The sequence below is a fragment of the Gossypium hirsutum genome, chromosome D09 (genome assembly GCF_007990345.1).
Source record: "Gossypium hirsutum isolate 1008001.06 chromosome D09, Gossypium_hirsutum_v2.1, whole genome shotgun sequence".
In the NCBI taxonomy this organism is placed as follows: Eukaryota; Viridiplantae; Streptophyta; class Magnoliopsida; order Malvales; family Malvaceae; genus Gossypium; species Gossypium hirsutum.
The window spans coordinates 43,107,485-43,179,573 of NC_053445.1; the positions used below are offsets into that span (position 1 = coordinate 43,107,485).

The 72,089-nt window shown below is 31.8% G+C and overlaps 4 protein-coding genes and 3 long non-coding RNA genes across 7 annotated transcripts; 2 read left to right on the forward strand and 5 right to left on the reverse strand.

Annotated features, from left to right (window-relative positions):
- Positions 1–674: 674 nt before the first annotated feature.
- On the reverse strand, positions 675–2,377 carry LOC107891193 (E3 ubiquitin-protein ligase PUB23). The gene has a single exon (XM_016815905.2). It carries the CDS (start codon positions 2,098–2,100, stop codon positions 862–864), a length of 1,239 nt encoding a protein of 412 aa, XP_016671394.2. The 5' UTR covers positions 2,101–2,377; the 3' UTR covers positions 675–861.
- A 17,541-nt stretch (positions 2,378–19,918) lies between these two features.
- Positions 19,919–20,837, forward strand: LOC121220913 (uncharacterized). The gene is made up of 2 exons (XR_005918180.1): positions 19,919–20,164; positions 20,432–20,837. It is a non-coding gene; the product is annotated as an uncharacterized lncRNA (long non-coding RNA).
- A 3,477-nt stretch (positions 20,838–24,314) lies between these two features.
- LOC121220914 (E3 ubiquitin-protein ligase PUB24) lies at positions 24,315–24,943 on the reverse strand. Its single transcript, XM_041100762.1, has one exon. It carries the CDS (start codon positions 24,941–24,943, stop codon positions 24,410–24,412), a length of 534 nt encoding a protein of 177 aa, XP_040956696.1. The 3' UTR covers positions 24,315–24,409.
- Positions 24,944–24,964: 21 nt separating this feature from the next.
- Positions 24,965–25,642, reverse strand: LOC107892524 (E3 ubiquitin-protein ligase PUB24). Its single transcript, XM_041100763.1, has one exon. The coding sequence runs from the start codon at positions 25,640–25,642 to the stop codon at positions 24,965–24,967; it is 678 nt and encodes a 225-aa protein (XP_040956697.1).
- Positions 25,643–31,283: 5,641 nt separating this feature from the next.
- Positions 31,284–32,370, forward strand: LOC107891192 (uncharacterized). Its single transcript, XR_001682144.2, has 2 exons — positions 31,284–31,802; positions 32,115–32,370. It is a non-coding gene; the product is annotated as an uncharacterized lncRNA (long non-coding RNA).
- A 3,883-nt stretch (positions 32,371–36,253) lies between these two features.
- Positions 36,254–40,314, reverse strand: LOC107891191 (BEL1-like homeodomain protein 1). The gene is made up of 7 exons (XM_016815904.2): positions 39,880–40,314; positions 39,656–39,716; positions 39,224–39,365; positions 38,316–39,112; positions 37,593–37,966; positions 37,437–37,497; positions 36,254–37,322 (listed from the first exon to the last, which is right to left on the reverse strand). Exons 4-7 carry the CDS (start codon positions 39,042–39,044, stop codon positions 36,552–36,554), a joined length of 1,935 nt encoding a protein of 644 aa, XP_016671393.2. The 5' UTR covers positions 39,045–39,112; positions 39,224–39,365; positions 39,656–39,716; positions 39,880–40,314; the 3' UTR covers positions 36,254–36,551.
- Positions 40,315–60,069: 19,755 nt separating this feature from the next.
- LOC107892876 (uncharacterized) lies at positions 60,070–61,284 on the reverse strand. Its single transcript, XR_001682649.2, has 2 exons — positions 60,669–61,284; positions 60,070–60,398 (listed from the first exon to the last, which is right to left on the reverse strand). It is a non-coding gene; the product is annotated as an uncharacterized lncRNA (long non-coding RNA).
- Positions 61,285–72,089: the final 10,805 nt, after the last annotated feature.

Here is a 72,089-nt window from a genome sequence, read left to right on the forward strand (position 1 = left end):
TCAAATAAATTAAGAATACCTAATATTGTTTATGGAACTTGTCTAAATCTAACCCTTCAATATTCTCAAGCTCCCCATAATTTTACTTAAAAAGGGGATAATATATAATTTGATTCTGAATCTGTTTATTTCTATTTAGTTGGTTTAAAAAAAAATTAGGCTTAGTTCGTCTCTTAATTTATATTTCGCCAATCAAGTTGATACATCTGCATTAACACCGTTAGCTTGTCTTGAACTGACATTACTAGACAATTTGGTGGTGTCATGTGGCAAAATTTATATTTTTATTTTTCATGTGGCATTCTAAGAAACAAGTGGGAAAAATTACCAAGTTTCAAAATTAAATGTTATTTTATCCCTAGCTTTTTAATACTTGAGTTTGATGGTTTGTTAGATTGGATGAATAGGTATGAAGGAAATGATTAAATTAAACTAGTTTTCTAGTAATTATTCTAAAAAAAGTGTAAGAAAAGGCAAAAGTATCAACACTTGATTCTTCTAACATTTTGCCTTCATTTTTTTTTCTGTTCTTAACTAACCACATAAAGGAAATAATCTATCATCAAAATGATACTCTTTAACTTGTCAATGACGATGAAGTATATAATTTAATTAATTTGTAAGGCCACTATGCTTTTTTAAGCAACAATTAAGATCAATACACTTAATTTGAGTTAATTAACAATTTGTCGCATGTATGTTATTGAATTTGTAAGGGCAGTAGCTTTTTGCCCATGAATGTAATTGCTGTTGCTACATTTGTAATTCGATCAATGAAGAATTATGTACACAATAATTATGGGTATAAATACTGAGGGGAAAATACTAAACTCTTGAATCTATCTAATTTTGTCCTTGTGATCAAGCTGGATAAGAAGAGATGAGATTGGTTGGCATGCAAGGAGAGTTCTTCCAGACTCTAGCATGCAATTTGAGCACCTCTCTCGCCTTCTCTTTAGTCTTGGATCCACAGTCCAGTTGAAGCACCAAGCACAATTTAGCCACCACCCCAAGTTGCTGCATTTCTTGAAGAACCTTACTGGTGGCACAGAACTTGGCAATGGACAGCAAAATCCTCACTGCCCTTTCACTTGCTACCTGTGAAACCCTAAGTATCTTCTTTGAAACAATGGCAAGCCCTGCCCCATGCTTTAGCAGCTCGGACCGGCCTTCCGCGCATCCGCATACTGCGTCCAGCACCGTTAGTATCATCTCGCAAGCCCTTCTCTCCGATGATGAATCAAGAAGCAAGTCTATCAAGACGGGTACGACGCCGGCTTCGGCTGCCTTAATCTTGTTTCTTCCCCATGGACAAATGCTTACCAGCAATTGTAGTGTAGCTTTTGAGGCTTGCTTTGAGATCTGATCATGCAAAACCTGAACTAATTCGATGAATAGTTGGGGTCTGAAGTTGATGAGTTGCATCGGATCAGCTATTTCCGCCATTGATTTCAACAACAATACTGCATAAGCCCGAGACTCATAGCTTCCACGTTGCATTACCCTGGTTAAGGACAAAATAAAATCACCGTTTTTGCCCATAAGGTTCTTGAGAGAAGCTTCTGAGAGTTGGAGACTGTACAGAATGCTTAAAGCTTCATCAATCGGTTTTATTGAGTCGAACTCGTAATCTAATGATTCTTCGGTGGCTGTAGGGTCGTAATTACAGACAATAGAAGCCAAGAACTCAACTGCGCCGGATGATTCCATGCACCTTTTGTTAGTAGCATTCTCGGCTGCGATTGATTTAAGAGTGTCGAGACACTTGATCTGTTGCTGCGGTGACTTGGCATCGATGAGAAGCTTGACAATCTGAGCCTTGCTGATGGGTGGCTTTGGGGTCGGGATCCTTTCGATTCCAAGGGAAGCGTTTAACATGCACCAAGATTGAAGCAATCTCCTGAGGGTGTGGTTTGGGGTAAGCTCACAATCTGCAATAACTTGCTTTGTAACCGGACATGTGGTGTTCTTCCCTGAAAACAACCACTTCTCGATGCTCTCCCTATCGTACGTAATCCCAGTGGAAAGCGTGACGGGATCCTTCATGATCTCAAGAGAGATGGGGCAGATGAAAAATGGGGGAACATCAATTTCGTCCATTCTAGAAACCAAACAAGATTAAGCTCAAGAACAAGACAACCCAGAGAAGAAAAAGAAGTTAAAGAAATTGCTAAAAAGGAGTTCAGAATTGGATCTGAAGCAGTTGAGGATGTAGTTGTGAAATGGTTTGAAGATTTGGATTCAAAGGGGGGGTTGAGAGAAAGGCTTATATATGGGTAGTGGATAGATATTCAAAACCCGAGAAAGTCAAAACACGGAAAAGGCCGACTTTTCCAAACTATCCGAAGGCTCAATCGCAGCAGCAGCACCACCACTTACATTGCAGCTCTGAATTTCGGCACATGATTTATATTGGTAGTAGAAATAGTATTATCCAACACCCTCACTTTTGACTCTCTCTTCTAATATTTCTGCATCTACTTAATATATTATTGGGCTTGCTTTTATTTTAACAATTTCCATTTCTTAATATTAAAATAAAACATGTGTTATTCATTGTAATCTAATTTTTAAATATTAAAATGCTACGTATTTAAATTTAACAAATTTGATTTTTAAATAAAAAAGAATCCAAATATATTATTATGAATTGTAGGATAAGGATGTGATCCATAGCCGACAAATTGAAATGGAGGGAGGCCAATTTGGCAAATTCCCTATGCCACAACAGTACTCGTTGGTTTCTACTTGGCCTTGGGTGGACGTCCACCTCTTTTGACCCATCATGTTCTGTGACACGATATTTATTTCTTATTATTTTTTATCTTTTAGTTTAATTGGTTACATCTTATCTGGGTGTGATTGATGATGAAGATTCCCCGAATGGAAGATCCGAAAGTCAAAATAAACATATATGTAAGACTAAAGAATATTTCAAATTTGCATTATTTTATTGTAGTAAATTTAAGGTTGTAATGATGTGATAGTTTTTCTTTTTCTATTCTAAACATGGAGTTCTGACTATATTATATTTTCCTAGAAAACAACTTGAGTCACCTTAATTATTACAAAGTCAACTTTTAATAAATATTTTTATATAAATCGTATTGGCACAAAAATGGAAATAAATAATTTTACCTTTTGACAATTTCATTAATTAAAATATTTTTAGATATTATATACAAATAATATTATTAAATAGTCTGCTTTTGGTATGTTTATGAGTGTATATTATCTTTATAAATAATTAATTGTAGTTTTCTATACATTCTAGTTGATGTTATAATTAAATTATTTGGTACTAAGTTAATTAATAGGATTAGGGGAGATTTTAAGGGTAGGGAGGGTTCTGGTTATTGGCCTCAAAAATGGAAATCAACATGAAGTTTTAAATTAATATGCGATAAATTTATATTTTGACTTCCTTAAAAATAATTTTTTTTCTTGTTTAGTTCCTTCGAAAATGATGAAATAAAAAGTTAATAAATGATAAAATTATTTTAGTCCCACTATAAAGGTTTCTAAATTCGCTTTTGAAATGAACGTTTGAGTCTTATCTCGATTGGCATCAATATTGTTACCAAAACAAGAGGACGTGAGTTTGAGTGCACTAAAGTGCATTTATCCTCCTATTTAAGGGTGGGAAGGGATTATTATTAATATGTATTTCGTTTTATAAAATATATTTTTAATACATTTTTTACACTAGATTTGTCTTTGAAATAATTTAAAGACAATATCTTATAACTTCCTTAACCCGACCTAGATGTTATGGCCAAATTGAGAAGTAAACCAACTAATCTCATAAAATCTAATCCGACTAATTTCAGGAAAAATAATTGTTGCTGCTTTGAGTTAGATGAAAAACATATGTTTGTTAAGCCGTTTGCACTTAGAATTCATTTTATTATTGATATTGATATTTTATAAAATCGTTAATATGATCATCGTTTTATTATTATTTGAAAATTTTAGAAAAAATACTAAATGAGTTAACATTTTGTTTTACAAAAAATTGGATCTTTGTAATTTAGCGGAATTTGTTGAACAAGGTTAGTTTTACTTAAACCATATAACATGCAATTATCAGTTATTAAGTTTCAATGATTAATGCATGCACAAAATCCCCAAATAAAAAATAATCAAGTCACAGATCAAAGACATTAAAAATTACATAATCAAACTAATAGAAAACTTATTTAAAGTACTTTATTTGAAAATGGTCCGATGTCCGAAGTGGTGCATCATATTCCCTGCCCAATCCTAGTCTCGAGGGTTATCTGAAAAGTTTAACATTGTAGGGGAGTGAACTTATGAAAGCTCAATGTGAGTCAACATAATGTACAATCATATAGACCATCATAACGGATAACAGTCATCAATATCAAAAAGGTTCCTACCCAACCATCCGCTACACACTACGAGTTCCCCAGAATCCATCTATCGAACTCCAAACAGTGCAAATTGAAGCTCGATGTGGATAAACCACCGGTAACAGTAATGCAAATAAACTGCCAATAGTGTGGACAAGCTGCCAGTAATGCGATTAAATCACCTAATCTCTTTGGGACGTACTCCGGCGCTGTGCACTGACAAATAATATTGCGGATTTTAAATGCTATTGGTCCTCCACAGAACTCCTTCGTCAACCACAAATACTCACCCCATGCAAATGCCACAAATACTCCTTCAACTCCTAATGTCTAACTCATGTCTAGTGTGGCAAGTTAACTGACCACGTCACCTATTTCATTAAGCTTGTAAACGAAAACATTAGTGGGTGATTGATTTGTCACTTTTCGATAACATTAGTAATTGGTTTGTTATTTTTTCAAAGTTTGGTGACTGAGTTGAAAGTTGGGTGGCTATTTTGTTATTTGAACCAAAGTTGAGCAACTGTTGGTGTACTTTGCCCATAATATATATAAAAACACGAATTTGGAAAATTTTTTGAACTGATTGGAATACCTTTTATTTTCCATTATATTACTATAAAGTCACATTTAAAAATAAATATAATATTTTATTTAGAATTGTTGGTTAAGAAGGTTGAAATAAAATAAAAATGATAATTATAAAATTAAAAATAGTTATAGTTTAGTAGAAGTTACGATAATTACACACTTAAAAACAATTAGAATTTAAATTATAACTATTAGTTAAAAAGTTGTGCTATTTTTAAAATAGAGTTATTACTCGAATAGAAATCTAAGCATAAATTATAGGTAAAAAATTGTGATAATTGTAATTATAGTGCAATTATTAGTTAACTTTTTTACCCAAATAAAAGTTGTGATAATTTTAATGATGTGAAATAGAGTCACTACTTAAATAGAATTCTAAGCATCCTATTTATCACTTAAATTAATGTTAAAGTTAATTATGTTAATTAATTATTATTTTGAATAACATTACTCTGCATTAATTCCATAAAAGTAAAATTATATTTTATGTTTTTTTAGGAAAAGTTGTGTTTTATGTTGAATATCTTAAAAATGCTTTAATTATTATTTGAAAGTTTTTTATTATAATTTTTAAAATTGAGAAGTTAATATATACTTGAGTTATTGGATATAATTCAAGTAAGATTTATTATTTTATGTTAACTATTTTCATTAAAAATAAAATATTTAAAAATTAATTAAATATTAAACACATAAAATCATATGCAAAGCATGTGACATTAAAAGCTAGTTTATTAAGAAATATCAGTATAGAAAACATATTTTAAAATATATAATTTAGTTAGAAATATCATTTTGAAGAGAAGAAGTTTGAATGTTAATTATATGTATCACTTTGGTGAATATTTTCAACCAATTATTTTTTTTTAAATTTAAAATTTTTTTGTCTTAATTTATATTGATGATAATATAAAGTTTCATTTAACGTATCAAATTTTCAAGTAAATGACTGAAGATATACAACATTGACAAGATTTGTTACTTTTCTTAATTAGAGATAAGTATATTATATTTAAATAAATGCTATATTTTCACAATTTTCTTAATCAATTCAGGATCGCTAATAGTTAAGTTAAAATATGTTACAAGTCTTTCTCCTCTTTATACATTTGAATTTTAGTTTCTCTCTTTTCAGATTTAAATATACAAGTTTAATTGTTAACATCGTTAAAATTTTTTTATTAAATTTAGATTCATTACAATAGCATTTTTTATTACATGACTACCAAATCAATATTTTTTGTTTCAAAATATTACACTAATGAATTTTAAAAAAAATTAATAATATTAATAATTAGATGGGCATACTTTATACACGTATACACTTAATGAACCAAAACTTTGACTTTCCACGCCTTATTCTAAAAGGTAAAAATAAATTTTAATCGTATGTTTTAGAAAGTCATACGTGGAATTCACACCACTCATTATTCATTAAAATAATAGTTGGAAATAATGTGTGTGGTCCTAATAATTGCTTCTTGGATAAAATAGGGAAAACATAGAAATTGTTCATTATTTCTCGATGTACAAATAATCAATGCAGTTTCCAACTATAAATAAGCACAGCACACTGCTTGATGAAACCATGGGATGTCGGCCAGTCAATAAATCACGTGATGAATGTACGTAAGTGATGACACGTGAGGGGCAGCCAATTTGAAGTTTATTAGCAAGTATACAGTTCTGTCGCAGTTGGCAGACGTGTTAAAGCAGTGCTTCACTTGCGTCTTTGCTTTTAACGAGTCAAACACTCGTTTCATTACAGACAATACAAATCCTGGCCATCATGCATTTCTTCCTTTTTCAAGGTTGTTAGAAGTTAGAAATTTGTTCATTTATTCTTCAATTTATCAAGTCGACAAAATAGGATTCCTTTCGTTATTAGGGAGAAAAAAGAGAGAGCATAAAATAACATTTAAAAAATTAGTGTAAATTGCTTAACAAGGCCACATGCATGCATGGATTCTCAAAATCAAAATTTTAGGCCGTGTAAAAAATGTGTGCTCATTTGTCAAACTAAATGATACATTTTCTTAATAACTAAGGCTGTCCCATAACTGTACTTGATGCAAACATGGTTTTCACTATCAAATTACTTGGTTTTCATGAATAGTTTGGTTTTTATCTGTTTATTAAGTTGTTAATAAATATGAAATTAACTTTTAAGTGTCAAGAAAGTCTCCATTTCCCTCTCATTGGACTTATTGAGTGACAGTTGTCATATTTGAGTATTAGCAATTTATTTAACGATTTGAATGGGTCGTGTTAATTATTTGGAGGATATTTAGCCTAACAATAAAGATCGTATTACTTGGAAAACTCTCATTGGAAATTGTAGCGAATTAAATCACCCGAGACAATCCCTTCCAACATAAACATTTGGATTGGATTGAAACTATATAAGATTAGTTGCCAAGAGTCCATGTTTGATCTATTCACTATTACTATATTATACACAATTTGTTGTATTATTGTTTTAATGGGATTGTAATAGATCTTCTATGTCAGCAAGTCTCGAACAAAAATCTATTTAAGGGGAAGACTTGTATAGATTTTTGTATTGAGAGTTTTTAGCATTTATCTTGTTCAAGTTAAGGAACCTCTTAGAGCGCAAATTGTTAATAAATCATTTATGTTGTGGTTTTACTTGTTGAGTTCATATTGTGAACTTAGTGATAATAGTATTATTATTTAAAGTTAAAAAATAAAGAGAATCATCGTAGAGTTCAAAATAAACAAAAGAACATGAACAACAAATCATTTACAACTCAACTTGAAGGTCTTGAAAAATTTCCATTCAACCTTTGATTTTTTTAATTGAGTTAAAAAATTTTGCCAAGTATTATTCAAAGTTATAGTTCAATTTCATTATTAACATTATTAAAATTGCAATGATTTTGGACCTAATTACTCAAGTTGTTCGCAAATGATCAACTCTCCTCAACTCCCATAGGTAACACGTGACCTTTTGTGGTAAATATGTCATCCACGTGCTTGACATCCTCGTAAAGTTATCTTATTCTCTTACTAGAAAAGAATAATTTTTTTCTTTAAAATATTTGGTGTCATTGGATAGAAAATAATTATAATTAATTTATATAAACGAAGTATTTTTTAGAAAATTCAGACACATGGGCACTTTAAGTTTTATATGATCATTTATTAATAAATTTTTTATTATTAATCAATTATCTTTTTACTTAATATAATATTTGATAACAAAGTTTGGTTTTAATATTAATAGCGTGGTAGTGCTACGTTAGCAAAAAATTTTAAAAAAAATTTATTGAAATGAACTTGAGCAATTATTTGTCCTAATTCATTTCATAATTAATTTTTTTAAAATTATAAAAAAAAATTATAACTTTTTAAAACATCATTAGAAATTTAAAAAATTCAATATAATATAAAATTTTTAAAAATAAAAATCATTTAAAAGTTAAGTCCAGAAAGAATCTGGACAATTAATTGTTCAGATTCATTTTTACTCTGGACAAAATCACTCAAGACGATTTTACTAAATTATATAAACTTTTAAAAATATTAAGCATTGCTTTTCTTTAGAAAAATATGATTTGTGTGTCAATTTTTAATTATATTGGTACCTTTTAGGCTATATATATAAAAAATATTTTAAAAAATAAGTATATCAATAAAATTTTGATTTTATTAATCGTGTAAAGTTGTTCGAAAAATAAGTGTAAATATACCAAATTATTTGAACCTTTTAAGATACGCATGTAAGAAAATAATAAATATACATTTTTTAATTGAATATATTTATATTTTTTAATAAAAAAAACTTTAGTCATACAATTAATAAAATTAAAATTCATTTATATATTTATTTTCTAAAATATATATTTTTATTTTTTATATAACTTAAAAGCTAGAATTAAAACTTTTACAGGCATCTCAATATTTTAGAAAACTATTTTTTAATATTATATAATTTAAATATTTGTCTGGAATGAATCTGAATATTTCAAATGACATATCTTTTGATTCAGTGGACTTAGATTTTAATTAATTTTTATTTTTAAAATTTATTTAATAATTTAATATATTTTAATAATATTTTATAATTTTATAAATTTTAAAGAAAAATAAATAATGAATCTGGACAATTAATTTTAATCATACAAATTTGAAATTGTTAGATGTGGCACTTTCACATCAATGACATTAACGGCCACATCAAGATTGTAAATGGTGAAAAAAAAATGGTGAGACTTAATTGAATGTAATTTCCAGGGTGGAACTTAATTGACTTTTTTGAGCGAAGGGTGTATATGGTATATCCCTTTATTAGAAGTGGCCAACTTCAACTTAGCAGACGGGTGCAGCCGAAGTAGAACATTTTTCCAAGTCTTCGGTGTTTGTCTTTTTGATGAGACAAAAAGTGGGCCATCATTTAATTAGCAGCCCTTTCTTTTTGGGTTGTTACAACTTGGATGTCTGAATTAGTGTTATCTGCGTTTCAAAATTTTGTATATTATGAAAATTAATATCACTTGTTGAGGTTTGTTTTCTGCCCCTCCTTTAGAGTGGTCACTCTTTATTTATAAGATATGGATTTCTTAGTATGATATGACATGTTAGGGGAGGAAATTAGATTTCATGTATATAATTCAAGACGATACGTATTGTTGACACCATTTTTTTGATGAAAACGGGGTCGACTTGGGATTTTGAAAAATGAAATCGAATGTGGGAGTCGCCACCAATCTTTTTTGATGAGGTGTGATCGGGTCACCTCGAAAAGTGGTTGTTTTTAATAAACGATTTAATTTTTATTAAAACAACGATTTTGGTCTACGAAATTCAGAAAAACGGGTTCGGGAGTCGGTTACGCACGAGGAAGGATTAGCACCCTCGATACGCCCAAAATTGGTACCTAGTCGATTACTTAATGTCTTAGTGTCGAAAATTGAAAACTTCGAAGAGTTTTAAAAATACGATCCTTAAAAGAAACTCGGATAACATGAATTGAAATTTAAGATTCTCTTGTTCCGAAGGAATATCACATCTAGCACATTAGGACACGATACTCTAAACCATCGAAACCAAGATCACCTTATAGTTTAATGAAACCATACTTTGAAGTTTTAAGAGGATATTTGGCTATTTAGTCGAACGAGAAATCGAAACCCAGCACGTTAGGGCACGTTTTCTCGATTTTCTAAAAGCAAAACATTGCCTCGTTTTGAAAAAACTTTCCTTTTGAGGAATTTTGAGTAAGAACTATCGTGATATTTAACATGATATATGCTTAGTTTATTAAACATCATATGGGAGCAAACAAATATGTTTTTTCTAAAACATAATGTAAGATAGAATAATAGTGAAAAAATGTAAAGTAACCGTGTGGACGAAATATTTGAAAGACAAATAATGGGATACAACAATAATGATGTGATCTTGATAACTAAACTGCAGCAACAATAAATGAAGCAACACAAAATAAAATAAGATGAAAATAGGAGAAACGTAATAAGAAAAGGTAAACATCACACAAAACACCAAGACAATGAAACAAACAAATAAAACTAAGAATAGAATATATGTATGTATGTGTATATATTTACAAATTGTAATAATATAAAAATATATGTATGTGAAGTAAAATATGTATACATCTATGTAAGTATATAAGAATTATGAAATATGAAAAATATATTTAAGCATGTACAAGTATATATATATATATGAATTAAAATGTGTATATTTACGTATATCTATGTATATAAAGATATGAAATATAAAATATAAAAAGTATATATTTATAATAAATGAAAAGTATGTACATAAATATATATTATAAAAATGTATGAACAATTTGAAATTATGAATATTAAAATATTTAATATAGATAATAATACCTAAGATGATAATATATGAATTTAAACCAAATAAATAAACAAAATAAAATAAAAACTTGAGATAAATACTAGTCAATCTAAAATAGTTTAAGATAAAACAATATACAAAAGAAAATCTTAAACAATAAAAGAAACAGTTTTTATAAAATATATGAAAAATTTTAATGCAAAACAATTTCAAATAAATAATAAATATAAAGGCTTAAAACAAATAATGATAAAATAGTATATAGAAAAAAATTAAACGTATCAAGGACGTGGTTGAAACAGAATAAAAAAAAGGGTCTTAAACTGCAAATACATGAAACAGGTGGCAAGGGGGACCGAAATAAATTGCGCTGAGGACATGGGGGACCGATTATGCAATATTTCCCGTCTTTTATGTGCTTCAGTCTGCACAAGACTAAATCGGAGCATGCGCAAAATTTAGTGGCCGAAATTAAGTAAAATAAAAGGTTGCGAATGTGCCGCAGAACTGAAGGGACTAATTGCGTAAAATACCCATTAGGGCAATGATGTGCAGCCCTCCAAACCTTCAAACGGCGCCGTTTTACAATACATAAAAGCTAAAACTTTACTCTTTTCATTTTCTGCTGTTTCATTTTCTGCAAAGAATACAAAAGAATAAAAATAAAAGGGCTTCCCCTTCTCTGCTATTGGAACCCCGCCGTCATCCGCCGCATCCCCATCGCAACGCCACCGAAGACGGTGGCCGGAGTCATGCGGAACAAAAGGGTTTTTCAGCCCGAGCCCAGCAAAACAGGTAAGAAAAAAAGAAGCCTTCCTCGTCCCTTCTTTAAACACGTCTTCGGTGACAGAGAACGGGACTCCGGCGAAGAGACCGTAGCCCAGGTGAGTTATTATTATTATTTTCGAATATATGAAGAAAAAAATAAGAAATAAAAAATAAAAAAATGCAAAACAAATTTAAATAAACACTTCAACAGAGATCAAAGTTTCACCTTAAGTTTTGCTTTTTCTTTCTTAATATTCGTAAAAATGGAAGAAAATTACAAAGGTTAGATTTCGACTTTTATAGCCAGATACAACAGTTTGGTCCTTTTTTTTGTTCTTTTTTTTTGGCTCTTTACTATTTGTTCTTCTCTGTTGCTTGCATTCATTCCTCTCTGCAGGTGTCAGAGGCGTGACGATGGCGTGCGAGGAGATGGAACAGCGCGCATAGGCAGAGGCGGTGCGGAGCAGAGGCGTGCGAGGGGTTGGGCAGAGGCTGGAGCGGCGCGCCCTAGGCATGCTGCGCCTAGGGTTTTCTGCTGCAAACATTTTGTTTTTTCATTTGGGCTAGGGTTTCTGTTATTGGGCTAGGATTTGGGTAGTGGGTTGAATTTTGGGTTTGTTTTACTGGTATGGGCCCGGGAAAAAATGGGTTCCTACAGCTGCCCCTCTTTGCTCATTTTTGTGTAACAAGAATAGAGCAAAGACTAAGAAAGACCAATTTTGCCCGGTCTCGCCGAGTCTTGACTTCTTTGGCGCTTCTTTTCAAGTAGCTTCATTCTAGTCCACTGCGTTTTGTCGCTTTGATCCACTTCACGGCATCTTTAGAGAGATGTAAGTTCAATCTACTCTGCTGCAACTCCATGGGGATGAGATTTGTGGTTGTTTCGTCTGCTCTTCAATTTATTCCACTGTTGTCTAGGGAAGTAGAACTACTGGCTTCAATGTACTCCACTGTAATCTCAGGGAGGTAAAATCCTCCATCTTCGATCAGCTCCACTACTGCTTAGGGAGATAAGATCTATAATCTTCAATCTATTCCACTGTTGTCCAGGGAAGTAGAATTTCTAGCTTCAATCTACTCCACTGTAACTCCATGAGGATGAGATTTGTGGTTGTAATCCGCTCCACTGCAACTTCAAGGAGATAGGATTGGTTTCCTTCGTCTGCTCCACTACTGCTTAGGGAGATAAGACTTGATGCGATCTACTCTACTACTGCTTAGGGAGATAAGATCTGGTTTCTTTTGTCTGCTCCACTATTGCTTAGGGAGATAAGACTTGATGTGATCTGCTCCACTACTGCTTAGGGAGATAAGATCTGGTTTCTTTCGTCTACTCCACTACTGCTTAGGGAGATAAGACTGGTTTTTTCGTCTGCTCCACTACTGCTTAGGGAGATAAGACTGGTTTTTTTCGTCTGCTCCACTACTGCTTAGAGAGATAAGACTTGATGTGATCTGCTCCACTACTGCTTAGGGAGATAAGATCTGGTTTCTCTCGTCTGCTCCACTACTGCTTAGGGAGATAAGACTTGATGTGATCTGCTCCACTACTGCTTAGGGAGATAAGATCTGGTTTCTCTCGTCTGCTCCACTACTGCTTAGGGAGATAAGACTTGATGTGATCTGCTCTACTACTGCTTAGGGAGATAAGATCTGGTTTCTTTCGTCTGCTCCACTACTGCTTAGGGAGATAAGACTGGATGTGATCTGCTCCACTACTGCTTAGGGAGATAAGATCTGATTTTTTTCGTCTGCTCTACTACTGCTTAGGGAGATAAGACTAGTTTCTTTCGTTTGCTCCACTATTACTTAGGTTGATAAGACTTAATGTGATCTGCTCCACTACTGCTTAGGGAGATAAGATCGGTGGTTTTAATCATTTTAATTGTAATGTCGAGGAATACAATTTGCCACCATAGTTTTAATCTGCTCCATTGCACTGCCAAGGAAGTAAGATTCGCCGTTGTGGCTTCAATCTTTTAAATTGCAATATCGGGGAAGCAAGATTCATCGTCGTAGCTTTAATCTGCTCCACTGTATCACTAGGAAAGTAAGATTCGCCGTTGCGGCTTCAATCTTTTAAATTGCAATGTCAGGGAAGCAAGATTCGCCGTTGTAGCTTTAATCTGTTCCACCGCATCACCAAAGAGATAAGGTTTGATAAGATCTTCTCTACTGTAACTTCAGAGAAATAAGATCTGTTTTCTTCGATCTACTTCGTCACCAGTATGGGAAGACAATATCTGCTTCTTCGATTCACTTCCTACCAATATAGAAAGACAAGATCTGCTTTCTTCGATCTACTTCACGCCAATACATGAAGACAAGATCTGTTTTTTTCGATCTACTTCGCCACCAGTATGAGAAGATAAGATCTACATCTTCGATCTACTTCCTACCAATATAGAAAGACATGACCTGCTATTTTCGATCTACTTCACGCCAATACATGAAGACAAGGTCTGCTTTAATGACTTCAATCCATCCCACTGCAACTTCGGAGGTATAGGATCTGTTTCTTTAATCTGTTCTCTAGGGAACATGACCTGTAAAATCTACTTTATGGACCTATTTATGCCTAGTGTTTAGAATGACATGATCAGAATAAATCAAATGCTCCTAACTAGATGTGTATGAATGATATTTACATGAATGTAGAATGTCATGAGAATGATCCCTTTTTAATGTTTGGGTTGTTGTTCCTCGTTGTTCGTCAAGGTTCTCACTGATGTTTTCCCATTCAGCAAGTATCTTTGATAGAAGATTTAAAGAAATAGTCTCAATTTAGACTATCCTTTCTCAAATGTTTCCAACCCTTAGGTTTGGTTAGTTCTAAACAATAGTCCTGTTTCAGGTCCTCGTATTATTTAAAAACTTTCAGAGTAATATGCAGAACTCCTTCTGCATGAGTATTGTTAGTCCATTAATCGTTATTTCAATGAAAAATGCTTGAAAAAGTTTATCAAAATAGACAAAATGAAATTTTGTTGAGAGCAAAGCTCTAAACAAACAAATCAATCCAGACAGAAAATTTTGCTGAGATACGAGATGTATAAGATGAAAAAGATTATCACGATGGATAAGATGGAAATTTGTTGAGAGCAAAAGCTCTAAATGAACAAATTAATCAAGATAGCAAATTTTGCTAGAATAAAAAAATGAGAATAAATTAATCAAGATGGCGTATTTTTTCAAAAATACAAAAATGAATAAAATGGAAATAGGTGCCCCAGATATCATAGCATGAGCTTCTCTGCCCCAAACTTCTTGAGGACCCTTTTAAACTTGATATGTGTCTAGAAGTCCTAGAAGACTTTGTTGATGCCCTAAGATGTAGCATCTCTCTTTCTTATTAATTTGGAGAGGATAAGACTACCGCATGCCCCACCTTTGATCAAAATTTGAACTGCCCATTTTTGGGTTTTCAATTCAAAACCCTTTGGTCCTAAGGCGCCTTTTGCGGGTTTTCACCTTGGCCTCTCCTTTTTCTTTTTGTTCTCGTTTTTCTTTTTTTTTCCCTTTTTTTTCAAGTGAAGTATTTATTACTTGAATCAGAATTCTCAAGATTAGGCAGGTTCTTGCCATCCATCTCGGTCAATATCGACGTTTTTTCAGATAAGGCCTTCCTCATAAGGTCCTTTCCAGTTTGACATACACTTTCCTATGAAGTCCTTTTGCATGAGAAGGATCCTCCTCGATATTAGGTCCCTCTTATGGAATTCTTTGGGGCGAACCTTTTTGGTGAGCTCGTATTGTTCGCTTTTGGTACATTTGACCATGACGGATAGCTTTCAACCTTTTTTTTTCAATCAGATTTAACTGACCATATCGGGCCTAGATCCATTCTGTTTCATCTAACTTCAGCTCTGACTAGACTCGAAGGGTAGGAATATCAACTTCGATAGGTAAAACTGCCCCTATGCCATATACCAATGAGAAATGAAGTGCCCCGGTAGAGGTATTTTCTTTTATTTGGTTTTTTTTTGTTTTTTTTTTGCTTTTTATTTTCTCGTTTTTTTACTTTTTTGCCACCACTGAACTGTTCATTTTGAGGCGATATAGTGTTAATCTTGAACAGACTGCAAACTTCTGATGTCGTGTGGTTGTTCAAATTCAATGCATTGTCTAATAAGATTCTTTTTGGCATTCCATATTGACATATGATTTTTCAAGAAATTTGCCGCGTGTCGACTTTATGATATTGGCATATGAAACAACCTTTACCCACTTGATGAAGTAATCGACGAACACAAAGATAAATCGATGACCGCCAAAAGCTCTTGGTGAGGTCGGCCCAATGACATCCATGCCCCTCATAGAGAAAGTCAATGGAAAAGTCATAACATGAAGAGATAAAGGAAGCACATAAATCTTGTCTCTGTAAATTTGGCCTTTGTGGCGTTTCTTGGTATAACTGGTGCAATCCCCTTCCGTGGTGGACCAGCAGTACCCAAATCTCATGATTTGCTTGGTTATTGCAAAACCATTAGCATGTGTTCCTCAGACACCCGTATAGACCTCGTCCAAGATCTTCTTAGCCTCAAAAGCGTCCACACGTCTTAGTAGCTTAGGCATATCTTGGTACGAACATGCGGAAACATCTTTGAATTCTTGAAGTAACTCAATGGCGTCTCGCTTTGTCTCTGCAGTGATACAAGCTCCGATCTTTACCTCTTTCTTTTCTCCTAAGCCCACAATCTCCGCTGATTTTTTTTGTAAGGTAGGATCTGTTTCAACTTGTTCTACCATCCTTAATAAATCAGGAGATAAACCACTGTCTCGGTCGTCTTCAAAGTCCTGAGGTACCTCTAGACACATATCTTGCTCAAAAGGAGATTCTGAGTCAATAGTAGTGTCGCTCATATCATTGATATTGAAGACTTATTCTAGGGACGAAGGAAGTCTCAAAGAGCTAATGAATCAAAGGGTAATTACCTCTGTGGTATGAGTATGAATGAACTGGAAAGAACAAAAGAATATTTGCCAAAACAAGATACAAAGATGCATTTCGTTGAAATAAAGAATAGTGGACATATGCCTTTTCACAAAAGGATTTTCTATTGCTCCCAGGCTTAGAACAATAAGAGTGTTCCAAATATTACTCTGAAATGGTCCTAAAAATTACAAAAATCTCTTCCACAGTCCAGTTGTTTAGAACGCCTCTAGGGATTTAGAAACAAATTCATGATAGGTTTTTTCATTTTTTAGTTCTTCCTTAAAGGCACAAACATCTTCATCTTTCTAACCATCGATATATTCAAAGAATTCCAATTCTTTATCATCTATCTGGCTCTGTACTAGAGTTCTGAACTCAATGCACTTTTGGATTTCAGGAAATTTATTGTATGCAATGAAATGTAATGTTAATGAATGAAAAGATGCGTGCAATGAAATGTAATGCAGATGCATGAATGCAGAAAAAAAGAGAGCATGCAATGAAATGTAAAAAGAGACGTTGATTCTGATTCAATTCTATTAGAACAACTTTACTAGAAAACAAATCTATTTACATAAAATGGATATATATACGGCTTTGCCCTCATAGGCAGACATTCGATCCTCTTCTTCATTCGAGTGTTAAGATAAATTTCACGAACTCTCCAGAAGGGACGTATCTTCTATTTCCTTTGGGCCGTAACTCATTGCTCACTCATCCTCGTAATGCTCGTTGGCTTTTCTTTAAGAAATTTTAGCGGCTCTCGAATAATCCTTATCACCTTGAATTCTCGAGCAACGGAGCAATGGTTGTATAGTCCTCCATTAAACTACCACCCTTCTCTTATCACGTTTTCTTGGACCATATTCGGACAACCGTATTATTATCCATTTTATCAAGAAACCCATTTCCTTATGATAAGCTCTCTATTTAACAACCGAACGTGAATCAACACCTCTTTTTATGATGAAAATGCAATGCAATCATAACAAAAAGAAAACAGGTTAGTACAAAGCAAAAGCAAGCAAGAATAAATAGAACACCTATTTGGGTGAATACTAGGGGTTCGAAGTGGTTCTACCTAGGGTGGGCTCCTAAGGTTCACTACATGAGGTTTGGTTCTAAAGTAAGGGTACCCGAACCAGCAGATTCCTCGATCCTCACCCATTATAGGCTCATGCGGATCGAGTTCGGTTCTGGGGGATACATTTCTCTATGGCCATGCAGAGATGAAAATCTCACGAAGACATAGGTACGGATGTATCCCGGAAGCGATTCACTATCCCATGCGAAGGTGAAAACCTGACGAAGGCGTAGTTTCTCACTCCCACTTAAAAGGTGTGACCAACGGTCATGCAATGGAATGTGCAGAAATATACACCTAAACTCTAAACAAAGTAGTAATTATAAACAAATAATAAAAGCCAGAATAAAGGCAAATGAAATGTAATAAAAGGATCGTATCTTTAAATCAAGTTTTCAATTTTTTGACACAAAAACAAAAAGCAATCAACTCGTGGCTTGACTCTCTTATTTTACGTCCCCAGCGGAGTCGCCAAGCTGTTGACACCATTTTTTTGATGAAAACGGGGTCGACTTGGGATTTTGAAAAATGAAATCGAATGTGGGAGTCACCACCAATCTTTTTTGATGAGGTGTGATCGGGTTACCTCGAAAAGTGGTTGTTTTTAATAAACGATTTAATTTTTATTAAAACAACGATTTTGGTCTATGAAATTCAGAAAAACGAGTTCGGGAGTCGGTTACGCACGAGGAAGGATTAGCACCCTCGATACGCCCAAAATTGGTACCTAGTCGATTACTTAATGTCTTAGTGTCGAAAATTGAAAACTTCGAAAAGTTTTAAAAATACGATCCTTAAAAGAAACTCGGATAACATGAATTGAAATTTAAGATTCTCTTGTTCCGAAGGAATATCACATCTAGCACGTTAGGACACGATACTCTAAACCATCGAAACCAAGATCACCTTATAGTTTAATAAAACCATACTTTGAAGTTTTAAGAGGATATTTGGCTATTTAGTCGAACGAGAAATCGAAACCCAGCACGTTAGGGCACGTTTTCTCGATTTTCCAAAAGCAAAACATTGCCTCGTTTTGAAAAAACTTTCCTTTTGAGGAATTTTGAGTAAGAACTATCGTGATATTTAACATGATATATGCTTAGTTTATTAAACATCATATGGGAGCAAACAAATATGTTTTTTCTAAAACATAATGTAAGATAGAATAATAGTGAAAAAATGTAAAGTAACCGTGTGGACGAAATATTTGAAAGACAAATAATGGGATACAACAATAATGATGTGATCTTGATAACTAAACTGCAGCAACAATAAATGAAGCAACACAAAATAAAATAAGATGAAAATAGGAGAAACGTAATAAGAAAAGGTAAACATCACACAAAACACCAAGACAATGAAACAAACAAATAAAACTAAGAATAGAATATATGTATGTATGTGTATATATTTACAAATTGTAATAATATAAAAATATATGTATGTGAAGTAAAATATGTATACATATATGTAAGTATATAAGAATTATGAAATATGAAAAATATATTTAAGCATGTACAAGTATATATATATGAATTAAAATGTGTATATTTACGTATATCTATGTATATAAAGATATGAAATATAAAATATAAAAAGTATATATTTATAATAAATGAAAAGTATGTACGTAAATATATATTATAAAAATGTATGAACAATTTGAAATTATGAATATTAAAATATTTAATATAGATAATAATACATAAGATGATAATATATGAATTTAAACCAAATAAATAAACAAAATAAAATAAAAACTTGAGATAAATACTAGTCAATCTAAAATAGTTTAAGATAAAACAATATACAAAAGAAAATCTTAAACAATAAAAGAAACAGTTTTTATAAAATATATGAAAAATTTTAATGCAAAACAATTTCAAATAAATAATAAATATAAAGGCTTAAAACAAATAATGATAAAATAGTATATAGAAAAAAATTAAACGTATCAAGGACGTGGTTGAAACAGAATAAAAAAAGGGTCTTAAACTGCAAATACATGAAACAGGTGGCAAGGGGGACCGAAATAAATTGCGCTGAGGACATGGGGGACCGATTGTGCAATATTTCCCGTCTTTTATGTGCTTCAGTCTGCACAAGACTAAATCGAAGCATGCGCAAAATTTAGTGGCCGAAATTAAGTAAAATAAAAGGTTGCGAATGTGCCGCAGAACTGAAGGGACTAATTGCGTAAAATACCCATTAGGGCAATGATGTGCAGCCCTCCAAACCTTCAAACGGTGCCGTTTTACAATACATAAAAGCTAAAACTTTACTCTTTTCATTTTCTGCTGTTTCATTTTCTGCAAAGAATACAAAAGAATAAAAATAAAAGGGCTTCCCCTTCTCTGCTATTGGAACCCCGCCGTCATCCGCCGCATCCCCATCGCAACGCCACCGAAGACGGTGGCCGGAGTCATGCGGAACAAAAGGGTTTCTCAGCCCGAGCCCAGCAAAACAGGTGAGAAAAAAAGAAGCCTTCCTCGTCCCTTCTTTAAACACGTCTTCGGTGACAGAGAACGGGACTCCGGCGAAGAGACCGTAGCCCAGGTGAGTTATTATTATTATTTTCGAATATATGAAGAAAAAAATAAGAAATAAGAAATAAAAAACGCAAAACAAATTTAAATAAACACTTCAACAGAGATCAAAGTTTCGCCTTAAGTTTTGCTTTTTCTTTCTTAATATTCGTAAAAACGGAAGAAAATTACGAAGGTTAGATTTCGACTTTTATAGCCAGATACAACTGTTTGGTCTTTTTTTTTTGTTCTTTACTATTTGTTCTTCTCTATTGCTTGCATTCATTCCTCTCTGCAGGTGTCAGAGGCGTGACGATGGCGTGCGAGGAGATGGAACAGCGCGCATAGGCAGAGGCGGGACGGAGCAGAGGCGTACGAGGGGTTGGGCAGAGGCTGGAGCGGCGCGCCCTAGGCATGCTGCGCCTAGGGTTTTCTGCTGCAAACATTTTGTTTTTTCATTTGGGCTAGGGTTTCTATTATTGGGCTAGGATTTGGGTAGTGGGTTGAATTTTGGGTTCGTTTTGCTGGTATGGGCCCGGGCAAAAATGGGTTCCTACACGTATCTTCTTTAAATTTAATATGTATCTTAAACGTGTTCTTCTATCATCCTGTATCTCTAGTAAACAGTATTCACGGATCTTTCTAGTGAGAGATTAAAATCTCGCTTTGCAAGGTTACGGATCACCGTGTATTCTTCGCGAAAACTGTTCGCGTGTCCTCCTTACGAGAGGCTGATGTCTCATCTTGCAAAATTTTCATGTTATGATCCACCTCAGAATCTATTGTGAGGATGTCGAATTTTAGATCACAGGACTAGGTTGAACTTCGAGTTATGTGGTATTCTATAACAAATTATACTTCACATTTATTTAATTTTATGTAATATAAATAATTTTTTCTTCAAATTTGTATATATAAAAAATGTTTTAGATACAACTTTAATTATTCTAGAAAACAGAGGATGGTTAAAGAGGGCCAAAGAGTAGACTTATATTTGAAGAAAACAAATTGTTATGGACTTATAAAAATATTTTTTATTTAATTTTAATTAAAAATGTATATAAAATTATAAAAAAATAATATTAAAAAATGAATAATGACTTATTTAGTTCTCTAGCTTAAAAAATTCATTTCAGTCCTCTATTAATTTATTTATTTTTGTCTTTTTTATCTCTTAAACTTGTGCTTTTTGTTAAACCACCCCAAATGAATGGAAAAGTTAATGTTTTTGTTTTACTTTATTGACATTGTATACACATGGATTATTATGTGGATGACACGTCAGCATTTAATTATTTTTTTAAAATTTAAAAATTTAAAAATTTAAAAAATTATAAATCATTAATATTATTAAATAATTATAAAATTATAAAAAAATAATATTTTAAAAATTTTAAAAATTAATTGAATATTGATGTGTCATCTATGTGGCAATCCATATGTATGCAACGTTAGCAAAGTTAATAAATGTTAACTTTTTCATTCATTTTGGGGTGATTTGGCAAAAAATACAAATTTCAAAAATTAAAAGAAGTGAAAAATAAATAAATGATTAAAATGACTTTTTTATAAAATTGGAGGGCTAAAAATATCATTATGCGTAGAAAAATTATAAAACGCGTTACTGGTTAGATTGAACTTTTCCCAAATAATTTCTTTTTATAGCTTGATTTATCCATAGAGAATTTGAGTATGAAAATATTTAACTTAAATATTATATATATACATTTGTCATTGGTATTGCACACAATATATATATTTCTCATAATGAAATAAAAATAAAAAATTGTAAATATTATAAGTAAAGTTAGATATGTGAAAAGCTGGGTGTATGCCATGTATAAGCATGAAGAAGATGGGTTAAAAACTAAATTATATTGAAGTCAACCCACTAAGTTTGTGCAAGGTGGCAACAAAAATTGAGTGGTATAAATTGCACATTCAGGATGCTTTGAACTTTATTTTGGAGTTACTATATATTGGAGTCTTAAATCAGATTTTAGCTTTCAGAGAAATTGTGCCACCTTGATGCATGTTCAGTTGTCAAAGTAAACTATCTATGCATAAAAGAAGGAAAAAAAAGGTTGAGATTGACATTCAAACTTTTTCTACAACTATTTGTTGTTCTTTAAAATATTATTTTACGTTTTAAAAAGTTTTTATTGTTTTCTCGCAAAAACTAAATTGTTATCAGTACTAATATTTAATTTAATAATAAATATATAAGAAAAATTGTGAGTTGAAATACATATTTAAGGATGGAAAAATTGCAAAGAAAGAAATGAGAAATGATTAGGTAACATCAGAGTGACTACCAGTAGCATTAGACTTCCCTCGTTCCGTCCCTACACCAAAACCATCCACCCCTTGCCAGTTTTTTGTTTCCTTCCTCCGTTTCTTTTCTAACCAGCATCTCCGCCGTTCTGAATAAAAAAACTACTATTGCTCCTTTTACATGTAAGATACAGGAGCCAAATTTCCTCGTTTGGTAAATATCGAAAGAATGTAAAACTATGTTTTGTAGATGGAACGTGAAGAATGGTAAACACCAACTCACCATCTTCTCCTTACCTCTTGGAGACAACCATTCAATCAGATGATAAATTTAGTAATATACCATTTTTTTTTCTCCTCAAAACGTCTAACAACCCCACAAGTGTCGTCGATGCCACAAAACCCTCTAAACTCTTCTTTGGTTGTCGTTGCTAATACCAAAGTCTTGGCGATACTCGTGGAAAAACCATTAATGGTGTTGATGGAAGCCATGGTAATGTTTAAGACACTTTTAAAAGAGCAAACTATAAATAAACTCATAATTGTTTACTTTGAGTGATTGAAGTGAAGTTTATGTTGAATTATTCATAGGTACTTAAGATGTGAAAATGAGAATTTTACATTTAATTATAAATATTTTTAAAATCTTACCTGGAAAAATAGCTCTCACCTACTTCTATAAAATCTTTTCGGTTATTTACTTCCTAAAATGGAGTTAAATTATATCGTTCTTTTGACAGATCAAAGACACGTTATATATATACACATAAAATATCATACATTTATATAAAGCAAGGTATATATATATTAAATTAAATTAAATCAAAACATATACTGCTTCTTATTCTTCATCTTCTTTTTGTAAAGAAAAAAAAAACCCACTTAAAACATACTTTATTTCATATTTTATTAGGAAGCAGTATTACGGTAAAGAAGAGTATTGTTGTAGAATTCTCATTCCAACTTTAAGGTAGCCTTAGATGCTTTCCTATATTAAGAATATGATTTCTTGATATGTGGTTGCTAAAAAAATTACTTTACAATGTTTGGTATACATTGAAAGGTATTGATTCAAATCTCAGAAAAAGTTATATTATCATGTTCGGTTTACTGAGTACTTTTCTAAGAATGTAATTATAATTTATGAATTTACCTTCGTTAAATAAAAGATAATCTTCATATACTTATTTACAAATATTTGAAAAGGCCAACTCATATGAATATAAAAAAAGTTGATTTCAGGTATTGTTTACAAATAATTAAATCATAAGAAGGTAAAATCATAGGCGGTCTAACTCACAATTCCTAACGCCTTAAATGGAACAATTCTACCCATATTCTAAAAAAAGATAAAAGTATTTCATACAAATATAAGTGCTAAATCAAATTTGTAGCTGCGGAAACAAATAAAATCAAGGGAAAAATACTTGCAAAAAATCTATTGAAGTAATAAGGAAAATCAAGTAGGAGGAAGGAGGAAGGAGGAAGGAGGAAGGAGGAATGAGGCAATAAAGTTTTGTTACGTTTATTAATAGACCAATACCCTAAACCAATATAAAATAATATTAATTTTGCCTTAATATTTTTTTAACTTTTTAATCTATATAGGAAAGTAACTCTCTGATAATCACATTGTCATGTTCATAAGAAAATAGCTCTCAAAAACAAAATAAATAAAAATGGACATATATTAGAAATATATCAATAATATTGGTAAGTAGCAAATCCTTGTATTCTCCCACATTAATTATCACAAAATATGAATGAAAGGATTGATGAGTTAGTATAATTTCATAAAGAGATAAGTCTTCCAGTTACTTCAAGGTTTTGATAATATTAGAAGATGAAAAACAATTAGTGAGATCAATAAACCTTAAAAGACAATAATATACTATATTATATTTAGTGTAAAACAAATGATTTAGTGGCAACCAATAGTAAAAATTGCGTATGCAAATATAGTTGATATGAATTACATAGCATTAAGCAATTAAAAGTAAAACTATTTAATATACCTGGTCAAGACAGTTTTGTCGATGCAAGGGAACTTGAGCCAATCATCGGAATGTGATCTAAGTATTTCCATAGTTTTTTCCTTCAAATAGGTTGCACAATCGAGTTGGAGCAACATGCAAAGCTTTGTTACAGTTCCAACCTCCAACATTTCATGAACAACCCAACTGGTGGCTGAGAACTTGCTTATCAACGAAAGAATCAGCACTGCTCGATCATCGGCCGCCGGTGAAACTCTCATGATCCTCTTTGTGACAACGGCGATGCCGCCTTTATGGCGGAGAAACTCTGCTCTCCCATCAGCACAAGAACACAGATGGAAGAGTATACCCAGAATAAGCTCGGTGGTTCTCTTTTCGGGTGATCCTAATTCAAGCTCGATAAGCGCGGAAACTGCTCCCGATTCAACCATCATTAGCCGATTTCTTCCCCAGGGACAAGCGTCTAAAAGAACATGCAAAGCTGAATTTATTCCCTGTTGAGTGATCCTGGTTGTGCATTGTTTCAAAACTCCGACAATCATCTCGAAGAACTTGGGTTCTAATCATTCGAGTACAACCGAACTTGCTGTTTCAATGATGGATTTCAATGCTGAAACCGCATGGGATTTAACCATAACCTGGGTGTTGAATTCACATCCTAATACCCAGATCAATGATTTGATGATCTGGTCATTTTGTTTGGGTAACAACTTTGCTTCAGCCGATGGAATTCGAATTAAGAAAAGGACACTTAGGGCTTCCTCTAGGCCACTAACACAGTCTTCCTTGAAACAATTTACAATAAACGACAGCATAGCTTTAGGCACCCCAGCTTCCACCATGTATTTCCTGTTTCTTTCATTCCTGGCCGCCAACAAATCCAATTCCTTCAAAGCTTTCATCTTGGAATCAGGATGCTGAAGCTGTTTGATGAGTTTAAGGAAATGGAACTTATCAATGGAAGGTTTAGGGGTAGGAATCCGGTCAACACCAAGCGAAGCATTCTCATTGCACCAGGCTTGGATCAACCGACGCAGCGTATGGTTAGGAGTTAAATCGGAGACTGTAGGCAAAGGTTGCTGGGTGACCGGACAGTTGGTGCTTTTGCCTTTGAGTAGCCATTGCTCGATGCTCTCTCGATCATAGGTGATGCCAGTTATGGCGGTCACTGGGTCTCTCATGATTTGCAAAGATATGGGACAGATGAAATACTTGGGGACTTCAACATCAATATCTTCCATAAAATATACTTTTGGCAAAAAAAAAAAGTTCCTAAAGATTGATTGAAGAAAGAAAGAAGCTGAAAATTTGGAAGTAATATGGGAGAGGCAAAAAGTATGGAAAGGGGGAGGAAATAGCTAATTAATTACACTGACATAAACCTCCTATGGGAAGCATTATCCAGATGATCGTGCACCGCTCGCAATATTTGAGCGCACCGGGCTGTTGAAAATTAACAGACCTAAGGGGAGACTCAGCCCGAATGCGGAGAGTTTGAGTGGTAAAAGAATGCGGCTTAATTTATTGCCAAAATTGGAAATAAAGAAGAAGCGGGGATTGATTGGTCGTCTCATACTGGTCATATTGTATTCCAAATTAAATTCATTCCAACCACACACTTGATTGGTCAAAGGATTTTGCGCATATATTAAAGTAACATAAAACTATTTGGAATAAATCCTCAACAGGTCCTTCTACTATAGCCTCAGTCGTAATTTAATCTATTCTAAAATCAACACAGTTTTACTATTAGAAAGCTATTAATAAACCCATTTCAAATTAATCCTCCTTTAATAAGGAAAACTGGATACGTTTGTAAAAGTTGACATTAAATAAATACAATTACGAAAAACATTGGCACTTGTCCATCCTCGATTGATTGATTTTTTTTTAAATGAAAAGGTTAAAAAATAAATGTTTCCAAAATTTAGAAAAACTATAAAAAAAACTATAAAAATTCCATCATTTGTGCATTTATTTCTATTCTTTTTCCTGTTATGTTAATGAAAATCAAAGTATCTTTATCTACTCAACTAGTGCTCGTCATGACTTTGTCATAAGTGTGTTACCCTTATAGAATATCCTTAATCTCATTGAGATAAATTTTTTTTCTCAATATAATACTATTTTATCTCATGGTAACCATTACATATTCCTTAATGAAATGTCAATTACTATGAAATAGTAATTAAGTCATTTATCACAAAGACAAACAATCTATAGGCACATTTACTTTTCATCTATCATGTAATGTCAATGAAAGGATATCATTTACCCATTTGTTGGCTTATGAAGCCCACTATTGTGAATGAAGCCCAAGAAGTCGTATACCAACGTACTAGCTTTTAGTTATTTATGTATTTGAAATCTGTCTTTTACTTACACCAAAATATACAAGTCATGCATACATAGCCCATCATTCACTCAAGATTAAGGTACACCACATTATGAACGTCACAGGTGAATAAATCTATAAATAGATTTAAGATCTATCCTACTTGAGTTATGTCTGATGTACTGCCAATCTAATCAGTCACATTTATCTCTATATCTTCTACAACATCTCCCCAATTGGACTTGATAGGCGATATATCAGTCTTTCAATCGATTTGCTCATTAAACTAAGAACATGTTTATGTTCATCTACTAATATAAGTTGTATTTTCATATTACGATCTAACTATGTAATTAGTTAACCGTTAAACCGCCAGTGAACCAATATTTATTTTACAAAAATAAATGAGCAACTAAGAGCGGCTAACAATTGTATTAAGTCAACTTTTTCGTTAAAATTACTTAATGGAGTTATCATAACTGGCCTAATTTATTAATAATAAAAATTCAGTGATGTAACATAATACTTGGTATTAAACTTAGTAATCCAAAATGAAAATTGCCCATTAATTTCATTTTAAAGCTCATAAATTAGATTAGAGAATTGGATGCCCTCGTAGCTTTACCATTAAATATTATAAAGAAGAAAAAAGATTTGTTGACTTTCCACAAAATATCATTGAGAATAATTGCAAATAAGAAGTAATAGTCAAAGTTATAATTACTAATCATTGTGGAAATTTTGGTTTTATTTATGACATAAAATGGCAATAATTAATCAGGATTATTTAAGATTTACTAAAACAAAATTCAAGTTATCAAAAGCAGATAGCCTAGTTCAACCATGAAATGGATTTTACCTTCTCCTCTTCCAAGAAGATAAAAACCTAATTTTGACTTCATGAACCCCACAGCTTAGTTTTCATTATATTACTGCATAAATAAAGCCAATAATTATTCACATCTTGTCTTTCATAATTTCGAATCCAATAATTCTTGCTTTCTTCTTAACATTTTACCATACGGATGAAATGAAAAGTGTTAGATTTTAAAATGGTTCATCAACTTAATTAATTTTCAGATATTAAAAGTTTGATTGAATTATACAATACTACTAGAAACGAAGTACCTCAAACACTTAAATCTCACCTTGCAATTTTTAAAGGAAAATTTTCGTTAAAACAAGAGGAAGTTTATTATGCAAAAAGATATCAACATATTTAAATAATAAATTGAAATATTTTTGTTTTATTAAATTTAATTGTTTATAAATATTAGATTATGATATATTCATGAGTTAGAAAATGGGTTGAAATATAAATTTACAAAAAAAAAAAATACAAATGAAATTTTGGTTGAGATGATAAAATTGATGTTAGAGAAATCATGGTGTTTTAAGTTTAAATTCCATAATAATATTTTATAAATATTTTTTTATAAAAATATAAAAAAATAGAAACACTCTCAAATTAATATTTGTTATTTTGTAAAAATAATGAGCTTTTAATCATTGTTCAATTAATTCGTAATATCAATTCAGTGAATAACTTAAATAATAGTATAGATAAAAGATAAACATAAAATAATCAATTTTATATAAGTAACATGTTAGTAATATTTAAAAAATGAATAAAAATATTCGTAATCATATCAAATCAAAATTCACATGTAATTTTAAAATGAAAAGTCAAATATAAACACTAATAATATAACGTGTGATTCAATTCAGTGTTCCGAGTCAAGTGAAACCAACTTAATAAAAAAACAAAAAAATTAATAAACTTTAAACTAAATAGTAATAAAATCAGGATATTTATTTAATTTTATTTTTGTTCTTTTTTAAAATTTAAACTTCTTAAAAGTATTATCTACTTTTCTTAACTTATAATGTCTCTTAAAAAATAGGGTGGGGGAGGATGAATCGATACATCCAACATTCGTGGAGGTGATGGTGGTTTTTAATATTATACATCCATGGTGAAGTAAGACATGGAGTAAATTTAGCAACATCCGCTTTCTCTCCGCTCCATTGTCATCCCTACTCATCCTAGCCTTCTAGTAAACATAATTAAAGCCATCACGCATAAGGGGTCTTGAGATTGAGGTTTCTTCTATCTCTTAAGCAATTCAACAATAGGATATTTAATTACTGTGCTAGGTGTCTAACTTTAATACCAATTATAGATATTGAGTTGTTTATTAAGTTGCAACTTGATGAACAACTGAAAAAGTAAAAGTAAATATGGACACGATAATTGGTCCAAAATGTTTCTTACATTTATGGTGTAACACCCCTAACCCATATCTATCGTCAAAATAGGTTTTCGAAGCATTACCGAAGTGTATCTAAATAAATGTCAACATACAGCATGTTGCACACTCCGGTGAGTTGCAAAATAAATTGTAACCGTGCAACTGGCACTAACCAACCCAACAGTCAATAAACCCTCCTCTAAGACTTCCCCTTTTAATCTTTTGATGGAGATCTGGTTTGCCAAATTGTTGAATATAAGAGGCATGGAGGGTTTACCAAGTTGATGGCCCAACAAGTCGGCTGGTCATTAACTTGTTTTTATTTAGTAGTACTTTGAATTCCAACATTTGATATTCCAAGTCCACCCATTTGGTTGTGTTTCTTTTTTTTTGAATTGAAATGTATGTTTCCACTGCCACTGCACTCCGTTTGAACACTGCAAATTACATAAAATAAACTCCCCTTCTATCTAATTATTATTAGAGGTCTCCTTGCAATTAATTAGCAACTACTGGAGAAATTTTAAGCATTTGAAACCCACGCATTAAGATGCATTGGATTGTGGTTTGCAATTACCCAACCTTTTCACGTTAATTACCTTAAACCATCACCACATGTTCTATTCTATCTCCTCCACAATTACCACTATAACTTAATTTAAGGATATACAAATTTATGTTTTCTTTTCCAACCCATTAATTTCGATTTTATAATGTTAGATTCTTGAAATTTTTAACCCAATAAATCAATAAAAATTATTTTCGAAACCACTTTTTTCTTTTGCAAAACGGGAATCGACTTTGAAAATGAAAATGGGAGTCGCCACCGATCTTTTATTGAAGTGTGATCGGATCACCTTGAAAATAATTTTAGGTCTGCGAATTTTGAGAAAACAGGTTCGGGAGTCGGTTACGCACGAGGAAGGGTTAGCACCCTCGTGACGCCCAAGGTTGGTACCAAATTGATTGTATAATGTCTTAGAATGGAATTTTAAAAAAAAAAAGATTTTTTAAAAAATGCAATCCTTTTAAATTTCAAATTTGAATAAACCGAATTGAGCAGCAATATTTACTCATTTTGCAGAGATGAATTGCTACACTCAGTGGGTTAGGGTGTAACAATTCAATCTTCGAAATTAGATTTGTTCTCTCTCTCTTTTTTTTTAAAAAGAATCATGTGATTTAAGAAGGGTATTTGATTATTTAAGTCAATCGAGAAATTCGAACCCAGTAAGTTAGGATTTGATCTCTCGAAATTCTTAAACAACAAACATTGCCTTTATTTCGAAATCGAGATAACGAAATGTCGTATCCAATAAGTTAGGATCAAACATTTGGAAATCTTAAGAACCTTATTCAATAATTGCATGGTTTTAATAAAATGGGCACTTGATTATCTAAATTCATCGAGAAGAATCGAAGCTCGGTAAGTTAGAGCACGATTTTCTCAAGAACCTATGAACTCCAAGCCTTTTTAAGGATTATGGAATAAAACGATTATGAAGCTTTAATAAGATTAGATGCTTACGAACATGATTGAATAACAATACATATAGTGTAAAAAGATAAATAACAATTTGAACTTAAACTAGAAGCAATTAAACGAATAATAAGCAAACACAAACATTGATTTTAATCATATTATACAAACAACCCTATTAAAAATTAAGCAACCCATAAATTCATAATCAATTAAAAGCACACAAAATCGAGACAAAGGAACAAAAAGAAGGAAATAAAAACAGTGATGACAATAAATAATACAAATATTTTAATACAATTTGGTAAGGAAATAAAAATTAAATAAAAGGTTTAACTAAATTTTAATAAAAAATTTGTGAAAACACAAAGAAATAAAAATGAAGTAAAATAAAAGTGAATAACTTGAAATCGATATATATGTTCTAATTTATGTAAGTAAAATTTAGTAGAAATAATAGTTTATACCTAGTAAGATTATATAAAAGTTAAAATAAAACAACAAATTTAAAAGGAAGGCTTCCATACATGACACTATTATTTGAGATTAATAATGTATTATTATATATATATACATATAGTAAAAAAACATATTACATATACATAATATATAAAAATATAAAGTATTATTATTACAAATTAACTTTCTATAAAAATATAAAGTTAATCCTATATATATAAATAACAAATATATAAAAGTAAAGTAATAATACGATAATAAGAATAAATATGATAATAAAATAACAATAAATTTCCTAATAAAAAAATTGAGTAACAAAAAGGATTAAATCACAAACAAAATCAAATTAACAGGGAACTACTGGGATTAAAGAAACATGGAGGACCATGCTGCAACACGCGTATTACATGGGGGCCTGATTGGGAAATATCCCGCTTCCCCAAAACGCAGCGTTGCAAGCTGGGCTGGAATGAAATAAAAGCAGGATACTGGGCTAAATCGGAAAAAGGGGAGATAACCGATTCGAATAATCCAGAAAATAGGTGGACCGGTCGTGCAAATATCCCTCCCCACGCCAGAACACGCGGACCTAGCCGCGTCTGGGTCGGGTCATCGGGTCGCGGCCTAAAACGGAGTCGTTTAAGAGCTACTGAATCAGGCAATACGGCGACGTTTCTTGACTCCCCACTTAAGCCAACATTAACCCTATTACTCTAAACAGAAAAGAAAAGAAAAAAGAGAAAGAGAAAGAGAAAAAAAAAACCTAAAAATCTAATCTCCTCATTCATGAGTCGCGCCGCTTCAGCCCCCCATTCATCCGGTCTAAACTCCAATTACGGCGGAGTGAACCAGGATGCGGCGTTTCCACCTCTAAGGTGAGTCTCTTCTCTCCCTTTCTCTACTTTCTTCTTGCAAATCATGAAAAATGAAGACAAATATCAAAAGAAATGAGAAATATCACTGAAAAATCACAGAAGGATCACTTTCGAACTCCTTTCTTTTCGATTTCTCTAAGAATTTTTTTTACAATATACTCGTATGTTTTTTTTTGTCTGTGTATTCTTCTTTTTTTTTTCTTAAAAACCTTACACAGGCCTTTTGCCTTTTTTTGTTTTTATAGACCAAAAAACTAAACTAAAAAATACAAATTTTCTCTTTTCTCTGCTATGTTTTCCTCCCGTTTGCAGGTACGGCGTACAGAGTTGGGGACGTGGCATGTACGGCGGCGAAGGCGCGCGCGTACGAAGGCTCGTCATGTGCGGAGAGAGAGCGAGGGGACGTCACTGCTGCGACGCTGGGAACCCTTGCTGCTAGGGTTTCTGAATCTTTTTCTGTTTTGGGCTGTATGATAGTTGGGCTAGATGTTGGGTTAAAAGTAATTTGGGCCACATTGGGCCCATGTACTTGGACTGTTCTTATATTGGATTTTTAAAATTATTATTATTTATTTGGGTTTTAATACTAAACATTTAAAAAAGGACTGCTATTGGTTTTTTTATTTTATTTTTGGTTTATTTGTGTTTGTGCTTTTAGGCTTGGGCAAATTGGGCCTATTACAATTATATCATAAATAAATTTTAATTTTAATTATCATACATAATATTTTTTACGTAACTAAAATATCAACTATATAAATATATTTCTTACATAATTTTCATAATATACCATAAATCTAATATATATATATAAATTATTATTCAGTTAATGTATATTTTTTTACCTTTTTTGAGTTGGCTGTCAGTTTGGCAGCTCATTAACCTTTTTGTTTTCTCAATTTTTATTAAAATTAATTTAATAAAAAAATTTTGCTCAGGTAATAAAAGATAATGGAGAAAAATCAAACGATAAATAAAGAGATAATTCCTTTATAAAAATAAAGAAATAGTTAAAACTAATGCCTATTTTAGATTTAAATATTTTGTTTCCTTTTACCAAAAAATATTTTGTTTTCAAATGATCACAAATTGGCTTAAAAATTTAAAAAGTATTCAAACTTTGAAAAAATTTCAATTAAACCCTTTTATTGACTCAATTAATTTTTTGAACTAAAAAATATTGTATTAAGTAGTCCCTTCGACTTATGGAAACCGTTGTTGATCATTAATGGATGATGAGTAAGTTGTTGACCATTTAAAAAAATTAAATTATAAAAAATTATTTAAAAATAAAGTTGTCTTTGTCCTTGGTCCAAATTTCCTTGAGGATAAATTGCTCATTTGGTTACTCAATTTTTAGGGTGTTTTCATTTTGGTCACTACAAAAAATCATTACAATTTTGCACCCAACTTTTAGGGCACTTTAATTTTAATCGCTCAAGTGTTAAATCTCTAACAATAGTTTATTGTACACACCACATCATGTTTACACTTTTATTTTGACCACCCGACTTCTAGATTACTTTCATTTTAGTCACTAAAAAAAAGATATTTTTTAAATATTGATTGGGGTACAAAAAATTAAGGAATGAATAAGTGCAAAAAACAATAGAAACTAAAATAATGCATTAAAATTTTGACATATCGTACTTCTTTATCCTTTGTCAAAAGTTTTAAATTTATTTTTTCTAATATTAAAAATTTAAATTTTAAAACATCAAAATCAATCAAATAATTGTTTAAAAAAATTTATCTCTTAATAGTGTCAGTTGATTTGTTATTATAATGTTAAAAATTAATTTAATCTCATTATAAAATTTTAAAATTTATTTTATATTTCCAAATTAAATTTAAATCAAATAACTCAGGTTTAATAATTGTCTACGAAACCTAAATTTATTTTGACTATATAATCTTAAATCTTTCATTCTGAGATAAAAACAAAGAAAAAATCTTTGCAATTAATTAAATTAATTAACTTTTATCTTTCATGCCAAATAAAACCCAAATTTTTTATGAGAAAACTCAAAAATTTGTAATTACTTAATGTATACAGTCAATTATCATTAAGAATTTAACGCTTGGGTGGTTAAATTGAAAACGTCCTGAAAATTAAGAGATGAAAATAAATGCAGCCTAAAGTTGGGTGACAAGTAGGTAGTTTTATTACAGCTCAGTGCATAGTTATTAGGGTTTCTTTACTGGGCTTTTCCCTTTGGATGTTCGAAGGTTGAAGGTTGTTGGTTAGTTCCTTTTGTCTTTTTCTGGTTTTACTTGTATTGTAATGTTTTTAGGTTTTACTCTTTTTATGGCTATTGGGGAGGAGTTGAAAGTGGAAGTGGAAGTGGAAGTGGGGGATGACATAGCTTTCGGGTTGGAGATAATGGAACTGGAAAGGGATTAAACCATTGAGCTTAAGGTTGGAGAGATATCATTGATAGGATGAATTCTTTTTGAAGTAAAATCACCCGCCCAGGGTGCGCCAGAACCATCCTTAACAAAGCTTGTCCTCACAACAAGGATATGAAGGTTCATGTCATGACATTAAAACCAAAATGTTTCTTGCTCTCTTCATCATTTCACAAGGTTGAATTTTCATATTGGAAGACATGAATGTAGAGGAGAACTCTGAATTCCTTAACAATATTCTTTTTCTGGATGGAAGGGATTGGATTTGGGCAAGGCCTTAATCTTGCTCAGGTATGATGTCATATACTTAAATCATTTTCTTGTCCATACATTGCATCTGAAATTTTGGTATTTTGTGTTATTTATTGAGAGTGTAATTTTTTAACTCTTAAATTTAAAATATTAATATTAGGGGAGGATCAATTTGCATATGTGTAAGATTAGGGGTGAGAAAAATTCGATTTGATTCGAAAAATATGAAAAAAAAAATCGAATTTCGAGTTATTCGAGCCAACTCGAATAAGTAATTCGAGTTTCGAGTTCGAGTCGAGTCGAGTTGAACTTTACAATTTGAATAACTAGAATAAAAGTTTGGTGTAAATACCCCATTGGTCCCTATCAATTTTGAAAATGAGCAAATTGGTCTCTCTCAACAAAAAATACAAAAAATTCAAAATATTTTTAAAATTTCCAAAATTTATATTTTTTAAAAAATTATAAAAATTTAAAAAATTCTAAAAATATATATAAATAAAGTTAAAAATTTAAAAATTTTCTAAAACAACATTTTTGGGACCCAAGTATAAATAAACTAACAAAAATATGTATATAAATAAAACAAATTATTTCAAGGAGTTTAATGATTAAAATTTATATGGATTCAAAATATTTTAATTAATTATTTTTAATAGTTTTGGAGTTGAGAGTAGAGGCACACTAATCATCCATTGTGGAAGCATGGGCTTTACTTTTCAGCAATAGACCAGAATGCTGTGTCATCAAAGGTCTGTTGTGATTTTTATTGGGCTTTCGTACTCTTGGTTCTTGTCTTTTAGATGATTGTTTATCTATAATGGTCATGTCACAGTTATTACTGCTCGATGTTCCAACAGAGGCACTCGTAAGTATTCCCAACATTGTATTAATATATATGTGGCTGTCTCATTCTTTGTTTCTCCTTTAAATAATTCCATTGCTTATTATATGCAGTGTATGTGAGGACACTAATCCAATGAACAACTTTAACTAGTTTGGCTTTGATATTCACAAGTCAATACCATGCTCAACTTATTCTTCTTTTATTACATCTCCTTGACTCAACTATTGCAATAGCTTTTGTTTATCAGCTGTTTCTAGTCTTTTCTGTGTACTATTTCCTCTAGATCTAAGGAACAAAAATGGATGCACCAAGCACAACTGGAGATGCTGTTGTGAGACTCTGAACACAAGGGTGTGAATATTGGACCCCAACATGATGACTTGCGGAATGGTGTAAATTTAATATGCCCATTTCATCTTCAGTGATGATATCAAATCCGAGCGGAGGTAAAATGATTGTGTAGAGGGGCTGCCTATTTTCTAGATTTAACAATCTTATTGTTATGTGAGGCAGGAAAGACGATATCATTTATCAGCTGTGGACAAAGTCGGAAATATTGATGGAATTCGCTAACAGTTTGGTGGATGCCTCCCAGAAGATAGTTAAATGTGATGCAATCAAGTCCTACAGTTGAAATAATTGAGGCCAAGCTCCTGGTTGCTGTGGTTGTGTGGATAAGGTTTTGAAATCTTGGTGAGAGTCTGGCTTCTGTGATGACTAATGATGAGGGTTCTCTGGCATTTTAAGATGGATTGGCAGTCTTTGGAATCAATATTTGTTGTGGTTAGGAAATGAACTTTGGCTTCTGTGTCCTGCATAAATTTAGCTTCTGCATAGGGGAAACTAACTACTACAATTACTCTTCTCTCCCTTTTTTATTTTATCAAGCATCGGTAAAATTTTCATCCTCCATATTGATGGAAATACTAGAATCAAACCCGAATTGACTAAATTTTGATTTACTTGTTGTATACCCCCAAGTAACTAATTCATGATAACCAATCCCCAAAACTTACAAAATTAATATACAATCCTCAAAAATATATGGCTGAGATCCTAGGCTGGCTAAGGAGTGACACAAATTGTGCTATTCAAAGTATATTGCTGTACTAGAGGTGGATTTTCTTCTTTCTTTTTAAACTACATCGGGAGAGAAAATGAAGAGCAAGGAATAGTGTGAAACCCCTGAAACCATCACCCCTATGGCTGAGTTCCTTGAATCTGAATTCAAATCACATCGATCAGGCAACGAAGTCCGGTAACAATTGCGCAGCAAACCTTTTTCGGTTCTGAACATCGATGTTCTCAATCTCATATGCAGCTGAAGAGTGGGGTGTTGAAGGGTTTATAGCACCATACTCATTTGGTTCACCAATGTCGAGCCTTCTCCCCATTTGCAGGGTTTGGTTTGGGAGAAAAGTTTGGTGAGTAGCAGGCAAAGAGAGGTTTTCACAGTGGGGAAGACCAAGAGTGAGTGAAACACCATTACCAGGGAACCTTGGAGCGAAGTGTTCTGCATCAAACCTTGCCATTTCAGCAATAGGATATTGCCCGAAACCTCCCATGAAGTTGGTATCGGTTCCCATGAAGGAGTAGCCCTCTTTGCCAAACTTGATGGAAACATCGTCTGCTGCCTCTCTTTGTTTAATGTCCATGTCTATTGGGGACTGCAACAGCACCTCAGTGCTCCTTGGCTTCTTGGGACTTCCTTGGGTGATCCCTTCCAATTCGGATGAGCCAATGAAGGAAAACCCTGACTGGTTTTGGGCATTTCCTGCAAGAGGAGACGTTGAAGCCATGGAAATGGACATTGAGGAAGCATTCTGGTTTGCAGAATTGTCTTGTTTCGAGCTGCTCAAACTTTTAGCTTGGTTCTTTGCTGGTGTTGGACCAGTGGATTTGGATGCTGAACCTTCATGGTTCTGTTCCTGCTCCTTGATTTCCTCCAGGTACATCTCTTCCACCATTGGCTTCCAAAGCCGGACTCGAGCATTTATGAACCAATTAGACACCTAAATTATCACACACACACAAAAACATCATCGATTTAGACATGCCACAAGCGGGACAAGTCATAGGAGTCTCAAAAAGATTGCCAAACAACACAGTACATAGGCGCCTGGTACCTGACTCCTGGTAAGCCCTGTTTGTTTAGCAAGCATGTGCTTGTCTGAGTCTTTAGGATATCTGAAAGTGCAAATATAGGAATCAGACACCATCAGAAGGGCATTCCAAAATTAGAAAGTTTAAGGAACGAATGGAAATTAATTACTAATACTTACGGGTGGAGAAAGTGTTCAAAGAGCCAAGCTCGAAGAACAGATACGGATCTTTCTGGTAGTCCTCTTTGTGGTCTCCAAGCATTGTGTTGGATCATCCCCAGCTGCTGAAGTGCTCTTTGTTGACGAAGCTGATGATCCACAAACTTAAGTCTGGAGCCTTCGGTCTTCCCTCCCAGTCTATCTTCTTCACCTAAGCTCTTGTTTACAGCTCGAATCTGGCCAATTATTGCATCTTTCAAACACCGAAACTGCTTAGAGATGGTCTTTAATGCAAGAGCTGTATATGTTTTAGCTGACCCAATTCCAGCCGTTTGCTCAAATGTGGATATTACAATCTGTATTTGGTGATGGTATTGCCTGTACCTTTGATCCACCTAAACAACCCGATGTCAAGAATTTTGCATGCAGATTTTAGACTCCGATGGGTAAACTTGATAGATTTATGGTCTAAAATAAAATTTCATGAAAATTTCGATATAATAAGACTTCAAAATTATTTAAAAAATCCAATTGATGAGCCAGTGAAAGTAACTTTTATCCCACTTCTTTACTGATATCAATTTAGAACAAATTTTCCTTGACAAACATAACTTTCCCCAGAAAGTAAACTTGTTTTCTTATACGCCTTCACTTTCAAGAAAAAATCAAACCAAACCAAACCCACCAAAACACATAGAATAGACAAGTATATATCCATATACGATAATTATATAATTTCCTTACCTCATCAAGCATGCTAATTAGCTTTGCTTTCTTCATCTGAATTTCTTGTCTCTCAGCCGTGCTCAGCTCAGTCCTGCGCTTACCAACAGCGTTCTCGCCACCAGAACCGTCTCCGGCCGCAGCCGACAATTCTCCGGTAGCCTTGCTGCTATTGCTATCATTTCCACTGCCCTTTTTTGCCATTTCAGTCTTTGTAAACCCAGTATTGTCGACATTAACAACCTCATCAAGAAGCTCTTGAGCAGCCTTCAAGTATTTAGAGCTCAACAACACACTTTGTATACCTGAAACCCCATTGGTCACCGCTGAACCGGAAGAAGCCGAACCGCCTGAAACTGCTTGAGGCTGTGATCCATAGTTACCGGGCTGATGCTGGGAAGAAAGGGTCAAAGATAGTCCCTGCTGAGCTCGTGGGGTGTCACGTGGTTCTCCAGAAGGGTCAATAGGGCTGTACGAGTTGTAATGGAGGCGCTGTACGAGACCATGCAAGGAGGAGATGGCGTCTTGGTTGGAACCGGAGGTGACGGCCGGGAGAGGGATGCCAACGAGTTGCTGGGAGTGGGAAGAGGGAGCGTTAGGAGAGAGGGAGTTGACGAAAACGAGGTTGTTTGAGGGCGGCGGAGGAGGAGGGGTATTGGAGTAGTGAACATAGGCAGGGTTCATAAGTACGAGGGTTTGAAGATCATCAGCTGCTTGGATTTCAGGGTTCCCATGAAAGTAGGTCGCCATATCGGATATGGCTTTCGCAGTTTCTAAACGAGTTTTGCAAAGATCTAATGGTATTTCCTGCACTTTCACTTCACCGAAAGGAAAAACATAGAGAAAGCATTAGTACTTGCATAGTTAGTTAGATAGAGTAAAAAAATCCATATAAGAGAAGACCAAAAGCGTACACATATGTTGTTTACCTTATTCGAATCAACCCATGAAAATTGGTTGGGTGATGAATTTGTGAATTGTGAGAGAAAATCGGAGAGCTAGTTTGTAAAGTAGCAGCAGCAGTAGCAGAAAGGATAAATGAAGGTGTTGGGATGGATGATCAAGTGGATCCTGGAGAAATCAATAGAAAGAAAAGGAGTGATGACCCCACATAGAGTTGAAACACAAGTAATTGTGATTGGCAAGGGATTGAAAACAAGCCATGTTACTTGTCTGTCTCTACTTTCTCGTACATATGTTGAGGACATGGGAAGAAGAAGAAGAAGAAGAAGAAGTGAATGAAAGGTGTGGTGTTTATATACAGATAAGAGGAGGAGGAGGAGGAGGAGGAGGAGAATAGGAGAGAGAATAGAGATTTGAAAGGGAGAGAATTGATTATAGTTAATAATATTAATCGGTACCTGCTGTGAGGATAATCTCAGTGCGCACGTGTTTCATCATCATCATCACCTTCATTCTTCACTGCAATGAAAAACATGGATTTTTTAGCCCACCAAAAAAAAAAAAGAAATTTGGAGAAAGAAAGCTAATAGAGATGTAGCTAAAAAAGTAGCAAAATTAGAGAGAAAGAGAAGGGGCACATATAGGGAGAACAAGAATCACAACACTAATAGTATAAATCAACCTGTGTGAATATGATGTATGCACAGAATTTAGGAGTTTGAAACAATTGAATTCCCAGATCATAAAAAGAGAGTTCCTTTTGTCAGACTCAAAGCCTCTGCAAACTCCCCCCAAACTGAAAAGGAAACAAAGTGAGGGTTGGTTATAAAGGGGGAGAAAAAGATACCCCATCTCTTTTATTCACTTCATTATCCACACACTCTCTTTGCTTTCCTTTTTGGCTTCTAAATTGAAATCATACCATACAAATTAATTTGTAGTGATTTTTTTTCTTAGAATAGATAAGTGGGAATTTTAGTGCAACTATGAAATGTTGTTATCCTTCACAAATGATGAACCAATTCCCCTTCCTTTTTCTTTGGCTTGGGGAGGCCAAGTACCTGCGAATACATCAAAACTACCAACTTCTCTGATTTGACCCTCCCTTTTCAAATCAACTTCGATGCACCCAATTTTCCTCTCAAATATTACAACTATGACCCTTATTGAATTGGCCAAGTCTCACAATTACATTATAAATATAACACTTGTGGTACTCTTAATTCTTTTATAAAATCTAATTTAATTCAAGCCGAAACCATGGTTTCTGTATTTTTTCCATCCTCTCGTACACTTGTGGAGCTCTTTCACATTTTCTCCTTTTTTTTTTATCAATCATAATTCATTGCACATTTTTTATCACTTTTTTCATTATTTATACGCTTTCACTTTTTATTAGTTTCTCATGCAGATTTTTTTTTATTAAAACCATTTACATTTTTTTGTTAATAATCATTAATTTTTTACATTATTTTCTTATTTTTTTTCACCTACGTGTGAGACTGTCCATAATATTAGTAAATTAATGTTTTTATTTTTATTTTTATTTTTATTTTTATATGTGTTAGAAGTTTACAAACTACTAAAAAATAGGGAAATCTCCCCCACAAACAAAAGCTTAATTAAGAAAATTAAAAAAAAACATAATGTTTACTTATTTTTGTCATTTTAGCTCTCTCTTTTTTTATCATTTTTACCCTCAACTTTTAAATTTTAGTTATTTTGTTTGCTTTTGGACAGAAAATTGGCTAATCTGTTAAAATTTTAACATCAATATTAATGTGGCTACTAGCATGGTAATCTACGTATAATTCATAAAAAATTAATAAAAAAATTTAAAAATAACAAAATTTAAAAAAGTTGATAAAAACTTTTAAAAAATTTATCCATGTTAACAATGAAGTATACGTAAAATGCGATTAAAATTTTAACAGTTTGGTCAATTTTTTTGCCAAAAAGTAAACCATTTAACTAAATTTTAGAGGTTCAAAGCTAAATGACCTAAAATAAAAAAAAATGAAAATGAAAAAATGAATAAACATTTATGTTGGATTACAAAATAAAATGAGTATAATAATTATGAATTGATGATGATGATGATAAACGGAGAGGGTCCTACTCCTCAATTCTACATTAAATATCTCTTTGTCTTTTTCCTTTTTTATTTTTAATTTTCATAATTTAGTTTTTTTCCCTTCTAGTGGGTTATTGAAGACAAAGCAATTAAGTTAGAAATGAACAAAGAACCAACCACCAATGCTTGGCAAAACTTAAATACAAAATGGAATAAATACTAGTAATGGTACAATCATATTTACGTAAAAATCAATATTTGAGATAATTATTCTATTGCAATAAAAAAATTATTAGAAGTTGATTAAATAATATTGTTTTATGTGTTGTTTTATAAATTAATGATTAAATTCTAAATTTAATTATACAATACGTTTGATATGTTACTTATGATTATATTATTTGATAATTTAAAATTTTAAAATTTTAAATCTAAAATTTTTAAAAGTTAATATAATATTAAAATAATTAAGAAATTATATTAAGTAACTCTTTTATCTACTTCTCATTTTTCATAATTTTATAAAAAAAATTGTATCATTGGGTTTTTTTTTCTCAATCAAGAAATTGTATTCAAATAATTTCAAGAGTTATAAAACTCTAAATCATGAGAGGAAAATATCAAATCACGCCAAAATATATTTGCACCACCTAAGGCACAAAAATCTTAAGAGACTTTAAAAATAAACAAAATATCAACACCAGAAATAAGAGCCACAAGAAACCAAAACCAAAGACAAAGGGTTAAATATAAAATTAATACCCGAACTTGTTCACTTCTCCTAATTTGGTACTTATGATTTTTTTTTTCTGTCAACTAAATTGTTATCTGAGTCTCACGCCAATAATTTTTTGCTAACGTGGTAACCTTGGCTAATTGAGCATTGCCTCGTGCCATCCTTTTGTACCCCTTTTACTTTTTCTTTTATGTTTTTTCTTTTCCCTCATTTTCTCTCCTTTTTCTTTTCTTTTTTCTTATTTTTCTTTTTCTGGACCTCCATCTACACTTCTTCATTTTTTTTTCTTTCTTCTTTCATCATATCTCTTAAACCCTTTTCATTTTCCTTCCTATTTTCTAGCCACCATCAACCAACTCCTACCACTTCCCCTCCCTTTTTCAAATACTACAAAGACAAAATCTGTTAGAAATATCACTATAGAACTATCTGAGTTCTTTCTTCTCTTTCTTTTTTTTTGCAGTTACACGATAGAAACATTTAAGTTCCATGGTTGGTCAGATTCACTAAAATCATATAATGTATTATCATTCACATTTATGTTCATCTTTGAAACTTTAATTTTTCTGCAAAATAAAGTCGACTCAAAATTTCAAATTTTAATTTTTCACTAAATTATTTATTAACCAAAATAATAAAACCAAAATAAAATAAAAAAAAATCATTGAACTCAAAATCCCTACAAATATCGAACCCATTAGTTTGAAGAAAATTAACTTCACAAAAAAAACCATCAATATCCCCAAAAACACTAAACCTAGAAAATTTCCAAACCCCAACAAACATACTGGTGGCAGCTCACAATTGCTAGCTCCATCGCCAGTATGGCGTAGCCGAGCGAAAGGCATGGTGGTTCTAGTGGTCTTCAAAAAATTACATTGACCAAACCTTGGTCGGAAAGAAAATGCTAGATAAAACCCAGTTGTTGACCCTAAAGATCCCATGTATTGGAATGCTTTCTATTTTTAAACTGGCAGAAAAACAAGAAGAGGCAAAGGCTTTAGAAGGTGAAAAATCTGCTCGAAGATCAATTTTCTAAGCAGATTTTGTCTATGTTTTTTATTTGGGTTTAAAGTAAGTAATGGTGAAACTTGAAAGTGGGATCGTAAACAAGAGCAACCATGGAAGCTGGTGGGTGTTGGTTGATGGTGGCTGGAAAATGGAGAGGAAAACGAAAGGAGTTTAAGAGATGTGATTTTGGTGATGACTGGATAGTGAGAAAGTGATGGAAAATTTGGAGGGGGGTTTGACAGAAGAAAGATGAAAAAGTGTAGAAGCAAGGCTAGAAAACGAAAACGAAAAAGAAAAATAAGAAAAGTAAAAGGGAAAATAAAAAATAAAAAATAAAATAAAATAAAAATAAGGTACAAGAGGACGCCACGTTACGGTGCGTGATTGTCCAGTGCTACCATATCAGCAAAAAGTTAACAACGTTAGACTCGAGTACCAATTTAGTTGACGGAAAAAAGTTTGGGTACCAATCTGGGATAAAAAAATCATAAGTACCAATATGGGAGAAGTGGACAAGTTCGAACACCGATTTTATATTTAACCCTAAAAGGAACCCTTCAAAATCCCATAGAAAATAAAGAGTTTCTGCAAAAGTTTCCTATACCATCCAAAATAAACACATTTTCAGCATCATCAAATCACACTTGCACATTCAAAACAATTTCGACAACCTTAATATAATTTCAAAACCAATTTATGGAAATTCAACAATAACACCTTCATAGCTTGAGTTTTGCCTCGCAACCCAGCTCTTATACTTGTCACCATCAATGGATTTTTTATTATTATGATTATCAAACATGTTTAAAAGAATTAAATCGTTAAATATATTAATTTCCAACTAATTTAATTTTTTAATGAGTTATCAAATAAGGCCTAGATTAGTTTCACATGTAAAATTCTTTTACTTTACTAGAAAAAGATAATAAACTTTTAATTACCCTTCTATTTATTTTCAAATTAAGACTAAAAAAAATATACATCCAACATAATTTTAGTTTCCATTTATTTTTTATTACCCAGTGCCACTGACTTCGAGGTCGCGACACCAACAAGATAGTCTCGTGACATCAAGAACCCCAACGCCAAGCTCGTGCCTACTGTCGTGCCCACTGCCATGGACGTCACAACATCAAAGCTTGGGCATCGCGATAGTGAAATTTGTCGGGTGCAAAAAACTGTAGGGCAATTTTGTGTCCAAACTCAACTCAAGTCATATCATTTTCTTTAAGATTATTTTTTATCAATGTTAGGGTTAGGGAATCTGATGTATTTAAGGCATTTTTATGCCACTACGAAAAGGGGGATCCTTTATCATCTTTTTATCAACATCTTTTATTCCCTCGTCATTTTTAGCTTTCTAGGTTTTTCCTTCTTTAGCTTAGTAGTTATTTTCTGTTGTTTTCTTCTTAGTTTCTACTACACTTTTAGTTTTCTTTCAAATAGATACAAGAATCTTCATTATTATTTTGGGTTTTTTTTAAAGCATTCAATAGATTTATATGTCGTACGTTATCAAAAGTGCAAAAGTATTAACTTGGGTGTGGATTTATCAACATTTTTTTGTCATCATCTTTATCAAAGACTCCTTCGAGAGTCACTAAGCATTTCTAAGGCCTTATCTCTTTTGTGGTTAATTGATAAATCATTTAAGAATGAAATTGGTTGGACTTTAAATCTTAATGATGAGTAGGAACTAAGTTTTAGAGTGCTTGGTTGATTGAAATGTTGCACGATTAATTTTAGGGTTAGGTACTAACTTGCAAAAATTTGACTAAATTGAATAGACTTCAAAACCTAGGATTGACAACCCTAGATGAACATTTAGATAGGTGAGACCAAAAGGAGATCCTATTATGAACCAATTTAATTGTTCGGATTTAGTTTAGTGAGATCGAGAGATAAACTAGACTAAATCAACTAATTGGATAAAATGGTGATCGAGAGGTAAATTTGGGCCAATTAGGAGTTTGAGCAATTTAGATCCCTAATCCAAGAATTAACATGGACATCAATTGACCACTTTATCTCATTGAATTGATATTTAGTCCACTTTGGTGTATTTTAGCTTAATGAACCGTGAATTATGAATTGTCGTAATATAGCACTTAATCATTAGCTAGCTGCACTTCTTAGTTCCACGCTTGATCGTTGTCATTTATCTTATCGCTTGTTTTCTCTTAGGTTCGATCCTTGGAATACTCAATGTGTTCCATTGTAACATTTCTAAATATTACAGCTAACCTATCACACTTGCAATAAAAGTCGCCTTTAAATCCTTATATTTTGCGCTAATTCTCTTCTCGAAGTCATACGTCGTGGCGTGGTCAATATGCCAAGAGGAAGAAGCTAATGACACAAAAAAGGTTTAGTAAAGAAAGAAATGTACAAGAGTTTTGATTTATTGAGCATAGCATTAAGTCTTCTTGGAATGGAATGAACTAATGTATTCAATAGCTCATGTCAAGTTGTATGTGAAGAACATGGTGCTAGAATTTTATTCCAACCTAAAAAATTTCATCAATGATGAGAATGATAGACACTATAGGCATGCATATGTAATAAAAAATTACTTTACATTTAGTCCAAAAATCATTAGTCAATTTTTGAAGCATTGTGGCGAGGATTAAGATGGCTTTGTCCCCAACTTTGATTATTTAGCTACAACCTAAACTAAGGGTTTGAGAAAAATTGGCTAAAGGTTTAAAACATTTGAGTTGCAAATAGCCTAACCAACACTTTATGTCATTGGCATAAAGAGTTGGTTGTCATCAAAGCAAAGCATGTATGTCAACAAGAAGATAGCTTTACTTCTATACAAGGTAACATCTTTTAATTTGTTTGATTTAGGGAAACTAATTTACAATGAAATTGTCAAGCATACAAAAACTAAAAACATGAGAAACTTTCCCTCATTAATTTTTCAAATCTTGCTATACCAAAATAATGATCTTTTGAATGAGGATGATATACATGAGCCTGAGCAACATCAATTGAAGTATTCAAGCAAGTGGAACAAAGTCAAGCATGTTGCATACGGGTTTGATGCTAATGAACAAGATGGAGGATCTAAGTCTGGTTCAAATCAAGAAGCAGATGTTACTCTAGTTGCAATCCAAGGTACAACTATTGTAGAACAAACTAGATTGATTGAACATCTTGATGCAGAATTCGCTAGCATTGATAAGCTAATGAAATTTCAAAGCAAATAGATCAAACTTCTGAGTAACCGAAAGAGTTGAGTTATTCATTTTAAAGCAAGTATCCTTTCTCATGGAACATAACCTTCTTTCAATTTTTTGTCCAAAAAAGAGGGAGATTTGAGCTACAATATTGAACTTTGGTTGTATAAGATTCGAGGGGAGGAACTTTTTCTTGTTGCTGCAAATATTGGTTGGTTTTGGTTGATTTTTAATTTTTGATTGAGTTTCAAAAGGAGAGCTTTAACCTTAAAGATTTGCATAAGTATGATTACCTTGCTTGAAGAAATTGCTAGTGTTTTTTATTTAAAAAAAATGCCAAAAAGGAGAATATTAATATTGTCAATTGCAATTGAGGTTGTGCAACTTGCTATATTTGTTGGCATATTTTAACCTAAAATTTTCCTACATCTTTTTGAGGATTTTGAGCAACAATATTTGAGATGGTGATTGGTGAAGATATTTAATCGAGCGAAGATACTTTCCAAGAGATCTATTGTGATCCACTGGCCATGTTTGAAGAGATACTATTGTTGTAAAGGTTTAAGTAATGAAGATCTCTTCTTAATTTATACCTTATCACAAAACTAATTGAGTGTAAATGAAGTGACATGGTATGGTAATACCAGCAAGAGATTCACTAGTCTAACATTGTTTATATATTGAAAACTTGTTTATTGGTTTATGTATGAATTGCAAAAGCACGCAATTGTTCAATAGAAGAACTTGTATTTAGGTGCAATTTGTTAGTAAATAAATTATTTTTGTTTAGCATATAACTAAGTTTTCAAGGGAAAAAGTTTGAGTGGAGAATGGACTTAGTTAAACATATAAGAGCGATGTTACAATATGATCACCAGGTTGAAATTAAATCAAATCATATACTCTTAATTCAAGCTCCAACATACTAAGAAAAACTTATGTTGTTAGCAGGAAAACTTTTAGAAATTTAATTTTTATAAAAAAAAAAGAAAACAAGAAATCCTCTAAATATTTTGTCTTCATCTTCCTAGACATCCTTCTCATGGTTCCAAAGGGATCCCTAAAACTAAAAAGAAAAGAAAAAGTACGGTACGAATAAGTTTATTAAAAGGATAAAAGAAGCTACTGGCCTTGATGAAAAAAAATCAAAGAAGATTCTATATAGGGGGAGATCTATTTAATTGATTAATGAACAATGCGAAGGACAAAGTGTACCTATATTTCTATCTGAAATGATGAGCAAACGTATTTGAAGAAACTCTGCTAGCTATCACCATCATCAGTAACAATTATGGAAGTATGAAAAGAGGGAGCAGAGCAATGACAGACAGACAGGCTTTTGAGTTTGGATGCATTTATTTATGCTACCATTTCATCTTCATGAGGTAATCCCAATTTGTTTTGGTTGTTACGTTGTGGGCTTATTATTTAAGGGATTTTAATCAACTGTCGTTCTCAGATCATAACCACCGCCAGCTGTCTTCTTAACTATATATATATATATATATATATATAGCTGCGGTTCCTAGGATTCTCTTGACGGGTGATAGATTAGGAAACTTTTTCACTTTAATCATTCTTTAACCGCCCTGCTCTGCCTTGTCCTGCGCATCTCGGTGAGTTCAACGCGACTCTTTCAACCCTAATCCTTTTATTTTTGCATGGGATGATATCAAAAAGCCGAAACATCCTTTTCTTGGCATACAAAATACCTGGTTTTCTGGGCAATCTTTTCAGCCGCACGTACGCTTTATTATTTTTTATAGTAACATTACCATCCTTAATTTGATGCTTCACACTTCTGTAATGATATGGAAATATTGATTATTTATAAAACAAAAGTTTTTATTTGTCATATATCACAATCTCAACCCACATGCTTTCCCATCAATTATAGAAGAATGATGAGATTATTTTTGGTAATATTAAAATTAAATAATAAAATATAAACATTATTTTTATTATAGTAGATAACAAAATATATTCAGATTATATTGCTCATATTAAATAAAAGCAAATTTACATTAAAATGAATAATAAAGAAAGGATTGAGAGAATAAAAGAATATAATTACTATTATTTTGGGGAGCTTTCAACTTCAGTGAGATTAAATTTTTTTAATCGATAAACTTCCCCTTAAATCAAACTTTAATTTCAATTTCTTTCAATATTTCACTTCTATTATAGTTCATGTCGCTATTATAACTCTGTCTATGCATGAAAGAAAAGTGAACCCAAAATCTTGATTTTATTTTTGTTGAATCCTAGTGCATGAAAGTGGTACACATCACATCCAACAAAACCCCCCAAAATCTGTGCTTCAAATTGTAAATCACATGAATCTGTCTTTCCAGGAAAATATTTCATTATTATTTTCCTACGATGATGAGAAGTGCGTCTGTAAGAACTGCTTATAGTATTGGAATATAAGATTCTTTATTTATTTATTTATTTAGGTTTAGTTTATCATTGCTTCTTAAAAGTATTTTTTAGATTAAAAGTGCTTTTGAAACCATAAACAATACTAAACAAATAACATTTGGTGTAACAAATGCTTTTAAAAAGCGCTTTTGAACCCAAAAACAAAAGCAGTATTTTCTAACTTCTGTTTTTAGCAAAAGCGCTTTTAAGAATAAAGGATAATTTTAACCCTTATAACGTATTTTATATAATATTTATATTAGGAACGTAATTACTTTCCTATTGAACTTTATTTTAAATATATAATATTATATATTTAAATTTTTATTGGTTATATTTTAATATTTAAAATACAATTTATATATTCAAATTAAGTTTTATAAGTGATAAATTGCTTAAAAATATTTAAAAATATATTTCATATATTAAAATATTAACCAAAAATTATAATAAATTGTTTTTTATGTTCTTACTAAAATATCATAATATTAACTAATTTAAACATCATTTAAATACACATTTGATACTTTATAACACCGTGTCTAAAATTGACATTTATTTCTCAAAAGCACTTTTGGACAACAATACTAAACACTTAAAGGTGAACCAAACTTTTTAAAACTACTTCTCAAAATCATTTTTCCACAACACTTTTTAAAAGCACTTCTAAATAGAAATGTTAAACTAGCCCTTAGTTTGTATTATTTTCTTTCTATATTCAGTACAGATTTGTTATATTTAACAATTAAAACATATTAAATTACTGCATGCTATCTTTTAGATTTAACAGATTTAGAAAATAAAGCATTTGATAAATAATACACAATAAAAAATGTAGTCAATGAGGCCTTGGGTCCTGAATACCTAGGTTCAAGACTTACCATGTGTAATTTTATGTATGGGTCTTTGAGTCTCCTCACGTGCAATTGTCATGGGTGAGTTTTTGTCAAATTAGGTCAGTCAATTTGTTGCCTTTGACATAGATTGTATTAGGTCTTAGTCTGTTTGTGATGTAGGTTGTCCATTTGTAATAGTTTAATATTTGTGATTACTCGGACATGTATTTGTATTTGTTACACTTCAAAAAATGTATATGTGGTTTTAAAATATATTTTGAACCCCATGCGAGTTAATGAAAGGATGCGAACTCATCACGTCCGAAGCCCCCTATGCGAACTGTGCGAACTACATAAGCTACAAGTCATAACGAGTCAAGTAAACAAGTAGCAGAGCAGTAATGGTGAACACCATAACAATTTTTCAACCACCAAATTCAAAGAAGAGTTTTAAAGTGACTCTTCTAAGAACTTGGCTTCGTAAGGTGGAATGAAGCATATCACATACATTTTTCTCTTTAAATTGTCATATACGCTTCACCACGTGTTGAGGAGAGGTAAATTTGTATAAAGCTGATTGTGCATTCATTCTCAGGCACACTAATTGTCAAGGTGTGAAATTTCTTAAAAGGAGGTTATCTTAACCCTAAGTATCAAACCGTTTGAATTTGAAATTTTTTAAAAAGAGAGGCTGTTGAGAAGAACAATTGTGACTCAGAGGTAAATTTCTTAAAATTTCCAAATTATTTTTGTGGTTTTTTTGGGTTTAGTTGGGCACAATGGTTAGGTCGAAAGGAGGTGGTTGTATCATTCAGGGTAACTGTGGTGGTTCAGGGAGCGAACCTTTACAATGTCATAAAACAGATGGTTTTGTAGAGGCGAAAGCATATGTTTGTACCACCAAGTACGAAGAGATGAGCCACCACTTTTGCAACACTTTGCTAACACAGTATACTAGAAACTGGCGAACCCTTTCTATTCTAATTAAGACTGCTCTCGTTGTTTCTTCAAATGCTGCCAAGTAAAAAGGAAGAGTTTCCCTACTCGATGCGACATCAGAAGCGGTGAAGATATGAAATATAACTTGATTTGTTCAAAAACAGCTTGACATTCCTCTATCCAACTAAAAGAAGTTCTTAATGCCTTAAAGAAACGTAAGCACTTATCTGTCATTCTAAAGGCATACTTGTTGAAAACAACCACCCTCCCCGTTAAGCGTTAAATGTCCTTAATAGTCTTTAGGGAGGCATATCTACAATAGCCTAAATTTTCTCATGATTTACCTTTATACCTATTACTGAAACTATGAAGCCTACAAATTTATGTGCTCTTACCCTAAAAGCACACTTCTCTAAATTCAACTTCATGTTATAGGCTTGTATAACAACAAAAGCTTCAGAAAAATCCCTAATATGCCCCTTCAAAGTAGAACTCTTCACCATGTCATCCACGTAGACTTCAACACTACGATCAACCTGCTCTTTGAAAACCTTATTAACCAACTTCTGATATGTTGCACCCGCATTCTTCAACCTAAAAGGCATAACTCGATAGTAGAATAAACCTTCCTCTATGACAAAGGTCATTTTATCTTGGTCCTTTAGAGCCGTAAAAAATTGATAATACTCTGAGAATGCATCCATGAAGCTCATGAACTTATGGCCTAATGATGCATCCACCAGTATATCAATTGAGGGCAAAGGAAAATTATATTTTGGACAAGCCTTGTTAAGACTGGTAAAAATCAATGCACGTTCTCTACTTTCCATTAGCTTTTTCACCAGCACAACATTTGATACCCAGTTTAGGTATGCCACATCCCTGATAAATCTCGCTGAAAATAGTTTGCCTACCTCTTGTCTAATAGCCTCTACAACCTATGGAGAAAATTTTTTTCTTTTCTGTTTGACCGATTTAACTTCGAAGGACACATTTAACCGATAGACAATCACCTAAGGATCTACATTAGGCATGTCTGCTGCTGACTATGCAAAAATGTCTAAATTCTCCCTTAAGCACTGTACTAAGTCCTCATTTTTCTTCTTCTGTTACTTTTGGCTTACGAATTCTTTCCTCGCTTCTAACATCCAAACTATCCAAATCTAAAACCTAGCTAGCCATATTTTCCTGTTGCGAACTCTAACCCTGTAGCTCCTGCTCGCACGTTTGTTTAACTAACAACATATTACATTGTCTGGTTATCCATTGGTCAGATTTCATGAAACCTATCCCCGTCCTGGTAAGGAATTTGATCTTCATGCAAAAAGTGACAATTATCATTTTAGCCATTCTCATAATAGGACGCCCAGAAATGGCATTGTAAGCCATTGGATGTTCTACCACAAAGAACTAAACATTTTTTTGGTAGTGTGTTCGTCATCACCAAGGGTAAAAGGCAGAGTAATACACCCTTTCACCTTGATTGGATGGTTCACAAAGTCATACAAAGGGTTCACCCTCTTCAAAACCTGCTCTTTCAACCCTATTTTTTGAAATGCATCCCAAGTTAAAACCTCCATGGCACTTCCACTATCAACCAAAATCTTTTTAACCTCAAATCCTGCAATAGTTGCTGATAAAACCATAGGGTCATTTCCCTCCTCATTATATACTGATCCATCATCCTTCTTATTAAGTTTTACTTTCCACTTTTCTTGTTGACGTAGTCTCTTCGGTGAACTTACTGATATCACGCTTCTAAAAAAAGCTTTTCTCTTCGTGTTAGAGGTTGTTCGTTCTTCATCTATACCAATTATCACATGTATTGTGCCTTTAACCTTTTATTTACCTTTATCAACGCCCCGCAAACTCTAACCTGATGGTGTGGCATCTTGGCCATAAAATCTTTTAGCTCGCCATTTCTAACAATCTCTTTTATAATAGCCTTCATAGAGAAACAATCATCGGTTTTGTGCCCCCATCATTGTGAAAACTACATCTGTCTCTCAAGTTGAATCTTAACTTACTGCGTTGCATAGGTGAAAGGCTCAGCAAAATGCCCAAACTCCTGACCTAATTAAGAATATGCGTACACGAAGCATTTAAGGGAGTGAAAGCTTCAAACTTTCCATGAGAAACATACCTTTTTGTGTGCTCACCCTGAGGCCTCTAGAATGCCTGTGGCAATTCATTCTGCTAATATTTTCTCTATTGCCCCCCACATTGGACACGCAGACTCTGAGAAGGAGGACCTTGTTGGGCATGCGTATTCTAATAACCCTTAAACTGTCTATCATCCCTCTAAAAGGTGTTGCGAGTTGCTCTTTTAATTTCCTTCACCTCAGTAAACTTATGCATCCTCTTATATAAGTTGCCAAACTTTGTGGCTTATTATCCGTAAAAAAATATTGCACGTGCTCATTTTGGACTCTCATAATGAAAGCATGAATGGCCCACTAGTCATCCAAGTTCTTTGTGTTCTACATGGCTGTATGGATTTATTTGACATAATCCTGCAAAGATTCCTCATCCCTTTGTTTCACTGACATCAAACCCGTAGAAGTGTTCATTATTGTCCTATGGGCTCAAAATCTTCCCAGAAACATCTGACCCAACTATGAGAAGCTTTGGACAGAGCCCTGCGAAAAGGATAAATGTCAATCCTTCGCACTTTTCGTGAGATTAGTCGAGAAAGCTTTACACTTCGCCACATCTGAGGTCCCCAATACATTCATGTAATCATTATATTGCATGAGATGTGCCCTGGGTCCCTTCAACCTTCAAACATCTTTTTTAGCACTTTAAACTCAGATGGTAGGTTTACAATTGCCACTTCTAGAGACAAAAGGTTGTTAGAACAAAATAACAAATCTATGTCATGTACATTAGGGTGTAATGCTTCAACATATCTACGCAAAGTATCCACTTCATTTGTCATGGCTTTGCATGTGCTCCCATGGCCTCTTCTTGGAAAGGTGCAACATGACTTTGTAAATCAAAATGGTCGAACTATATTTTTCTTCTTAATTTTTCGTTCTAGCTCAGCAACTCTTGCTAAAATAATTGTTATTATTCAAACCTTATACTTTGTAGAGTCATTTGTTCATTCATCAACCTTAGATGTACTTGTAAACCGAATAGTTGTTGCGGCGATGCCCCCTAATCAAAGAGGAAAGAAGGTCCCTAACCAAATGGAGCATTGAGATTGAAAGAGTTGGATGCACCTGTCTCACCTTAGCAAACCAACTAGCAAATAGGTCCATTTCTCGGGGTTGATTGTCGGTGCCAAAACCTCCTGCTTGGTCCAACGTGAAATTGCTACGAAAATTTTCGTTAGTGTTTTTGTGTTAGTATTTTTCAAAGGCGGTTAAATTCTCTATTTATATGATAGAGTCCTTGTTCCTGGATGAGACGTCCTAGGTAGGCCTCCATACATGCCAACACGTAACATATTCTAAGATTAACATGTGTTCTGTAGGTGGGGGTTCGCCTGCATGACAATGCGAACCCACCCCGTGCAAGTTAATGGGACGATGCGAACTCCCCTATACGAACTATGTAGACTATGAGTCGGTCCCATTCAGGTAACCGGGTAGCGGGTCAATAATGACGAATAACATAACAAAGCCTTTTGCTATTATTCACCGATGGTGCATGAAACTTATACACCACAATGTATTAAATATTCTTTCCTAAAAAAAATATAGTTACCGAGTTTTAAAAAAAGTAATTTCATCACGACTTAATTTCAAAAAATAATCATTCGACTTGAAAACGATTTATTTTTTAAAACAATTTTGAATTTCCTAAAAGTTTTTATTTAAATACATTTTTAAATATCAATAATATTAGTCTTTTTTAACATATTTTTTAAACATATTTTTTAATTAAAATAATTTTTTTATAATTTAGTCCACAAATCATATAATATAATATAATAAGGTACATGCACTTTATTTGCACCAAGTAGAGCTTTCTCATTTTTTTTATTTAATTTATTTTTTATTTAATATTCTTATCTGGTTTTATTATCCATTTAATTTTTATAATTTAAAAAATTATTTTATATCCCTCTAACCAAATTATCCTTTCAAAATATTTAATTTGAAAATATCTTTATCTTTATATTTTGATATATACATAAATTTTCTATTAAAATTTTAATTTTGATTTTTTAAATTACCCCTTAAATGTTTTTTTAGATAAATATATATTTTAAATGTAAAATATATAAAACATTATTACTAATATTCTAAAAGACTATTCACGTTTGGATTTTATTTTTAAAACAAACTAAATCAAATAAAACTCAAATTATTTTTAAAAGGTGAATAGTCTTCATATATATATATATGCATTCCTATTAAATTTTTAATTTTTAAAATTACTAAAATGCTTTTTCCAATTTTTTAAATAAATACTCTTTAAATGCTTTAATTATGGAGTAATCACGTTATATATGCGTATATAGTTACTTTTAAAATATTTAATTTTAAAATATCTTTATATTTTGATATATATATATAATTTCTCTTATTGAAACTTAAGGTGAGTTTAGATGGGCGTTGCGTTTACCTGCGGTTAGTGTAAAAACAGCGGTGGCGGTAAGATTAGGTACTGTAGCGATACTGTAGCGTGAGACAAAAAGTAAACTAAACGCATCGCACCGCACCCAATCGCCCATCCGAACCCACCTTTAGATTTTAATTTTCAGAATTTTGCATGCTACTAAATTTCAATTAATCAATATAATTATTTATCAATTTAAAATTTTTCATCATATTTGTAAATATATTACAAAAAAATTATTCCACAAATTATTAATCAATTTATTTGTTTATTAATTTAAAAATTTTTAAACGAATATATTGATTTACAATATATTAGAATGGTTACAAATTTTTAAAATAACATATTGATTTATAAATTATTATCTTGTATTAATTTTAAATTTTAAATAAAAAAACAAACTTAGAAGATAGAATTTGATATGAATCAAAATCTGAATTCTAAATCTATAAAAAGAGATTAAAAACTTTTTTGGGAGGTTACAAAATTATTAATTTTCTTTTCTTAGTCATTTAATTATGAAAAGTTATAAAATAGTTATCCAACTACTTAATGTTGTCTTTTTCAGTCACCAATTGTTAATGGTGACAGATTTTAAAATTGGTATAATATCAAATTTATTCCTCAACATTTATAAATTATGTCAATTTAGTCTTGATTCTAAAAAAATTAACTGTCAGCATTTAATTATCGTGTAATTTGGTCTCTCTCTTCTTCTTCTTCTTCTTTACAATTTTGTTTTTCTTTGTGACATTGAGGGTTAAATTTAAAAGAATAAGAAATGATAAAATTATTATCTTAAATTTTTAGGCATTTCCACTTTTTTTATATTTTCAATCAAATTTAGCTGATAAATTTACTTTTTAGATTTTTAGGTGAAAGGGTCACAAAGAAAAACAAAATTGTAAAAATGATCAAATTACACAATGCGTAAATGTTGAGGGTTAGATTTTTTTTTAAAATCAATACTAAATTGATACAGTGTATAAACATTAAGGGTTAAAGTTGTTATTATACCAATTTTAAAATCTGCTACATTTACCCAACTAGTGACCAAAAAAGACAAAATTAAATAGTTGAGTGATTATTTTGTAACTTTTCATGATTGAATAACAAAAAGAAACCAAATAAATTGGATGAGTAATAGTGTAGTTCACCCATTTTTTATTTAGTTCTTTTTTCCTTCTTTTTACCTTTGAATAAAATTCTGTTTAATTATTTCTATGAGTTTTATTTTCTTTCAAGTGTGAATAACTAAATATTTATTCTAGATGAGGATAACTAATTTTAGGGGCGAAATTAGAGCTTGGCAGTGGTCTCGATCCTTGGGAAATTTTTAATTTAGGTTTTTTAAAATTTTTAAAATTTTAAAGTAGTAAAGATAAAATTGTACTTTGGCCCCTTAAAAATATAAAAATTTGATTTAATTCTTTAAAAATTATAAAGATACATGCCATTAAAATGGTAAAATTACATTTTTGCTATCATAAAAATTACAATTTAATTTTGGCCTCACCTTAAAAAAATATTTGGTTTCGCCCCTGGCTAATTTGGTGTTTAAATCGTGAGACTCAAAATCATACTTACACTCTCTACTTTGGTGTTCGTTAATTCTCCGGTTTAGGAAATAGGTTAAGTCATGTAACCACGTCACTTTAGCATCAAATCGAGTAGGGCATCCCTTGATTTAGTGTTGGGCAACGTATTGTTAGTGTGTTGATACAATCTATAATTATCGTATTTCTATCATCAAAGAACAAAATGATGTGACCAATTGAGTGAATGGTTGGATCCATCAAACTAACGATCAAATTTAAATGACGCACACAGTAAGTAGATCCCTCCCCCATATAAAAAAGAATAAAAGCCAAAAAGAAAAAAAAGAAAAAAAATCTTAATCGAGCTGATTGAGGAAATCTAAATGTTGTTTAAACTTGATAGAATAAAACGGTTAGATTAGAAATCAATTGGGGTGATACTCCTATTAAAGGGGTTATAGACTAGTTGACTAACGAATCAGTACAGACCGATTGAATCAATTTTCACTATGTTTTTTTTTATAAAGTTTTAATAATTTATTTAATCAAATCAAATAACTATTCGGATGGACCGAATCGAAAATTGATGATTTCACTAGTTCAACCTCGGGCCTAATTCTGAAAGCTTTGGAAAAAGTACTCAATGTTAAGGTAAGCGCAATAATAACCGTTTTGTTTGAATTGAACTAAACTGGATTGATCAATTAAATCGATTTGATTGAGAATCGACTAAGATACTAATTCGTAGAGAAGTATCAAATCGATTGACCTACGAATTAATACAAACCAATTGAAATGGGCTAAAAACTTTATTAAATTCGTTTTTATTTATTTATTTTAAGAATTGCTTTAGGGGTTGAATCCTGAAATTTGTAATCTTAGAATAATAATTCCGAAACTTAGGCATTCAAACTACGTGCATTTCTGTTTTCGTAAAACTTTACATTTCCCGTATCTTTTGATTTATTTTTCCAAAAAGTTCACTTCTATTACCATTATTATAAAAATGACTAGTTAAATTATTACTTTTTCAAAGTTAATTAAATTATTTTTAAAATTGCATGGATGAATATACTCATACTATATTTAAGGGATTTATTAGTTGATGTCAGCTATCAATCGAATCTTATCTTAATTGAATAATCATAAAAAAAAATTCATACATTTTTACTATATTATATTTAAGGGATTTATTAAGTTGGTATCATCTTGATCTCGACTCACAAACTCTTTCTTTAATAAACTAATAAAAATTACTGAGGTATTTTTGTTATTCCGTATTTGAACTCAAAATACCAAAATTCTCACAATTTGTACCATTTCAAATTTTCAACCTTTTTTTTTTAATCTTTTAATTGTTTTTTTATAAATATATGTTATATGCTTTTGGGTAAACTACATAGTTGGTCACCTAAAATTCATAAATTTTTATTTTAGGCACCGAAAATAAAAAGTTTAGAATTTGAACATTATTGTTATATTCTTTTTTCATTTTAGTCACCCGCCGTTAATTTATCATTAAATACACTCATTTTATTCATCCAACTTTAATACGTTTTGATTTTATTCACTCATTTTACCTTTTTGATTTCCTTTATTTCTTTTTATTTTTTAAGAATTAATTTTAGGTTTTTAGTATGTGTTTATGTTTTTATAAAGAAAAATCTGGGTTAAAAAAACCGTTTTATTTTTTAATTTCTTTTATTTTTTTTAAATTAATTTATGTTTTTCTCAATAAAAGGGAAGAGAAAAGCCCGAGGTGTAAGGCAATTACATGAGTTTCTATAAGAAAAAATTTTACAAGAAAATCTGATTTATCTTTTTTTTTCCCTTTTTTTTTCATTTTTGAGAATTATTTTTAGTTTTTTTAGTATTTTTAGTTTTACAAGAATTACCTAGATTTTTATAGGAAACTAAATTTTTACAAGGAAAAATAATTTTATCTTTTTAATTTTCTTTATTTTTTCTTTTTTAGAATTAATTTTAATTTTTTAAACTTGAGGCTTTACAAAGAATTATTTAAGTTTTTACTAGAAAAATATGTTTTTACATAGAGTTGAGTCACATGTGAAAAACTTGAGTTTCATCACAGCAGCTAAATAATTGAACTCCCTGTAAAAACTCTTTTTTTGAAAAAAATAACAAATATGGGCAAAATAAAACCCAAGACAAAATAGAACTTTTTTTTTTTTGTAAAATTTGAGTGTACAAAACAAAAATCATGAAAAATATGGACAAAATTAAACCACAAAGTTGCGGACAAACCAAAATAATGTGGACTGAAATTAAAAACAAAATAAAAATCCAAAAAAAATGTGAAGAAATCGTGACCAACAACCAACCCGAAGGCAGATGTCACCGCTGATGAAGCAAAGAATTAATTTGAAAAGGTTGAGCGATTAGGGTTTTTCTATGAAAATGAGAGTTTAGTAAATGTGATTATACAACATCACTAAGGTTGTCTGACTAAAATGAATATATCTAATGGCAAATTAATCGTGGGTGACTAAAATTATAAAAGTATATAATGACAGTGAATAAAATGATTAAAGTATATAACGACATTACTTATATTGTAAACTTTTTAATTTTGGTGTCCAAAATAAAAATTTATAAGGGTAAACTGCAGTAGAGGTTGTCCAGCTATGATTTTTTCTTTTTTGGTCATTCGACTATGGAAAATTACAAAATGATTGTTGACACCATTTTTTTGATTGAAAAACGGGGTCGACTTGGGTTTTGAAAATGAAAATGAAAACGAAAACGGGAGTCGCCACCAATCCTTTTTTATGAGGTGTGATTGGGTCACCTTGAAAAGATGGTTGTTTTTAATAAACAATTCAATTTTATTAAAACAACGAGTTTGGTCCGCGAAATTTAGAAAACGGGTTCGGGAGTCGGTTACGTACGAGGAAGGATTAGCACCCTCGTTACGCCCAAAATTGGTACCTAGTTGATTACTTAATGTCTTAGTGTCGAAAAACTGAAAACTTTAAAGAGATTTAAAATACAATCCAAAAAAAACTTGAATGACATGGATTAAGATTCAAGATGATATTTGGCTATTCGGTCAATCGAGAAATCGAAACCCAGCACATTAGGGCATGTTCCTCGAATTTCCAAACGCAAAACATTGTCTTATTTTAAATTTTTTAAAAGGATATTTAGCCATTTGGTTGAACGAGAAAAATCGACACCCAAACCTTAGAGCATGTTTTCTCGAATTTCCCAAACGCAAAACATTGCCTTATTTTAAAATTTTTAAAACGATATTAAGTCATTTGGTTGAATGAGAAAAATCGACACCCAGCACCTTAGGGCATGTTTTCTCGAATTTCCAAACGCAAAACATTGCCTTATTTTAAAATTTTTAAAAGGATATTAAGTCATTTGGTTGAACAAGAAAAATCGACACTCAGCACCTTAGGGCATGTTTTCTCGAATTTCCAAACGCAAAACATTGCCTTATTTGAAAAAAAATTCGTTTTTGAAGTATGGTGTTAATATGCATAATGGAATAATAAATATGATAATGTGAACAAAAGTAATATGAGCAAAACGAATAATAAAAAAATAAATCAATCATATATATATCACAACAAATAAATAAATAAAAAATAAACTAAAACATAATGTAATACCAATTATTTGCCTGGCCCTACCGATAATAAAATACAATAGCAGGCCCCATAAAATTAAAACCCAATACCCAATTGACCCCAGCCCAAGACCCAATCATTAACCCAAAACCCAGCCCCAAAAAAAAACAACATCAGCAGAAACCCTAAAGCAGCATTTGCCAGTAGCCGCCGCAGCTCCCCCCGCCTTCAGCGCCTCCAGCAGCATCCGGACGCCGCAAGTTTCGGCATCCACGCATGCCAAACTCTCCACGCACCTGCAAACACGGACTCAGAGAGTCCATTAGCGAAAATATAGTAAAACAAATAAGTTTTTAGGCTATATAAAGCCATATATTTTGTAACAAAAGGGGGGATTTTCAGTGAGAAAAGATACAAGAAATAGCAAAGAAATACAGAGAAAATTTATTTTTCGAAGGTTTTTACTTTGTTCATCGTTTCTTTTTGTATATATGTGTATTATTTTTCCTTTTATTTTCGTTTTATTTTACCTAAAATAACAAAAAAAAAGAAAGGAAAAGACTTACCTTTAGCCGGAACCGTTGAATCGTCCCCCTCCATCGCAATCGGAGGTCGGGGCGTCGTCGGAGGCCGTGGTGTGGCTCGCACGGCGGCGGCGGCATGGAAGAAACCCTAGCAGAGGGTTTCTCTGCTATCTCTTAAAAAAAGGGGGAGAAAAACTGAATTTTGGTGGAAATTTTGGTGTTTTATAAGTAAGTAAAACGACGTCGTTTGGGGGAGGTCTCTGTGGCCTTAAAACGGCGACGTTTTGATCCCCCAGGCTCTCGACCCGCGCGGTGACCCGACCCGGGGGAGGATCCGCGCGTTTTGGGTTTTGGTTAATTTTCGCATTTAGCCCTTCCTTTTTGCAACGCATATCAATTAAATCCTTTTTTATTTGTTTTAAAATTGGCCCGCATATTTAATTTTGGTTTCAATTCGGGCCCTTTCTGCGCGGCGTTTTGGAGGTCTGGGTGAATTTCTCGATTGGTCCCCCTCCTATTACGCGCTTTTGAATCTGCTCCCTTCTTGTTTTTATTTTCTTTTTATTTTTTTTGAAATCAGCATTTAAATTTTGCTGGTTTGCAATTCAACCTTTAATCTTGTATTTTAGATTTTTTAGCTTGTTTAATTAATATTGCTAGTATCTTTTTTTTATATTATTTTTACTATAATATTATATACCATTATTATTATGCCTATGTACACGCACATGTGTTTCTTATCATATCTATGTATATACTGTATATATATTTAAATGTTTTATATGCATATGCTATATTCATTATTATTATTATTTTATAACATACAGGCATTGTTTTTTTATGATACATATACATACGCATGGCTTTTATAATATATATATAGGCATTCTTTTATACAGTATACATATACCTCTATATATTTTATACATTTTTTATTTTATTTTCTAACTTTTACATATATAAATAAACTTTTATATTTTAGTTTTTATAAATATGTATGTACATATGTTTTTTTATATTTTCTTTACGATATACTTATACATTTTTCTGTAAATATATATATGCATATTTCGATATTTTTTATCTCCACAATTTTCATGTATACATACACATGTTTTGCCTGCATATTCTTAGAAATTATTGTAAGCTTGTTGTATATATTTTTACCTCCCTTTTTATATGTACACTTGTATTTACGTGTTAAATGCATGCTCATACATATTTTCAAGCTTACTTGTATATTGTGCTCATATATATATATATTTTGTAAATATGTATTCATATACATTTTGAATTAACTTTTGATATACCCATTTTGAAAATATATTTTGGTTTTAACCGTTCATCAAAGTTATTTTCTTAACTTAAAGGTTTTTTTTGAATAAAAGCATTATTGGAAGTTTGGGATTTTCGAGGGAAATTGAGCCCTAACGTATTGGGTTCTGATTTTCTTTGACAATCTTAAATGACCGAAAATATTTTTTATTCAAAATGCATAAAAATCATTTTTGGGAACTTAACTTGTTGTGCCCTAACGTATTGGGTGTGGCATGTTACTTTCTCAAAATGAAGATTTTCACATAAAATAAAGTGATATTCAAAGTTCGGGGATTATGAGGAATTGTACCCTAACGTATTGGGACTCGATTTCTTTACATGACTTGAACAATTAGTTATCCTTTTGTAAATTTCATCATTCAAGCTTATTTTAAAATCTTTTTAACTTTCGAGATTAAGACATCAAATAGTCAATTTGGTACCGATTTTGGGCGTTACGAGGGTGCTAACCCTTCCTCGTGCGTAACTGACTCCCGAACTCGTTTTCTCAAAATTCGTAGGCCAAAATAATTTTTAAGGTGAGCCGATCACACCCTAATAAAGGATCGGTGGCGACTCCAGTTTTATTTTTAAAAGTCGACAACTAAATTTTTGTTTTCAAAAAAACGGTTTCGACACATAAAAATGGACATATGAATAAATACATAAATGAATATAAAAAAACAATAAAGGAAAATAGATGAAAATTATAAAATGCTAAAATATATATGTACATATAAAAGAAATATATATGTATGTAGATACATAAAATTATGAAAATACAAGAAAAGTATGTATATATATATCTTAAAATTATTGAATATAAAAGTTTATGCAAGTATGTATATACACGTTTATGTATATAAAGTTTATATATAAAAAAATATAAGTATATGTATATTCGTAAAAATGTATATAAATATATATAAATATAGATATATACGTATAGATTATAAAGTGTATATAAACATGCGTATATATGTACATATTTAATAAAAAAAACGTGTACATATATATTATGAAAATGTATATATATATATAGATATAAAAATAAAGCTAAAAATATATATATTACTAATTAATGTATTAAATATAATAGTAACATATAAACAAAAGGAAAATAAAATTAATAATAATTAATAATAGTAACGATAATAATAATAATAAGGTTAAATAATAAAAATGCTAAAAAAACTGACTAAATTGAAATAAAACGAAAATATAAGGCTGATTTGAAAGTAAAAAGACGAAATGGATCAAATTGCGACACGCACAAAAAGGGAAGGACTGAAAAGGAAATATTCCCTCGCTGACCAAACGACACCGTTCCAGTGAAATGCACGCACATGGTTGCGGGGCCAAATCAAAATAGACGCGAAAATTCATGGCCAAAATCGCAAATATGTGAAAAACCTTCCTTGAAAACACTCTCTTTTTCCCTTTCCGGCGATGGTCCGGCCTAGGATTCCGGCGAGCCTCCGCCGTAGAGCCACCGTGTGTGGCGGCCAGAGGTTCAAAATCGGACCTTTTTTGTCCCTTTTTGAAGCCGATTACTTCTAGGCCACGGATCCAGGGCCGAATCCTGCGAAAAGAGGGCCAAAGACTCAAAAACGGGACGAAACCATTCGTCCTCTCGTCCTTCGGCGCAGCGCAGGTAAAAAAAGGTAAAAGGACCCTATCTTTTTTCATTTTCCTTCTTTATATTTTCGTGTTTTTAAAAAAAAAAGAAAAAAAATAAACTTTAAGAAAAAATAAAAACAGTAAGCAAAAGAAAAAAAGAAAACTGAGCAAAATGTTCAACCTTTTTTTTATTTTTGTTCTTTATCAAATAGAGGCTGAACCCCTTACAATTTGTTTTTGTTTGGCTTTTATAGCCATTACAACTTGTTTCTTTCATTTTGCAAGGATCGATGTTGATTGGGCAAGTGAGCGACGGTGGCGGCAGTGCGCGACAGTGACAGAAGGCGGCGGTGGCAGACCACTTGCCCTGCTGATGTGATGATGGTGGCGGCACTAGGCTAGGCTAGGGTTTCAGAAAACTGAAACCCTAGTTTGAAATTTGGGTTGGTTGGGCTTTGGGTAGTTGGGCCGGTGCATTTGGGCTTGTAAATTTTTGGGTTGTTTTGATTTGGGTCTGTTTGTAATTGGGCTGAGGGTGTTTGGGCTGTAAAAATTTGGTGTGGGCCCGGGCAAATTGGGTTGTACAATGATCACTCAACTATTAATATTTTTTTAGTCACCTAACTATGAAAAATTACAAAATAATTACTCAATTACTCAATTTTACTTTTTTTTATCACCAGTTGACTAACGTAAAAAATTAAAACACCTAAAAAAATCAAGATAATTAGGTGAACAAAAATAACAAAACTGAATAATGAAATGATATTTTATAAATTGACAAAAAAATTTACGCTCTTGCCATGATCTATATATTTGAATTGCCACAAAATATAATGACTAGATTGAATTTGGAGTTTTCCTATTAATGCTCACTGTACATAGTACACGCGTCGGCCCCACAAACCGCATACAAATATATCCAATGAAGAAGAATCTCTCCCCCCTAGTGGGCCCCACCGTCCAATCAAATCAAAACAAAACTCCTTTCTTCTTCTTAAATAAAAAATTGAACGTCGTGTAATTCTACGAATAGAAGGGTCCCACGAGTTGATGGTAGGTCCTGAAAGTAGCCAATAAGAGGAGAGTTGAGTCTATTGGCAACAGCCTTTTTCTTTAATGCTTTGGAGCCCCTCTACATGTTTTTTTATCTTCAACTTTGTCTTTGTCCTTCTCTGTTCCTTTATTAGACACGTGTTGGCTACATCTGTCACATGATCGCACCTCCCCCCTCCCGCTCAATCACTTTCCCTCTAATTTAACTCAATTCTAATTAAAAAAAATTGGAGATACCAATTTGAAATTTGAAACATTCAACCATCAAATTGTATATTTACCATTTTTTAATATTTTCCCGAATATTACCTGTTATTCTCTATTTGAATATTTTAGTTAGTTTTTTTAAATGAATATTTTAGTTAATTGATTGGATTACAATAAATAATATTTTGGTTTTTAAAATTATTGTCACTCTTTATAAACTTGTTCATGAGTCGGGCCACCCGACCTGAAGGCTCGCTCAAAATGTGGAAGGATTTGGTCAAAAATATAGGCCTGAAACATGGGCTTGAACAAAAAATAAGACTCGTTTAAAGAACGGGCTAGACCTCGGGTAATGCATTTTTGGCCCGAGCCCAGCCCAAGTTCACTAAAGGAAAAAAAATTGTTTTTTTTTGTTAATGTTAGTTTCTTGTTGTTTTCACCCTATTTTGTTACCATTGTACTATTATGTTGCTATTATTTTGTTATTATTGTTTGGATATTGTATAAAACTTATTTTATTGTTAATTTTGTTATTATCTTAGAGGCATTTGTTATTTTTGTTATTATTTTAGAGGCATTTGTTTGTTAAGTTGCATCTATCTTAGTGTTATTTAAGTATACATATTTTTTTAATATTTATATTCAATTTGTTGGGAAATATTTGTTTTGATGTTTTTAGCATTTTTTATGTATTATATATATTTGAAATTTATATACAAAATTAACACAGGCGGGCCAGGTCGAGCTGGACTTGTAAAAAATTTTAGGCCCATTTTTTGGGCTGAGGCCGAGGCCAAGTCTAGAAAATAGGCTTGAATTTTTAGTTGGGCCCGACCCGAACCGGACCAAGCCCGACCCATGAACACCTCTAACTCTTTATAATAGTTACTTTTTTTTATAAAAACATTTAATTATAACAGTCAAAATTTTTATAATCTATAATAATTTTTTTATTTATAACAACCATAAAGTATGAAGAATGCTTTTTACTAAATATAAGATACTTTTATTTAGAGGTGATCATGGGCCGAGCTGGGCCCAAGCAAAAATTTAGACCCGTTTGCTAGGCTCGGGCCCAACCCAAAAAATGGGACTAAAAAATTTTCCAAGCCCGGCCCGGGTAAAAATGCTAAAACCCAGGCCCGACCCAACCCGTCCATACTAATTTTTTTATATTATATTATTTTTTACATAATTTTTAAATATATATAATACATCAAAAATACTAAAAAAATTAAAATAAATATTTTCGAACAAATTGAAAATAAATTATAAAAAATATGTATATTTAAATATTACTAAGATAGATGCAACTTAACAAGAAAATGTCTCTAAAATAATAACAAAATTAACAATAAAACAAGTGTTATACAATATCTAAATAATAACAACAAAATAATAGTGAAATGGTAGCAAAATAAGGAGAAAATATCATTAAAATAACAAAAAAATAGCAAATTTTTTGGCATTTTGTGAATTTCGGGTCGGGCTGGGCTCAGGCCAAAATGTCATACCTGAGGCCTGGCTCATTTTTAAAACGGGCCTTATTTTTTTGCCCAAGCCCATTTTTCGGGCCTATATTTTTGTCCAAACCCTTCCACTTTTCGGGTGGACCTTCGAGTCGAGCCGGGTGGTCTGGCCCATGAGCAGATCTACTCTTATTACATGCCACATATCCTTAAACTCGTATTTGTACCGAATTAGGGTTACGAAGTATTACGACACATATAAAAATAATTTACATCATTAAACTATTCATTTATTAGTTTAAATAACATTCGAATTTGCATTTCATTCATAGCAAAATAACATTTACAGGCTTTAAAACGAGCTTACGGGGGCCTAAAAATAGCTTGAAAACAATCAGGGACTAATCTGAATAAAAAGAACATGAAAAATTTTGAAAATTTTAGAAACAGGGGTCACACGGTCGTGCGGTCAGGCCATGTTACAGAGCCCAAACCATGTGACTCAGGGACATGGCCGTGTGGCTACCCCACACACCTGTGTGCTCAGACCAAGTAACTAACTGTGACTGTGTGAAAAATCCTGCACCTAAAATTAATAAGGCACACGTCTGTGTGAAGAGGCCATGTGCACCTTAGAAAGCTTCCAAAACAAGGCAAATTTTCATCCAAAACTTAGGTACCAAGCCAAATCAAAATCGACCATTTCCATACTTTAAAAACACATTTAAACAAACCTAAAACATACCAAAACATTCAACCTAAATGTTTAACCAATGTGTCCTCATTGACACCACAATTCAATTATCAACCTCAATTCACATGTCACACCAAACTAATTTGCATTCAAGTTCATAAGTTCATATATAAAGCTTATGCCAAACTTACCATTTCTTCATATTCATTCACATTCATTCATACCATGATTCAAACACTTACATAAGGTTTATATCAAATGACCTAACTTTATATGAATATATTTACACCAAGATTAAAGGCACATACACAAGTAAGTTAATGCCAAGCTTAAGCATCTTTGCATCAATCTCATATGTAACACATGTAGTAAATATTCAAAACATATACAAAACACGCCTATTACATGCCATATAACCCAAAGATAAAAATATCAAAAACCACCAAAAGATATCCGAATAGTGTGATTCTTTGAGCTGATCCGATCGCCAGATTCCACAAAACGTAATCTACAAAGAAATAGAAAAAAAAAGACTCAAGTAAGCTTTACTAGAGCTTGGTAAGTTCAACAGTTAAAACGATAAACTTATTGTAATAACATATTGTCGAAACCATTTTTTTGAAAACAAAAAATTTTAGGTTGCCGACTTTAAAAAATGAAAATTGGGAGTCGCCACCAATCATTTATTAAGGTGTGATTGAGTCACCTAAAACGACTTTGGTCTACGAATTTTAGAAAAACGGGTTCAGAAGTCGGTTACGTATGAGGAAGGATTAGCACCCTCATTACGCCCAAAAATTGGTACCTAGTTAATTAATTAATGTCTTAAGATCGAAAATTTTAAAAATATAATCTTTAAAAACTTAAAACGTTGCATATTAAGACCCTTTTCAATTCAGAGAAGCAAAAATGCCACACCCAATACGTTAGGGCACAACATTCTAATTTCCCCCAAAATGAATTAGGTCAGAATATTTATACAATAAAACTTTAAAAGAACATCCACTCATCCAAGATTTAAGAAATCACACCCAATACGTCAGGGCACGATCCCTTTAGAATCCCAAACTCGGAATATTTCCTTTACTTTAAAAGAACATCCACTTATCCAAGATTTAAGAAATCACACCCAATACGTTAGGGCACAATTCCTTTAGAATCCCAAACTCGGAATATTTCCTTCATGATTTTTAAAAAAAAATCTTTATTTCGAGAAATCAATGCGTCACATCCAATACGTTAGGACACAACGTGTTGAATTCCCAATAATGAGTTTTTATTTTTTTTGATTGAAGAGAAATCTCGATTGTCGGATTTAACGAAGAAAATCGGAACCTAATACGTTAGGGCTCAATTCCCTTGAAAATCCTAAATACGAACATTATCTCAATTTTAAAAATTTTCTATCTTTAAATTTGAGTAAAAAAATGATGTAACGTGATTTTATACATACAAATGCTATAATAATAATAACAATAATAAAAACATCATCGACATAAAAATAATATAAGCAAATGAATAAACGAAATAATAAAAAAAAGGTAATCCATGACATGCAAAATATTAAATGTAAACACAATTATACAATGGATGGGATAGCAAACAAATAAATAAGGATCAAAAGACGTATAATATACACATGAAAATTATGAAGATTAAAAATATACATATAATTTACAAATAAAATTTTGGGTTATAGAATTTATATATAAATACAATACATAATATACTTATGCAAATAAAGAAAAAATATAATTATACGTACATATATAAAATAATAATAAATAGGTATATTTGGGTTATAGAATTTATATATAAATACAATACATAATATACTTATGCAAATAAAGAAAAAATATAATTATACGTACATATATAAAATAATAATAAATAGGTATATTTTAAAAAAGAAAAAGTGAGTATTTAATCATTAAACAAAACGTAAATATATACATATAAATATGAAAATATTCATTAAAAAAATATAGGAAAATATTCGTTTTAAAAAAAATATACATGTACATATAAAAGGAATATACATGGATAAAAAAATTAAATAATGAGTACATTATCAAAATTAATTTTTAAAAAAATAAATATACATATATATACATATATAAATGTGAGAAAAACATAAGTTAAAAATATGTGCATAAAATATACATGTATAGATTTTAAAAAAATAAAAATAAAAAAATGATTACGTTATTAATTAATAAAATAAATTAAAAGAACAAAAAAGAAAGAAAAACTAAATTGAATTGCAATAAAAAAACTGGGGTAAATCCGCAAATAAATAACAGTAAAAGGATTAATTTGAACGCGCGAATTACATAGAGGGGCTGGAAGGGAAATTTTCCCTTCTCCTCTAAAACGACGCCGTTCAACTTAGACCCAATTGAAATAAAAATAAATAAAAGGGTAAATTAAGAAAAATAAAAAAAACTTAATTACAAAAACATTAAAAGGCGGAGGGGCTAAATAAAATAAATAAAATTCGCAGTGGTATCACCTTCTCCCCTTTTTTAAAATCATAAATAAGTAAAAAAATAATCGAAAGAAAAAAATAGTAAGCCACTTTTAAAAAAACTGCCAATCGTCTTCCCCCTTTTTCCTTTTTTTTTTCAATGAAGGGAGAGGCCTCTATTTATAGTTGAGCCTCCCCAAATCCAACGGTACATATCAGTTACATCAACGGCTGAGATTAAAGGGTATCTACAAATTAAATCTCTAAGATTACAAAATCATATATTCTAAGATTATATATCATATCTAAGATTGCATATCATATCTAAGATTGCATATATCATATCTAAGATTGCATATCATATCTAGGATTGCATATCATATCTAATATTGCATATCCTCAAAAATTATGTTTCCATATGTGAGCCCGGGCTAAAATTGGGTATTACACATATCATTCACACAATATAGTTAATATACAAAAATCTTATCAATCACAACCATCCAACCGATGAGTCTTTACAATAATGCACATACTGTATAATCTGATCAATTAAACTAGAACATTCAATAACAGCTCATGTTATTTAATCTGAAAATCATAAAACCATTTACAAGAATTAATTACAAATCATATAACCATTGTAAATTTGTTCGGTGAACGATATAACGGATTCGAATACGCGATTAACCATCCAGAACTCTCAAACGATCTTAACCAACCGAGAACGCACCTGGGCACCAAGTGCCTAGCATGTAGGCTAATATCCCTCTGAAATACACCTGGGCACTAAGTGTCATGCCCGAAGGCTTTACATCTGCCCTCGGTAACACACCAGAATCACAATAAATATAACATGATAGTCCGTAACAAATGCTGGACTTCAGTATATTTTGTGAACAGTAACGAATCAATAATATCCATCTCATCACAAGTCAAACCCACATTAAAAACTTATTGGCATGCCAATTGTAACTTATCCTACGTTCATCAACTCAATATAATATCGAGTAACAATGTTCAAATCAATTGCTTTCTTGACTCCCATCAACTTATTACAATTCAATAATTTCAGAATATCCAACAATCTCAACTCACAGTTAGTATAACATTTTAATTTATACAAAAACTAAACCGTATGAACTTACCATAGCTAAACTGCATTGATAGCAAAAGTTCAGGGACTATTCAACAACTTTTCCTTTTCCTCGGTTATCTACTTGTTCTTGATCTATAAAATAGTTTATTTCAATTTATTAGCTCTAATTTCGTATAACATTCAATTTAGTGCAAATGATTTACTTTTAATAAAATTTCACATTTGCCCCAAACTTTTACATTTTATTCAATTTAGTTCTAAAAACCAAAACTTCCAAAAATTTAACACAATTTCATCATAATTCAGGCCAACTGAATACTCTAGGGTCTATATACAGTCCCTAACTTTCAGAATTTTCACAGAATTCCATGCCTAAATTTCTATTTTAACAAATTGATCCTTAAACTAAAATTACTAAAAACTACTTTACAATTTAATCACATATAACAGCCAAGCTTCCAACAAAATCAATTAACATAAAAAAAAACATTCAAAATCATCAATGGTAAATTTCTAAACGTTTGACGGTTTCACAATTTAACCCTTGATTTAACTAGATATCAAGACAACAATCACAAAAATACAAAATTTATGTAAAACAAATCAAGAAAACACTTACATGCAAGGGTATGCAAGGCCGAAGCTCCCAAGCTCAATAAAACTGATGTTTCGGCTATGGTTTGAAAGAATTTAAACTCAACGCAAACATATTTGGATAAATACTAATTTGATTCAAGTATGTCAGAAAAAAAAATCCTAAATTGATATAAAATGTTCATTTTGATCGACCACAGATTAGTTTATTTTGAAAACATATTTGATATACTCTTTTGCAGGAATTGATTTGTGGTGGCTACAGTTTTATTAATTCTTTGTTCGAGATTCAAAATTTCGGTAAAATTTGTATATAATTTTGTGCAAGAGATATAATTAACCTAAGATAATAATCAAACTACCCTTGTAAAATTTTAAAATGATCTCCATTTAAAAGCCAGTAAACATTTAAACAAGAAGCCGAAATGATTGTCTAATGTATCAATGTTGGTAAGATTGACGAAATTAAAGTTTGAAGTAGCTAAATTTATATTGCGGTTGAAGTTGAAGATGGTTGTGGTTAATAACCCTAGGCTGGCCTACCTTGTTTGAAAATGCTGCCCAGTGCCCCAATGCCAAAAATTAAAGCCACATGATTCATGTTGTCGTCCGCAACAAAAAGCATGGACCATTTGTTCAAGGAAATGGTGATGTCGTGGCCATTCAAAGGATGTGTACAGTTAAGGTTTTTCTTTGTCCCTCATTCCCTAGTAATCTATCCCAACAAAAGTTGTTGACCCCCTGGGGGTTTTGATATTAAATAATGTGGTAATATTATTGAGTCTTTTTCAGAAGTAGATAATTCTCTATCATAATTACCACAACCCAGCCGCAAAAGTCAAGGGATTAGAGAGTTATTAAAAACATTTTCGTGACGAGGATACTTTAAAAAACAAATAATTGTACCTGCCCAAGTTTAAATTTCAAATTTATAAGATGT

Bases quoted from the DNA above. Each gene is read 5' to 3' on its own strand.
- LOC107892524 (XM_041100763.1), bottom strand. From the start codon at position 25,642: ATGGAAGATATTGATGTTGAAGTCCCCAAGTATTTCATCTGTCCCATA.
- LOC107891191 (XM_016815904.2), bottom strand. From the start codon at position 39,044: ATGGCGACCTACTTTCATGGGAACCCTGAAATCCAAGCAGCTGATGAT. The intron at 37,498-37,592 runs GTAAGTATTAGT...TTGCACTTTCAG, and splicing joins TTTGAACACTTTCTCCACCC to ATATCCTAAAGACTCAGACA. The intron at 37,323-37,436 runs GTACCAGGCGCC...GTGATAATTTAG, and splicing joins CAGGGCTTACCAGGAGTCAG to GTGTCTAATTGGTTCATAAA.
- LOC107891193 (XM_016815905.2), bottom strand. From the start codon at position 2,100: ATGGACGAAATTGATGTTCCCCCATTTTTCATCTGCCCCATCTCTCTT.
- LOC121220914 (XM_041100762.1), bottom strand. From the start codon at position 24,943: ATGATTGTCGGAGTTTTGAAACAATGCACAACCAGGATCACTCAACAG.